This window comes from Mytilus galloprovincialis, chromosome 10, assembly GCF_965363235.1.
Source record: "Mytilus galloprovincialis chromosome 10, xbMytGall1.hap1.1, whole genome shotgun sequence".
Taxonomy (NCBI): Eukaryota; Metazoa; Mollusca; class Bivalvia; order Mytilida; family Mytilidae; genus Mytilus; species Mytilus galloprovincialis.
This window is the reverse complement of record NC_134847.1, coordinates 19,752,374-19,824,462: the sequence shown is the minus strand read 5'-3', so window position 1 is coordinate 19,824,462 and position 72,089 is coordinate 19,752,374. Positions and strand designations below refer to the sequence as shown.

Sequence of the window (72,089 nt, the reverse complement as noted above, 5' to 3'; positions counted from 1 at the left end):
AAGTTGAAAATTTTCGTCACATTTTTCTCAGGAACTACAATACAAGGATTTCTGAAATTTGGTTTCAGGATTTATATAAGTCAGCTATACCCTGTGATGCGTTTTCAGATTCATCACTCGACAACTTCCTGTTTACCGAACACTTGTATGATTTTACACATGATAACCAAGTAAAAAATTTTCGTCACATTTTTCTCAGGAACTACAATACAAGGATTTCTGAAATTTGGTTTCAGGATTTTTATAAGTCAGCTATACCGTGTGATGCATTTTCAGATTCAACACTCGACAACTTCCTGTTTACCGAACACTTGCATATTTTTACACTATTAATATTATCCACTTGCGGCGGGGGTATCATCAGTGAGCAGTAGCTCGCAGTTTCACTTGTTTGATACTGTCAGGTTTGAGGTAATGGCAGGTTATACTTTCTGTATGTTGTATAAAGGGGAGATAATCAATGCAAATGACTTCATAGGGGGTGAACAATAAAGGTTTATTTTATACTGTCAGGTTTGAGGTAATGGTAGGTAATACTTTGTGTATGTTGTATAAAGGGGAGATAATCAATGCAAATGACTTCAAAGGGGCTGAACAATAAAGATTTGTTTTATACTGTCAGGTTTGAGGTAATTGGAGGTTATACTTTGTGTATGTTGTATAAAGGGGAGATAATCAATCCAAATGACTTCATAGGGGGTGAACAGTAAAGATTTATTTTATACTGTCAGGTTTGAGGTAATGGTAGGTTATGCTTTGTGTATAATGTATTAAGGGGAGATAATCAATGCAAATGACTTCATAGGGGGTGAACAATAAAGATTTATTTGATACTCTCAGGTTTGAGGTAATGGTAGGTTATACTTTGTGTATGTTGTATAAAGGGGAGATAAGCAATCTAAATGACTTCTTAGGGGGTAACCAATAAAGATTTGTTTTATTCTGTCAGGTTTGAGGTAATGGTAGGTTATGCTTTGTGTATAATGTATTAAGGGGAGATAATCAATCCAAACGACTTCATAGGGGTTGAACAATAAAGATTTATTTTATACTGTCAGGTTTGAGGTAATGGTAGGTTATACTTTATGTATGTTGTATAAAGGGGAGATAATCAATGCAAATGACTTCAAAGGGGGTGAACAATAAAGATTTGTTTTATACTGTCAGGTTTGAGGTAATGGTAGGTTATACTTTGTGTATGTTGTATAAAGGGGAGATAATCAATCCAAATGACTTCATAGGGGGTAACCAATAACGATTTATTTTATTCTGTTAGGTTTGAGGTAATGGTAGGTTATACTTTGTGTATAATGTGTTAAGGGGAGATAATCAATCCAAATGACTTCATAGGGGGTGAACAATAAAGATTTATTTTATACTGTCAGGTTTGAGGTAATGGTAGGTTATACTTTGTGTGTAATGTATTAAGGGGAGATAATCAATGCAAATGACTTCATAGGGGGTGAACAATAAAGATTTATTTGATACTCTCAGGTTTGAGGTAATGGTAGGTTATACTTTGTGTATGTTGTATAAAGGGGAGATAAGCAATGTAAATGACTTCTTAGGGGGTAACCAATAAAGATTTGTTTTATTCTGTCAGGTTTGAGGTAATGGTAGGTTACGCTTTGTGTATAATGTATTAAGGGGAGATAATCAATCCAAACGACTTCATAGGGGGTGAACAATAAAGATTTGTTTGATACTGTCAGGTTTGAGGTAATGGTAGGTTATACTTTGTGTATGTTTTATAAAGGGGAGATAATCAATCCAAACGACTTCAAAGGGGGTGAACAATAAAGATTTGTTTTATACTGTCAGGTTTGAGGTAATGGTAGGTTATACTTTGTGTATGTTGTATAAAGGGGAGATAATCAATCCAAATGACTTCATAGGGGGTGAACAATAAAGATTTATTTGATACTCTCAGGTTTGAGGTAATGGTAGGTTATGCTTTGTGTATGTTGTATAAAGGGGAGATAAGCAATCTAAATGACTTCTTAGGGGGTAACCAATAAAGATTTGTTTTATTCTGTCAGGTTTGAGGTAATGGTAGGTTATGCTTTGTGTATAATGTATTAAGGGGAGATAATCAATCCAAACGACTTCATAGGGGTTGAACAATAAAGATTTATTTTATACTGTCAGGTTTGAGGTAATGGTAGGTTATACTTTATGTATGTTGTATAAAGGGGAGATAATCAATGCAAATGACTTCAAAGGGGGTGAACAATAAAGGTTTGTTTTATACTGTCAGGTTTGAGGTAATGGTAGGTTATACTTTGTGTATGTTGTATAAAGGGGAGATAATCAATCCAAATGACTTCATAGGGGGTAACCAATAACGATTTATTTTATACTGTTAGGTTTGAGGTAATGGTAGGTTATACTTTGTGTATAATGTGTTAAGGGGAGATAATCAATCCAAATGACTTCATAGGGGGTGAACAATAAAGATTTATTTTATACTGTCAGGTTTGAGGTAATGGTAGGTTATACTTTGTGTGTAATGTATTAAGGGGAGATAATCAATGCAAATGACTTCATAGGGGGTGAACAATAAAGATTTATTTGATACTCTCTGGTTTGAGGTAATGGTAGGTTATACTTTGTGTATGTTGTATAAAGGGGAGATAAGCAATGTAAATGACTTCTTAGGGGGTAACCAATAAAGATTTGTTTTATTCTGTCAGGTTTGAGGTAATGGTAGGTTACGCTTTGTGTATAATGTATTAAGGGGAGATAATCAATCCAAACGACTTCATAGGGGGTGAACAATAAAGATTTGTTTGATACTGTCAGGTTTGAGGTAATGGTAGGTTATACTTTGTGTATGTTTTATAAAGGGGAGATAATCAATCCAAACGACTTCATAGGGGTTGAACAATAAAGATTTATTTTATACTGTCAGGTTTGAGGTAATGGTAGGTTATACTTTGTGTATGTTGTATTAAGGGGAGATAATCAATGCAAATGACTTCAAAGGGTGTGAACATTAAAGATTTGTTTTATACTGTCAGGTTTGAGGTAATGGTAGGTTATACTTTGTGTATGTTGTATTAAGGGGAGATAATCAATGCAAATGACTTCAAAGGGTGTGAACATTAAAGATTTGTTTGATACTGTCAGGTTTGAGGTAATGGTAGGTTATACTTTGTGTATGTTGTATAAAGGGGAAATAATCAATGCAAATGACTTCATAGGGGGTGAACAATAAAGATTTATTTTATACTGTCAGGTTTGAGGTAATGGTAGGTTATATATACTTTGTGTATGATGTATTAAGGGGAGTTAATCAATCTAATTGACTTCATAGGGGGTGAACAAAAAGATTTGTTTTATACTGTCATGTTTAAGGTAATGGTAGGTTATACTATGTGTAGAAAGTATTAAGGGGAGATAATCAATCTAAATGACTTCTTAGGTGGAGAACAATAAAGATTTGTTTTATGCTGTCAGGTTTGAGGTAACGGTAGGTTATATATACTTTGTGTATGATGTATTAAGGGGAGATAATCAATCCAAATGACTTCATAAGGGGTGAACAATAAAGATTTGTTTTATACTGTCAGGTTTGAGGTACTGGTAGGTTATACTTTGTGTATAATGTATTAAGGGGAGATAATCAATCCAAATGAATTCATAGGGGGTGAACAAAAGATGGTTTTATACTGTCGGCTTTGAGGTAATGGTAGGTTATACTTTGTGTATAATGTATTAAGGGGAGATAATTATCGAAATGACTTCATAGGTGGTGAACAATAAAGATTTGTTTGATACTGCCAGGTTTGAGGTAACTGTAGATTATACTTAGTGGATAATGTATGAATGGGAGATAATTAATCCAAATGACTTAATAAGGGGTAAGCAAAAAGATTTGTTTAATACTGTAATGTTTGAGGTAATGGTAGGTTATACTTTGTGTATAATGTATTCAGGAGAAATAATCAATCCAAAGGACTTCATAGGGGTTGAACAATAAAGTAGGTTATATTTATTTAAATATCGTTTCATCTTGGCCTCTAGTAAGTGTTCTACAACTAATCTTTCAGTGCTCTGAACTAGTTCATTAACTACTATTAAAGAGCTTATCATAAACTATTGTAATAAAATATATGAACATAGTGGTATAAACCATTTTTGGAGTGTAAAAAAATCTTTGGATGTTTTAGATAAATTATGTGCTTTTGATGGTCCTTTTGATTCTGTAAATAGTTTTGATTTTTCTACTCTTTACACACACTTCCACACTATCTTATTAAACAAAAGTTTTCCTATTTATTTAAATGGTCGTTTGGTAAAGCTGAATGTAGATATATTTGCTGCAACTCATTTAAAGCTTTCTTCTCTAATGAGAAAGGTAAATATACTAGATATTCTTACTGGAGGTGTGATGAGATGATTGAAGCTGTTAATTTTCTCCTTGATAATATTTATGTACATTTCGGGAACAAAGTTTATCGACAGGTTGTAGGTATTCCCCATGGGCATTAATTGTACCCCTTTAATAGCAGACTTGTTTTTGTACTGTTATGAATCACAGTTCATGACTAAACTCAGTAAAGACTCGTCGAAATTGCATTTAATTGATAAATTCAACAACACTTACCGTTATCTTGATGATATTTTTTCGTTAAATAATCAAGAATTTTCTCAATATACTGCTGAAATTAACCCCAAGGAATTTACTTTAAATAAATCAAATTTATTCGGTAATAACTGTCCTTTCCTGGATTTAGATATTTTGGTTTTAAACGGGAAACTCAACACTAAAATTTTACAAAAGAGACGATTTTTCGTTCCCTATTGTTAATTTTCCATTTTTAGATGATGATGTTCCTTTGGCACCATCTTACGGTGTTTATATTTCACAACTTGTTCGCTATGCCCCTGTCTGTTGTGACATTTTTGAATTTAACAAACGCAACCTATGTATTACTGGTAAATTATTAAACCAGGGATATCGTTACCATAAATTACTTAAAACCTTTACTAAATTTTTCCATAGATATAAAAATTTGGTTTTAAAGTTTGGTTGTACCTGTAGAAAACTTATTTCAAACTGGATAGCACATCCTCATTTTTACGGAAATGTTGTTAACCGTGCCCGGAAATTTAGAAATGATCCATGTAAACTTGTCGCTCCTTTAAATAAACTTATTCTAAAAGGTTACCTATTTAACACTGTAATAAGATCATTGAATATTGTTTTTATTGGTATAAATATTGATTTTGTTATCAGTAAATTAAAAGCTAACTAAATATTACTAATATGTTATATAGATATACATATTCATGGATCTACAATATGTTGATACCTGTAACTTGGCATTGCATAAGGTCATGTTTTTCTCTTGCTGTTTATGACGTCTTTACTCTTAATCCATTGGATGTTGGATGTGTACGGATTGATAGTTTAGTCTTAGATGCATGATTTTTATACGACCGCAAAAATTTTAATTTTTTGGTCGTATATTGCTATCACGTTGACGTCGTCGTCCTGCGTTGTCGTCATCGTCGTCCGAATACTTTTAGTTTTCGCACTCTAACTTTAGTAAAAGTGAATAGAAATCAATGAAATTTTAACACAAGGTTCATGACCACAAAAGGAAGGTTGGGATTGATTTTGGGAGTTTTGGTCCCAACATTTTAGGAATTAGGGGCCAAAAAGGGCCCAAATAAGCATTTTCTTGGTTTTCGCACTATAACTTTAGTTTAAGTGAATAGAAGTCTATGAAATTTTGACAAGGTTTATGACCACAAAAGGACGGTTGGGATTGATTTTGGGAGTTTTGGTTCCAACAGTTTAGGAATTAAAGACAAATCCCTCTATTGTTTATGCGCATATACAAGCGCAACAGTACTATGCCGTCAGCGGTTTATGACGTCGCGGTTTCCGCGAACTGGAAACGTTTATTAGAGTTATTCTCTTTGAGCCGATGGAGAGAGTGACAATCGTTTTGATAGGTTAATTTTCCGAGAAAAAAAATGAAAATTGTTTTTATATTATAAACATGTTCCAGAATTGGATAAAATATGAGAATGAAAAGAGAGTCAACTATACAGCAATCTAACAACAACAAATACACAAAAATGACTGCAAAGAAACGATACAGAATCTGGATACTCGACAGAAAGATGAGCCAATCAAATTATAATATAATACTTTTTTCCTTAATTTTCTATATGTATAGACTTTCGTAGGTTCTTAATTATATCGATATTTTACAAATCATTAAGAATTTAATTAACGGTACCAATTTTCTTGCACCAGATGCGCATTTAGACAATACATGTCTCTTCAGTGATGCTCGTGGCCAAAATATTTGAAATCCAAAGCTTATATAAAAGATGAAGAGCTATAATCCAAAAGGTCCAAAAAGTATAGCCAAATCCGTACAGAGGAATGCATATGGAAAAAAATCAATTAAAAGGAGATTTGAGAAAAGAGGTCGGACTAGGTTTTATCCATACTCACGGTATGACATCTGTATGAGTATACTTAGACTGAGTTTCTAGCAACATTACGGAATATTTCGACATTCATTGATGCCTAAGGATGAATGATCAAAACAGATATGATGTTAATTAGACCCCGTTAACACTTGCACGGAATTGAAATAAAATCTATATCTGAAGAGCATCTCTCGTTTTCGATCTTTTAAGAACTTATGCGTTTACATTTAGTATACATTGCATATCTAAAATAATCGGTCTAACCATTTCGATAACAAAAAATCGTAGAAAATTGAATAAGGAAATATTTGGTTCATGAGATAATTATATGCTTCTGCATTTATTAATTTTATTTTTGATTAACATGTCATAAGTAATCATAAACAAAGAATTGTCAGAAAAGAATTACGTATAACGGAAGATGAGTAATTTACAGAAAATAAAAAATAATAATGAATAAATACAATTGAAAAGATATTTTTTAAAAGGTGCACCGAATACCACACGTATAATAAGCGAATATGGAACGAATAAGTAACAGGGCATCAGTTGAGCACTGAAACGAGTATTTACGCCTTAGTATAGGGTTATTTTACCTCTTAGAACCAATATATAGCATCAGAGGCAAGAAAAAAAGTGGAAAAGATTTGTTTAAAAAGGTGTTACCTTTAACAAACATATTGTAAGCGAATAAGTAGCAGGTCATCGGTCTAGCGCTAAAACTGGTACATACACGGTAATAGGTATATTTCACTTTTAAGAACCCATACCTAACACCAGAGACAAGAAAACAATTGAAAAGATTTGTTTCGTAATATGTGCAACGTATTTCAACGAATAAGTAATGGTATCAGTCGAGCGCTGAAACAGTTCCTGTCTCAACTCAGGAGTCGGTAATTAAGGGGTTGTTGTTTGTAAAAGAACTACAGCTATTAGGTTTTCATTAATTTTGTTTTGTTATTTTCTAGTTTGAATTGTGTTACATTTGTCCTTTCGGGACCTTTTGTAGTTGTTTATGCGGTATGGGATTTGCTCAATGTTGTAGGCCGTACTTTGACCCATAGTTAATAATTTCCTGTGTCAATTGGTCATTTGTGGAGAATTGTGTTATTTGCAATCATACCACATCTTCTTTTTTATTTATATATTTTCGGAAGAATGACGCACAAAACGTCGAATATATTTATTTGGTTTTTATTATCTCTATGGCACGTTCTGTCAACTCATTTGAGAATAAACACTGAAATCAGCTTTTTTTAAGAACATTTTTAAACTGACCATGCGCAGATTTATTTTCATATCTACATAAAACACTTGGAATTTTATATCGATTGATTGATTGAAAAGTCGATCGCGATGTATATAAAACGTTTTCACTTGAAGAAAAATCGGTCTTTTAAAACTACATCTGGAGATGGAATGTTTACGTCCGATTGAAGATCAATCTTTTTCATTTTTGCAATACTAAAGATCGGCGATCTCAGAAATGATCGATCTTTATTGTTAGTGGAAATGGAGTCTTATATTTCTAATGATTTTAAGTAATTATCATCTAAATAAAAAGGAACAACATTCTTAAACGAAATTAAAATTCATGATATATACCTGAAGCTAAATTCTGTCTTGTCTTTCAGATATACTTTGATTGAACAATGATATTATATAAAAATGTCTTCACTATTTTAAAAAGAATTTCTGTTAAACACATAAGCACTATGAATAACCTGAAATGAAATGTTCATAGAAGCATTCGTGTGTACATTTGTACAACGCATTGTTTTCCAACCACCGCATTTATATTACGTGTCTGTGATTATATACGGACTTAAAACTAAGTACTATCATGTGTAGATTAATTTGAATTTATCGTAGTTTAAAACAAACAAACAACAAATCAGCAAATAACGAGAACTGGGTTGTCCCTAATTTGTAAGAATATAGCCTAAACCGGCCGAACGTCTTTCGACGTTGTTTTTAGAATTGGCGCAATATGTTCCCGCCAATTCAAATTGTTATCCCCTTTTTAGAAATATCTCTTTTTCCATTACGGTGACCCCATCTCTTTATTTCCTTATTTTGTTAAGATATAAACAACGCATATTCTATTGAAGACTCATGGAGAAATTATTGGTCAATTTTTTTTAAACTTAATTTTTTGATAGGTATTTCACAATAAAAAAGGCGGGAAAACTATTATAGCAACTTATCATTATTATTTTCCACTCAGAAAAGGGTGATATTATTAAAATAGTTTGTATTAACAACTAGGTTAACAAAACAGACAAGTTTTTATTGGATACGGACTTTTAAAAAAAATATTACACTGCTATTGAGTAGAAGTCCCAATTTCCAAATTCCGTGAAAAATATGGCGTTTTAAATCGAAAACGAGGTCGGTGACCCCATTTTTTTATTTGCTTATTTTAAAGCTTTTACCTAGCCTAAAGTAAAAATAAAATATAAAGAAGATATTATTGGTAGATCTGAATAGAAGGATTTGTCTTTAAGGGCCAAAAAAGGGCCCAAATAAGCATTATTCTTGGTTTTCGCACAATAACTTTAGTATAAGTAAATAGAAATCAATGAAATTTAAACACAAGGTTTATGACCACAAAAAGAAGGTTGGGATTGATTTTTGGAGTGCAGGTCACAACAGTTTATGAATTAGGGGCCAAAAAGGGGCCCAAATAAGCATTATTTTTGGTTTTTGCACCATAACTTTAGTATAAGTAAATAGAATCTATGAAATTTAAACACAAGGTTTATGACCATAAAAGGAAGGTTGGGTTTGATTTTGGGAGTTTTGGTCCCAACAGTTTAGGAATAAGGGGCCCAAAGGGTCCAAAATTGAACTTTGTGTGATTTCATCAAAAATTGAATAATTTGATATGCTGAATCTAACTATGTATGTAGATTCTTAATTTTTGGTCCCATTTTCAAATTGGTCTACATTAAGGTCCAAAGGGTCCAAAATTAAACTTAGTTTGATTTTAACAAAAATTGAATCCTTGGGGTTCTTTGATAGGCTGAATTTAAAATGTACTTAGATTTTTAATTATTGGCCTAGTTTTCAAGTTGGTCCAAATGGGGGTCCAAAATTAAACTTTGTTTGATTTCATCAAAAATTGAATAAATGGGTTCTTTTATATGCCAAATCTAACTGTGTATGTAGATTCTTAATTTTTGGTCCAGTTTTCAAATTGGTCTACATTAAGGTCCAAAGGGTCCAAAATTAAACTAAGTTTGATTTTAACAAAAATTAAATTCTTGGGCTTATTTGATATGCTTTATCTAAACATGTACTTTGATTTTTGATTATGGGCCCAGTTTTCAAGTTGGTCCAAATCAGGATTCCATATCAAGTATTGTGCAATAGCAAGAAATTTTCAATTGCACAATAGCAAGAAATATCTAATTGCACAATATTGTGCAATAGCAATTAATTTTCAATTGGAGTTATCTTTCTTTGTATAGAATAGTAGTTGATAATATATGTTGGAAATTTGCCAGACATGACTATGATGTCATTTTCTATTTTTATTTGCCAATAACTTTATGTAAATAACTTCATTGGAAATTTGCCAATATAAAATGTTGCTGATGAAGCTTTTTTTCCTTATCTTATCTAAAATGTTTTTAGATAATGTATGTTGGACATTTGCCAGACATGATTATGATGTCATTTTTAAATTTTTCTCATTTCAGATTTCATAAATAAAAAGAAAATTTCTTCAAACATTTTTTTGAGAGGATTAATATTCAACAGCATAGTGAATTGCTCAAAGGCAAAAAAAGATTTTAAGTTCATTAGACCACATTCATTCTGTGTCAGAAACCTATGCTGTGTCAACTATTTAATTTTAGATTTAAATAAGTTTGAAGAAGAAATCTTTAATTGATTTGTAAAATCTTGACATTTGTTTTGTGTAAAAAAAACCATGTAATGTCAAAAATTTGATCACAATCCAAATTCAGAGCTGTATCACGCTTGAATGTTTTGTCCATACTTGCCCCAACTGTTCAGGGTTCGACCTCTGCGGTCGTATAAAGCTGCGCCCTGCGGAGCACCTGGTTTTATTAGTTGTTAGTGGCTTTGAACTAGCTGTCAGATAACTGCAAGTACTCTCAGATCTGTTCATTGTGTCTTTTTGTGTCGGGATGTATAAGTACGCGGCCACGTCCACTTGTATTTTTGTCCATCTGATGAGAAGCCTATTTCAACTGATTTTTATAGTTCGTTCTTATGTTGTACTGTTATACCACTGTCCCAGGTTAAGGGGAGGGTTGGGATCCCGCTAACATGTTAAACCCCGCCACATTATTTATGTATGTGCCTGTCCCAAGTCAGGAGCCTGTAATTCAGTGGTTATCGTTTGTTTATGTGTTACATATTTGTTTTTCGTTCATGTTTTTACATAAATAAGGCTGTTAGTTTTCTCGTTTGAATTGTTTTACATTGTCTTATCGGGGCCTATTATCGCCCACTATGCGGTATTGGCTTTGCTCATTGTTGAAGGCCGTACGGTGACCTATAGTTGATAATGTCTGTGTCATTTTGGTCTTTTGTGGATAGTTGTCTCATTGGCAATCATACCACATCTTCTTTTTTATATACTTTGTGTATAATATATTAAGGGGAGATAATCAATCCAAATGACTTCATACGTGGTGAACAAAAAGATTGTTTATACTGTCAGGTTTGAGGTAACAGTAGGTTATACTAATTGTATAATGTATGAAGGGGAGATAATCAATCCAAATGACTTCATTGGGGGTGAACAATAAAGATTTGTTTTAAAATGTCAGGTTTGAGGTAATGGTAGGTAATACTTTGTGTATAATGTATTAAGAGGAGAAAATCAATCCAAATGACTTCATAAGGGGTGAACAAAAAGATTGTTTTATACTGTCAGGTTTAAGGTAATGGTAAGTTGTACTTTGTGTATAATGTATTAAGGGGAAATAATCAATCCAAATGACTTGATTGGGGGTGAACAATAAAGATTTGTTTTATACTGTCAGGTTTGAGGTAACGGTAAGTTATTCTTTGTGTATAATGTATTAAGGGCAGGTAATCCAGTGATATTGTTTGTCTTAAATTAGTGGAGAATAAAGGCTTTTTCCCCTGGAGAAGAATCCCAATTTGAAAAAAATGGCTTAAAATTATTCACAAAAAGGGAACTTTTTTCCCAAACAGTGCAGTCTCAGCAGTAATTGTGCATGAATACAAACTAAAAAACACTCATTTAAAACATTTTTCATGCCTAAAATGACTATATGTGCAGATTTGAGGGTCTATTTATGTGTAATCACTCACAAAAAGGGGTCTTATTTCAAAGCAGGGGTTGACTCTTGAAAGGGGGTCTATAAATTGAAGTTTCAGTCAGATTTGTGGTTTATTTTAAATTTCCCAATTTGATGAAAATGACACATATTTTCCCAATAAAAAAGGGTAGAGGTAGTTTTGAAAAAGCCAACAATATCACTTAAATCAATGGAAATGACTTCTTAGGTGGTGAACAATAAAGATTTGTTTTATACTGACAAGTTTGAGGTAATGGTAGGTTATATATACTTTGTGTATAATGTATTATGGGGAGATAATTAATCGAAATGACTTCATAGGTGGTGAACAATAAAGATTTGTTTTATACTGTCAGGTTTGAGGTAATGGTAGGTTTTTCTTAGTGTATAATATATTAAGGGGAGATAATCAATCCAAATGACTTCATGGGGGTGTACAATAAAGATTTGTTTTATACTGTAAGGTTTGAGGTAACTGTAGGTTATACTTTGTGTATAGTGAATTAAGGGGAGATAATCAATCCAATTGACTTCATAGGGGATGAACAAACAGATTTGTTTTTACTGTAATGTTTTAGGTAATGGTAGGTTATACTTTGTGTATAATGTATTAAGAGGAGATTATCAATCGAAATGACTTCATAGGTGGTGAACGATATCGATTTGTTTTATACTGTCAGGTTTGAGGTAACGGTAGGATATAAATACTTTGTGTTTAATGTATAATAATCAATCCAAATGACTTCATAGGGGGTGAACCAAAAAAAATTGTTATATGCTGTCAGGTTTGAGGTAAAGGGGGGGGGGGGTCATTCAAATGCATAGATCGTCCAAAAAAAAACCTGTAACCCCCCACTGGATCCGCCACTGTGCTTACAGGAAAGCAAACAAAACTGTTACTATCGATGTTGCTACCGAATTGCTGATTGAGAAGGAATCAGAAGAAGACGTCGATCATTGTGTTGATGATAGTGGGCTACCCCTAGAAAGACAGACTGCCCTGAAACGAATGAAAACTTGGAAAAGAGCATTCACGAGTGGCGAGAGATTGTGCGGTCTTACCATACTTCATGTTCCACGCGATAAGGATATTGGCAGACCAAATATTCTGTACTGATTTGACGAAACCATCCGAAGAAAAATTTGGCCAACTCGACTGAATCGATGATTGATCTATGTTCTGCCGACAGACTCAAATTGAAATTTGGATGATTATCTAACATATAAATTTAAATGAAGTTGATTTTGGTGTTAGTAAAAGTTTTTAGATATGAAAAAATTATAAAAAGTGCCCAAATTTTAAACATTGTCAACTTTCTTGAAATGCCTAGAATGCAGAATTTTGCACCATTCATTTCATACCCTCCCAAAAAAAAATTCGCCTCGCTTCGCTTGGCTCAATTATTTTGCCTCACTAAAATAATATGCCTAGTTATGGCCTTGGTAGGTTATACTTTGTTTACCAGAAATTGCATCATCAGGACCAATTAAAGTACTTTCCTGTCCTTTTAAATTTTGTGGTAGTTAGTTGAAGTTGTTCGGACGTCTCTGAACTTTCATCGTATTGGACGAAAAGTTCCGAGAAACGACATCATGGAGGAAAGTGTGGAAAAAGAAATCGAAAAAAATGCTGTTCCCAATTTATTATATCCAGAATTGATGTCAGTTGGAGATTTGATTTCAGTTTTAGAACAAGTATGTCTCCAGTTCGAAAGAAAAAGATATGTCTGCATTTCTGTTCGAACAGACATGCGATGTATTCTCTTGCCCTTTTCTTTCCAAAACTCTTCACAAGGTGATGTTATGACTTATGGAAAACATGTGTCTTTAAAATTCAATTTGCTCATGATAAAATATATGAAAGGCGGACTGCTTGTTTTTAAATGAATCTGTTCAGCGTCAACACTTTCACTTTCAGCCTCATGGGTTTATAATGTCTGATGTGATATACCTTTATCATCGGGTCGCTACATAGAATCCATGATATCTCGGCCTATAACAAAATCGGACTATAACAAAATCGGACTATAACAAACTCGGCCTCCCAAAATCGGACTATAACAAACTCGGACTATACCAAACTCGGACTACTAGAAGAATATAAGTATAATGTTGGTTGTTGTTGTTATTGGAAATTTATTTTCTATTCTTAATTTAAAATGAATTTTTATATTCAATTTATTAAATAATTTATTTTTGAACATTTTTGAAGGGGATAAAAAAAATACTTTAACAAGATATATTTAAAAATAAAAACACAAAAAAAAATCATATATTGAAAATTTACCACTCATTTGTCTTTGTATTATTAATTGTAATAATGTCCCTCTCAGAATAAATTGTTATTATATGCATATCTTAATTGATTATGACATCATGCCACATGTATAGTTGACACCTTTTTAATCACCATAGGTTAAACAAACAACTGGCACATGTACTGTTGACACCTATCTAATCACCCAAGTACCTGTTATTACACGAAATTGGGAACTAAATATCCAATTAAATGTGTCTTGTCTTGTATTGGCTATAACCGGACTTCAGTTTTGTTTTGTTATTATTACAAATCTTATGTTAATTATTGTAAGACAATTCAGTGAATTGTAGCATTTCTGGTTTCTGATCATATTTTGTATGGTGGTCTCTTGGTGTGATTTATCTGTACAATGTAATACTATTTTTAAGAATAAAGAAAACATAGGGTTTACAAATTTTATTTCAGTAGATGTTCATGTCAACAAACAATTAAAACATAACAATGATTTCGTCATTCAATAATCTCTAATATTTCTTACGAAAAATATGAGGCATATATAAAACACAAGCCATTCACTGTCAATCAAATTTGTCTTTGTTTATTTACTAATCATAAACACCAAGGATTAAACACAATAAAAACACGAACACACGCCAATCATTAAAATTTCTTTTGTCAATAAACATCATAAATCACAATAATATTTCAAGTATAAGTTAATTACCCTCATTTAAACATATCTAATTCAACTGATGTAACAAATATTAATCATTTCTATATACGATCTTTTTTTTCATAAATATTCATTATAATCTCATAAATTTGTATATAATTTTAATATATTATAAGATTTTTTTTTATTACAGTAAAAAAAACCAACTTCTAATCGTAGTCCGAGTTGGTTCAATATATTTCTGCATATGAATAATGGTAGGCCGAGTTTGTTATAGTCCGAGTTAGTTATAGTCCGATTTTGTTATAGTCCGACTTTGTTTTAGTCCGAGTTATCCAGCAGCGGCTACATACATGTAAGCCAAATGCTTCTACTGACCCCTCATTTTGGATTGTCTTATATGATTTCTCATATATATCATAATAATATATTTATATATAATAGGCAGTTTCAATCAGTTTTCTCAGAACCAATAAAAATCACTGCTACTGAATTTGAAAACAATCAGTACATGCAACAAAAAACATCATGCCAGACATAAACATAACCATCAACGGTATTACCAAACTACTTTTAAAGTTAAACCCATCAAAAGCAAGTGGACCAGACGAACTTAAGCCACGCCTCCATAAGGAGTTAGCACATGAAATTTCACCTATACTGTGCATCATATATCAGAAATCACTAGACACTGGCGAAGTCCCCACTGACTGGCATACTGCACATGTTTCTCCCATCTTTAAAAAAGGGTCCAAATATAATCCAGAGAATTATAGGCCTATTTCTTTAACATGCATATGTTGTAAAATTATAGAACCTGTTGTAGTTATTGCAATCATGACACTGGCAGACAACCATAACATCCTGTATCCCCTTCAACATGGCTTTCGAAAAAATAGATATTGTGAAACTCAGCTTTTGGAATTTATAGATGATGTCACTAAAAATATTGAAACTTCAAAACAAACAGATGTACTCATAATGGACTTTTCTAAAGCTTTTGATAAAGTCAGTCATAACTTATTATCACACAAACTAAATTACTATGAGATACAGGGGAAAACAAATGCATGGATACAGGGCTTTTTATCATGTCGTACCCAAGCAGTTATCCTAGAGGGTGAGACTTCAGGCTATGTCCCTGTGAAGTCAGGAGTGCTTCAAGGATCTGTTCTTGGCCCAAGTCTGTTTCTATTTTATATTAATGATATACCAGTCGGGCTAAATTCCACCATATGCCTATTCGCAGACTAACTATTGTTTACCTGGTTATAAAATCTAACAGCGACTGCGAGACCCTACAAAAAGATCTTAACACATTAGGCATCTGGGAACATACTTGGAAAATGGCTTTTCATCCTGACAAGTGTAATGTTATGTCCATCAGTCGAAATAAAAATCCAATTACTTATAATTACACTCTACACGTCCATGTTCTTGAACATGTGGACAAAGCAAAATACCTAGGCCTGACAATACAATCAGACCCAAAATGGCACAGTCACATAAACACCATCTGTAATAAGGCTAACAGTACACTAGGTTTTCTAAGAAGGAATGCAGACTTAAAATTATTCAGAGTCTTTGCCGTCACTGTTAAATCTGACAGGTTATTCCACTGATCCACTACTCTAATTGAAAAAGTATTTAGTCTATGTGTACATGGTGTAGTCTTGCACTGTTTTTTAAAGTTTTAATGAGTGACCTGCTGACCTAGTATTATTAGATGGTTCTAAAGTAGATAGGTTCATCCAGTCGATGTCATCTATACCATGCAACGCTTTGTAGACTTGTATATCATTCCTATCCCTACGATATTCCAAGATTGGCAAACCCAATGAACGTAGCCTGTCTTCATAATTAAGATGACAAATATTTTTTACCAGTTTTGTGGCCCTTCTTTGTACAGATTCCAGTTTGTGGATGTCTTTTTTAAGATACGGTGACCAGACACATGTCCCATATTCTAACAGCGGACGCACCATTGATTTATAAATAGTAACAAATATATCTTGATCCATGTAATCAAAAGAATGATGAATAAGTGATAACACTCTCTGCGCTTTGTTATAAATATCACTTATATGTTTTTCAAATTTCAAATTAGACTCCCAGTTACTCCTAGATCCTTTTCTTCGTTCATTGTAGATAATGCAATAAAATTTCCGGATTCATCCAACATGGTATAACGATATTGCAGGTCATTGTCAGGATTAATATGTACTTTACATTTAGCAGCATTAAATTTTAATTTCCACATATCTGACCATTCACATAATCTGTCCAAATTTTCCTGTAACTTACATCGCTCATAATCTGACTAGACTTTAGAATAAACTTTACAATCATCAGCAAAAACTTTCACTATGCCCTCTACTACATCAGGAAGGTCATTTATAAATGTTAAAAAAAGAACTGGTCCTAAAACACTGCCCTGAGGTACAGCACTCACCACTTCTGACCATGTTGAAGTTGTGTTATCTATACGAACACATTGCTTACACCCAGATAGAAAACTTTTTATCCGATTCAAAATGCAGCCCCTTTATTCCAAGTTTTTCAAGTTTCAAAAATAAACGCTGATGTGGCACGGTATCAAACGCCTTGGAAAAAATCAAGGAAAATAGAGTCCAGTGGAAAACCACTATCAATTAATTCTGACCACTCATCCAAAACCTCTAGGAGTTGAGTAACACATGATCTACCGGGACGGAAACCATATTGACTACTAGTAAAAAGATTGTTCGTGAGAATAAACTTATAATATTGTCTCTAATAATGGAATCACAGATCTTACATGTACATACCACTGATGTTAAGCTTACAGGTCTATAATTACCAGTTTTCAGCTTTTTCCCTTTCTTAAATATCAGTGATACTATGGCATTTTTCCAATCGTCTGGAACTTTACCCTCATTTATAGACTTATTAAAAATTAGAAACAATGGATAAAAAATTGCATGTCTAACTTCATATAAAACTTTCGGATGAAGACCATCAGGTCCTGCAGATTTATCTGTCTTTAATTTATTAAGTTTCTTTAACACATCTTCCTAGCAATATCAATATCACTAGAACACTAGAACACACCCGTGATATCGCGGGTCCGTGACTGAATTAAAGTATATAACTATGCGCAAGCCTTATCTTAGTATTAGTACTGTCATCTGATAAAGTCATGCCGATTTCTCTGCTTTCAAATCTTTCTGTTTGAACCCGTCCAACTGGAACTTATCAATTATTGGTAATATTAAATATTTGGAAAACAAAAGGTCCTGGAATGGAGTATTTTTTAATCAACAGCATTGTCCTATATTAGTTATAAATAAAGTTGAATTCTTTGATTCGCTGTTTTACGTCATGCCCGCTAACAAATTGAAACTTATTTTTAGTCCAGATTTTTAGTATTCGTATTGTTATCTTAGAAAGTCTTACGGATTAAAATACTACAATAAGTAACAATTTGACAATTTAGTAGTGTCAACCCTGTGAGTATGACCCGTTTATATAGCATATTAATCCTGAATACATCGTTTGGTGGTGCGCCTGTCAGATGCGGAACGTACAGATAAGGTAATAGGTAACAGGTGATTATACTATTGGTATCGATATCGGTCTCGACCCGGAACTTCCTAATTATTGGCGATATTAATTACGTGGAAAACAAAAGGGCCTGGAGTGGTGTAATTTTTAATCTACACCTTTGTACTATATTAGTTGTATATAAAGTTGAATTCTTTGATTCGTCGTTTTTACGTGATGACGGCTGACAAATTGCACCTTGTAATTTTAGTATTATAGATTTAAAAAATTGTTTGACTCTGAATTAGTATCATAATCTTTCAAGTCCTCTGTTTGAGTAAAAACACTAGTAAAAAACTGATTTAAAACTTCAACTTTGTCAGCAGTACTGGATGCTAAAGTACCATCCGGTTTCTCAAGCGTGCCTATTCCTGATCTAGTCTTGAGTTTACTGTTAACATAATTCCAAAACGACTTAACATTAGTCTTTGATTCTAAGGCCACTTTTTTTTCAAAACTAAGTTTGGCATTTCTAACAGCATTTGGACATTCATTACGATCCTTCACATATTTAACATATGGCAAATTATTTCTTTAATATTTATATTTTTTCCATAATTTATGTTTCTTGACAATTACAGACTTAGTAGCTCTATCCATTCACAAAGGTGGGCCTATAAATTTACGGTCAGTTTTTTTCTTCGGAATAAATCTATCACTGTTTTCGGACATAATAGAAGAGAAACATTTCCACATTTCATTAATGCTTTTATTATTTAGCAGAACATCTAAGTCAATGTCGTTTAGACTCTCATTAAAAATTTCATAGTTACCTCTAAAATATGAAAAACGATCGCCAGAAGTATTCTCATTATTCAAATAGCAACGAAACTCAAAGTTATCATGCAATGGTCACTCTTCCCAACTGGCGAATCCATTTGTATAGAGTCTTTGGCTATCATGTTTTCTTCATTGGTAAAAACCAGATCAAGTAAATAAGCATTTTGACCAGTACGAAAACAAGTCGGTGTACATATATGTTGAAAAAGGAAATTGTTTTGCATACACTCATAAAATTTCAAAGGATCTTGATACTTCATTATCAACTCACTTGATTTCAGGGTAGTTAAAGTCTCCCATAATTAAATAATGGCTGTACTTTAAGTTACGAGCATGACATATTAAATCGTTCAATTTCTTATTATTACATGGTACAGATGACAGACTCCTATAAATACAGCCCAATAACAGTTTATCAGTTCCTTCTAATTTAACTTCACACCACACTGATTCATTAAATGTAGATTCTGATAAAATGTCAACTTTAAAAGCTGTCAAAGACTTGTGAATATAAATACCTACACACTTTGTCCGGTATATACTTTGCGTAATCGGCTAGATTTAGCATGGATGCTATAGATTTATCCATAGAGTTCTTAGGATATATTTTGCATAAACCTATTATATGTGGCTTCTCAATCGATAAATGTGCCTCAAACTCTGAACGCTTATTTGACAGGGCGTCAACATTAGAAAACAAAACTCTCAACGACTTCATATTATCCTTCAAAGAAAATTTCTCATCCTCCTTAATTGATTGGGTATCAGAAACAAGTTGATTTTAAAGAGTCATTCGCTGTAAAATTCATGTTCACTGTTTTGACTCAAATTCCCATATTTGATTTACAACAGTTACATACAAAAGCATATCTATTCAAGAAAAAATATCACTTAACCAAAAATTGACAATGCATGTGCTAGCTACTTTGTATCCACATTTCATATGAATTTTAGTCAAAGACAACATCTGATTAACCATATGGGTGACCTCAGAAGACTGCCAACTGTTATATAACCTGATGAAACATAAATAGAAATAGAAAGCAAACTCATGCAATTGCATTTTCTAGGTGTTTGTTTCCATATTACAATGTATAGTCTAGAAATATATGTTAATCATCGTTTTTACTTGTTGAAATATGAGGTTTTGTGGATCCAATCAATCAATCAAATGGTTGACACTTGTTTCACTTTCAATGTTGGCATTATTTTTCTTTTATTAACTGAACACGCCTAATTTATGTGTAAACCATCTCTAGCTAAAGTGTTAAACAGAAGGTCACATGAATATAGACTCAATGAGGTAAAAAAATTCACTTGATTGTGAATAATCCATCATCTATATTTATTAGCTTATTTTGACAAAATTGATCAAAACTTACAAATTGGCTGCTAAAAGCAAATGATTATTTCACTATTTCACTTATTAATGATTGAATAAAACAAATAATGTTTTTTTTTTAGATATCTTGGAGTGCCTTTAATGTAGAACATTTACAATATCTAACTTAATATCAGCTAGATTATGCCTATTTCAGAGATACATACAAAATGAAGACTTGTCATCGCTATGCAAGGAAGGCTTAGTAGAACTCTATTATAGATATGTATTACCACTTCCTCAGAGGAAATATCGTATGAACAGACGGGGACGGGAGATGACCAAGAAACAAGTCATAATGGCAAAGAAGAGAAAGATCGCAATTAATGATGATAATGAACCTCCAAAAAAGTAAGCACATTCACATTATATATATACATGTAAAAAGAGATACTTGTTTACAGTCATATTTTTAGGTAAAGAATGCAATCAAAACCTTATGGGACTGACTTGTCATCTAAATGTTCCAAGGCTTATCACTGATTTTTTTGATACACAAAATATAGTGCATTGATCATATTAAACATTCTATACATCCTATCCATAAACATTTCCAGAAATTTATCAATGTAATATATATGCTCAGATATTCAAGGCACAAAATGAAGTTAGACTTGTCAAGAAAATAACATTACTTTTGCAAGGTGCAGGAATCTTATATCTAATCTAAATATTAATTATGTCATTGTTAACCTCATCTTTTAAAAATTGGAGTTATCTTCCTTTGTCTAGAATAGCTGTTAAATCAAACACAATTTTTACCTCTGCCTGATGCATTTCGGGAGGCATTGAAATACTGTTTGTGCAGTCTTGTTAGCGCTCTCACAAGTACAATTCCTGAATTTATAGAATTTAATATCAGCAATGTCTTGGACCAGTTCACAAATTCGTGCAGATCAACTGTTCTTAAAAGAATTATGTCCCTTGGAAATATCAATTATATGGAAAATTGCATTGTAAAAAAGTGCTCTCAATTGTTTAATTCTTGCCAAAATTATTATGAAAGTTATATCAAGTTTATATCAACAATGTCTCAGACAATATTAAATTTATTATGGGTATGTATGCATGGCTAAGAGGGGTTAGTTTGTACTAAAATATCCGAGAAGGGAGCTTGAACCTTAGTCATGCATGAATAGCTAACCCACAAAAGTTGATTTAGTTTTCATTATATATATACCTTGTACGTTTTCAGATTTCATAATAATTCCATATTCCAATAGTACCTTGCTTGATCTGTAGGCTTTTTTAAATATTTGGATTTACCAATTATATTAGAAAGCCTACTTTTTTCTAAAACATTTTTAAAAAGTGTTTGTCAAGAATGATTTTTTTTTATTGTCATTGGACAGATTAAATATGTTAATGTTAAGTTGTTTATCAGTATATTAAAAGATTTTTGCAATTTCTTATATTTTTTCGGTAATTATTTTGTTTCCAGGAAATCATCTGTTGATTCGAATTCAAGACTTATTTCATCCTACAATATTTCATCTGCTGCTAGTGATCGACTGAAGCCACCTCCATCTTGTATAGACTTTACCAAGAAAAAAATTTCATTAAGTTCTAAAAATAGAACTGAGCAGAGTTTAACTGCAAAGCTTGAAAATACTAATTTAAATAACGACAATAAAGAAGGTCATGATACGCAAACATTACGAAAGAAAATTATAAAAATTACATTAGATTCATCATCAACTGGGAATGACAAAGGTGTATCACCTGACATGCCAAAGAAAATTAGACTCAACTCATCAACAGAGAACGACAAAAGTGTATCACCTGACGTGCCAAAGAAAATTAAACTCAACTCATCAACATGTAGTGACGTTAGTGATGAAAATCTGAAATCTAAGAAAATTAAATTGAATTCACCAACTTCTCCAAATAAAGCAGCAAGTTTTCAGTCATCTGTCAGTCTTATCAACAAACATTTGGGTGGAAAAATAGACCTAAACCATAAAGAAGAGCAGACTACAGTCAACAATAAATCAGAAAATACAAAGGTATTATGTACAGCTTATTAATACAAAGTTATTCAATTTTGCAGTTGTACACAAATAAACATTAGATTAGTATAAAAGAAGGAAAGTCATTCAACCCCAAAATCTTTAATGTTCAGCTGAAAATTGAAAGCATATTAAGGACGAGGACATGGTAATGTAATTTGAATATTAACCCTGCTTTGTTACTTACTTATTATGAGTGATAGGATAACTATATTTGATATTTGGGTTCATTGTAAGTTAGTTTAAACATATTTATTTATAGTGGATTTGGAAACAAGTTTTTGCAACTTATATTGATCCCTTTCCACTTTGTGGGTGCGAGTGCTGCCTTGTAGCGGCATTAGCCTGCTCTTTTTCAAAATCTACAAGGGTGTCTTTAACGTGCAAGAGATATGGCTCTCCTTTAACACGGGTCAGCCATTTATCGTCCCCTTCCGACGGACTATCCTCGTTTCCCCGAGACCATACTCGCAAATGGTGTTCAAGGGAGAGCCGAAAATTCAGTCCCTGAAATTTTCATCCCGGACAGGAATCGAAACCAAGAACCTTTGTGTTAGTAGTCCGATGCACTAACCACTAAACCACGGCTCTCCATTGTAAGTTGTAATGTCTACATGTCCATCAGGTAAAGTTCGCCTGATTTGACATCATTTCATGGATCAGCAATCAAGATTAAAGTTATGTGGGTCAAGTCTAGATCTGTATCTCAGATTCAATAAGTATGATAAGCATTAGGTCCACAATATGTGGTGTATGGAATGATTGTAAGGTGTACATGTCCAATTGGTATTTTTCATCTGACCTTGACCTTAATTACAGTTCATTGGACAATGTTTAGTTTGTGTGAATTAGGTAGTTTCTCAGATAGAATAATCATCGGACAATTTTATTTGGTGACTGGAACAATTGTAAGGTGTGCATTTCTCTCTGGAAGGCTTCATATGAATAGACCACTTTCGAGTTCATCCGTCACCGGAAAAAACTCGTCAATTATACGCGCCTTTGTGACGTCTATTACCAGATAGAGGGCTCGCCTGTATTCCTGCACTATAAACGTTCATTAAGCGTCTTAGTGATCGTCATTGTGCAGGATAAACTAGAAATAAAGTTTGTTCAGTAGGTACTTAATCACAATTCCCTAATGACAGCAGTGCAGATTGTCAATTATGAGAATTTAATTTGCTGAATAATTCGTGCAATATTGCTTTTATATTTTTTCAACCACTCTCAACATAGAAACGGAAGTGACGACGCACCTAAACGCACAAGTGACGTTCACTGAAACCAAAGTTTTTGACGGAAATGCATAGAACTCGAAAGTTGTCTATTAACCTCATATTCATGGTTTATAAGTTGATGTTTATATTTTGATGAATGATCAATCTTGAGGTACTATTAGCAATAGGACCCTTGTATTTGGTGTATGGAATGATTGTAAGGTGTACATGTACATGTCTGTCTTGTATTTTTCATCATGACCTCTTTTTCATAGATCATCATAATCATCGATAATGTTTAGTTGATGTGATGCATGTAGTAAAACTTTCATATTACAGACTTTCAACTTCAATTCCACGATAAGAAAAACGTGCGAACATTTCAGTGTGTGTATTCTTTTATATAACGGTTACCCTAACTTCTTTTGTCACTAGAAACAGCATTTTCTGTAATTTTTCATTAAGCATATATTCATGATATTGTTTCATTTCAGCCAACTACATCAACAGAAGGGTCTTCAAAGAAGAATTCTAAGATCAGCAGAGTTTCATGGCCATAACAACTTACAATTGAACATATATAGAAACATACATTGTAATATTATAGTTGGGTTCAAGGTTATATAGTTCTTATTTTGCTCCATTTGCTTGTTGTGCTTGGTAAATAGGTCATTATAAAACAAAAGACTTTTTTTTTAAAAGATATGTCAACATATAAATGAATTTAATTAACTAAAATAAACTTGGTTTATCTTTGTAGATGCAGCACCAATGTTTTAAATAAAACTATTAATAAGTGTCCTCATGAAATTAGTTAAATGAAAACTTACCTTAAGTTAAAATGTGTCAGATAAGGCAACAATCAAATTCTCAAAATCGAAAGTCCTTGTATGTATTTTTGTTTACTGAGGAATATACGACTATTTTAGCTTGGACAACACATATTCTTTTTTTCATTTGTTTTTTTTTTAAGCATTTTATTTGCATTTAATTAGGGCCCTGCCTTTAGGCGGGTCGCCCTATAGTGATCAGTCTGTCCGTCCGTAACACTTTAACTTTGTGTCCGCTCCATATCTAGAGAACCATTATGATTTCATACTTTATTTTTTACATGTTTATTAACCACCACCAGAGGGCGTGTCATGTTGTATGTACAACTTCCTAGGTCAAAGGTCAAGGTAAAAAAACTTTGGTTTCAGTTGACAACCCTGTGTCCTGTGGTGAAGATCGTGTCCGCTCCCTATCTAGATAACCGTTATGATTTCGAAGTTTATACTTGACATCCATTTTAACCACCACCAGAGGGCGTGTCATGATATATGTACAACTTCCTAGGTCAGAGGTCAAGGTCAAAAAACTTTGGTATCAGTTGACAACCCTGTGTCCTGTGGTGAAGATTGTGTCCGCTCTGTATCTTGAGAACCGTTATGATTTCAAAGTTAATACTTGACATCCATTTTAACCACCACCAGAGGGCGTGTCATGATGTATGTACAACTTCCTAGGTCAAAGGTTAAGTTAAAAAAACTTTGGTTTCAGTTCACAACCCCATGTCCAATGATAAAGATACAAATTTTTTACCACACATTATTATCAGCGGGGCCCACAGAGATGGCTCCCATCTCAATGATATCTAGTTCAAACTCCTTTGTATTTCATCATGTGTTTGACAGTCAGATTGTTAGATTGTATTTCTTATATCTTGTTTAGTCATTTCAAATTCAGAGGAGTGACTCAATTGTTGTCAAATAATGGAATTTTATGTGACTGTCTATACGCCAGCTATAAAACCAGGTTTAATATAAACCATTTTCTACCTAAGAAAATGTCTGTACTAAGTCACTAATAGGACAGTTGTTATCCATTCGTTTGAGCTTTGATTTTGCCATTTGATGAGAGACTTGCTGTTTTCAATTTTCATTTGAGATATCTGTATTTCTGTTATTTTACTTTTCACTGAATATTTTGTCTACATACTTAAACTTGAAGAACCATATCATATAATAATAGTATGTATGAAAATATCATTTAGCCATTTTATTTAAGATTTTTAGTAGAGACAAGTTATTTGAATATGTTGAATACAGTTTAAGTTTACTCCCTTTTTCACATTAAAAGTTTTTTGAAAAATTTGTAATTTGCATATATATATATAAAATAAGTTTTTACATTTATTATACATATAACATGGTCCTCTACTTTCCAGATCAACATAAATGGTTAAGCTCAGTCACATGTTAAAAATAGAAACATGTCTAATATCACTACACCAAGATTTTTGGTTTTCACATTTGGGTCATTGACCGATATGTGTCAGATATCAGAATACAGACAAGGTTAACTTAATGACCCTTACACTGCAGCAGGGGCATAACTAGCATTGTAAATTCTAATGGCATTATTGGTTAACTTAATGACCCTTACACTGCAGCAGGGGCATAACTAGCATTGTAAATTCAAATGGCATTATTGGTTTACATTTCCCCCTAAATTTGCATTGATTAACCTCACATTTTTGTCTGTTTTTGAACTTTAATAAATGCAGCATTATTTCTGTAATTTATTTTTGAGTATTTGTTTATACATTGTATCACTGTGTATCATCGCCACCGGAAATTGGGTACTAACGAAGCGGAGAGAAATAGAAAAAAAAAGTAAACAAGTTAAGAATTCATTCAATTTAAAGCATTTCCTCTCATTTGATGAGGGTGCCGCTTAAGAAATGATTTTCTGATATATAATTCTTCAAATTATTAGGCATATAAGTACAAAATTAATACAAGATTTTGTGTAATACTCCAAAACTTGCCACTTAGTACCGGAAAATTTCGAGGTCGATCGTCCTCTGTGGCCCCATTCTCAAGATATTGAACTGTTTTTCATTATTTTTCCAGACACGTTTTTAGATTATTATAGTCTGGCATCATATTTGCTGAAATTTGTTGTCAAAAACATGTTTTTTAAAGAATATGGACAAAAACATTGTTTGTTTGTTGTACGGCGAATTGCAGGACGTTGTACGGCGAATTGCAAAATAACAATTTTTGTCAGTACGGCGTCTTGCAATATATTATAATTTTAAGAGGAAATTAATCACTGTTTAGATAATATCAAGTGACGATATATTGTTGATATCAAAGCTTTACAGGCTTACACATATACAAAATGTCACATTTATATAAATATAAGCCGTTAATTTAGTTCAGAAGTCCTCGTTGCGTACCGCTTTTCGATTTTGTACAAGAAGTTTTTTTTCAACCATATTATCCTAAATACATTTATATATCGTTATACTACTAACGACTGTTGTCTTATTTGTTGTTAGGTTGAAATTGTGTAAGTTCAATAAAATAAATCGTCCATTCATCTTTTCTTGGTGCTAGCTTTTTTTTTTTTTTTAGATAAAAACAGTGGAGATGTGGTATGATAGCAAATAAGATAACTATCCATCAGGATAAAATAAAGTGTATGCAAGCAATTATATGCTATCGTACGGCCTTCAACAACGAAAACTCGTACCTTATAGTCGGCTATAAAAAGCACCGACAAAAAAATGTGGAAGGACTCAACAAGAAAACTATCGGCCTAAATCATATACAGTGTAACAAAACAATTTATGAAATCAACCAATAAGATAGAGATGAAGAAACAACAACCACCGAACCACAGGATCGAGAATTCGGACAGACAAAATTAAGAAAATACTTTGTTTTCATCTAAAATTAAGGAGAAACAAATCGTGAATTGCCTTTCGAATTAATTTTCTTGTCAGTTTCTTTTTGAAAATATATAATTTGCATACATCTTAAATGCTGTCAAGCAAATGGTATTTTTATCTAATGCATTTTATCTAATGCATAATTAGATGGGGGGGAGGGGAGGGGGTCCGTTCACATGTTAACAACACCTCGACTTTGGCAAAAACAGTTAACAACAAATTTAAAATGCTGATAAGAGTTAACAGCAACTTTAATTTACCCTTTTTTCCAAACGAACCCAAAAGCAATGAAAAGGGGAAGTGCATATCTTCAATGTATTCAAAAACTTGAAAACCACTGTACAAAGTCGCAGAAATGCCAAGCTCCATAAGGAATCTTTTATAAAGCTGACTTATTTTCAGAAGACACACCCAAGTACCATATTTTTTATTGACACATGGACAGACAATTGAACGGATGGAAAAGCAGACGGAGTAATTGACTCCAAGAAAAAGGACTATGTCATGAATAATCGAAAATGCTTCAAACAGCAAAAAGGAGGCTTCTTCTGGTTATGTATATTGTTGAGTAAACGTTTTATGTCAGTCAGTCGTAGCAAACTTGAGTTATCGTCATGACGTAGGAAAGTGTAACAAACAGATAGATTGAGTGAATACTATAGGGCGCGAACATTTTTTTTATGGCGGGGGCTCTTATAAATTATGGTTACATCTCAGTCAGGGTATTCATACGACTCATTGCTTTCATGATTTTATTAGGAATTACGAAGGTTTACTGACTTTTATTTTAAATCATCAAAACCAGTGTATAAATCAGAAAGTAGCATGTAAGGTGTCACAAATTGAAGCGCTCTTTTATCTCCAAGTCCCAATTAAGAACTCTGAGCTGATATAAAAAAAGCCTTGGTCCATCTTTACATTTCCGAAGTCTTAGACTAGCAAATTTGACATCAATTTGCGAACCAAGTCCTCATTTTCGGCCTCTTCTACCAGGCCACACTGTTCAGTTATTTTACGAATTGCAAATTGAAAAGGTACTTTATTTTTCACAATTCCGTCCAGGTACTCTGGGTCAATATAACTTATCAAACATTCCATATACATCTGAATTATTTTCATCATAGGACTGACTAGGGTTTTAGCTGGATAAGAAGTGGCCTTTCCTTTTAACGTTTTGGATACATTACAAATAGAAGGCATATATAACTACATTGGTTAAGAGGGGCATGAGATATCCCTAAACATGTTTAACACTGCCGCATTTGTTGCACCTGCATGACCCAACTTGAGTCCGTAACCTTTGCTATATTTGTATATAGTCTTGTATTTATTTCATTTTTTAAATTTTGGTTCATTTATATGTTTCAAGAAACAAACATTGAACTTTTACCCCCTTTTTGTAGTTAAATGAGTGCTCACGTAGGAGACAGCTTCAGGTATATCAATACACAGTTACAAGTTGAGTTTCTCATTATAGCCATGGTGAATTTTTTAAATATGAAAGTTTTTGTACAATTGAATTGATATTTAGGTAGTTGAATAATAATATAGCCTTCCTAGTGGATTTATATGAACATTTAGATTTAGAAATTTTGTATTGTTTTTCAACAAAGATTTGACGCTCGATCTTTTCAATGGAAAAAAACAGCAGAAATGCATATGATTTTTTTTAACCTTTTGATAGATATTTGTCTATGGTTTCAGGAAAGGTATCACTCTTATTGATTGAAAATTGAAATTTTCCTTTGGACCAAACTTTTTAGATCTTTGTGACATGTTCAACCCCCTATTTTGCAATATTTGGTATCAAATAAATGCTGATTGTTGCCATGGTAACACAAAAAAAAAGATTATATTTCACCATTATTACTATTGGAAATCAAATCTATGGACGATTCTCTTTCCATAAATATACACATGCATAACTCAAATAGTAAGACTTATTTATTAGGAAGGAAGGGAAAGAGGGTGTTTAAAAATTATGAGTGTCAGTTCTAAGTTTTTTTCCTATCTGTGAATTCACATCCACCCTAGTGCATAATTTTCTCGTTGCGTTGGGATGTTTCTTCTATTTGGTTGGGCTTCTGTTTCTTTGACATTTTCCTAATTTCCATTCTCAATTTTATCAAGGATTTACTATACTCAAATTTTTTTAAAAGACATGAACAGTTACATATATGCTGAATATGTCACTCCTTTGCGGAAGCAACGTAAAGAAGGAGATGGACAGCAAATTTTAAAATGATTCTTGTAAAAAACAGTTAAGAGCAGTTAACAGAGAAAATAATGTCAAAAACAGTGAACATTTTAAGTATTTTAAAAGTAACAGATAACAGGAATCTCAATTTCAAATAAACAGTTAACAACATCGCAAAGTTTAACAAAACAGAAAATCTGATTACAGACAGTGGGTTTAAAACAGTTAACAGTTTTTAAAATTTATCAGTCAAATAAAAATTTTAAACAAAGTTAAACCTTGAAAAGGACAAAAACAGTTTAACTTAAAAGGGTACCTTTTAAATACTTTATTTTCTTTGAAAGGACGGTAAATAATTATTCTAAAATTAGCAAGTTGCCTTACAGTTGAAAACAAGTTGCCATACAGTAAATTTGTCAACACGAGCAAGTTGCCGTACCCTAGACTTTGTTTTTTATGGTCTATATTCTTTAAAATACATCTTTTTGACAACAAATTTCAGTGAATATGATGCCACACTATAATAATCTAAAAACGTGTCTGGAAAAATAATGAAAAACAGTTCAATATCTTGAGAATGGGGCCACAGAGGACGATCGACCTCGAAATTTTCCGGTACTAAGTGGCAAGTTTTGGAGTATTACACAAAATCTTGTATTAATTTTGTACTTATCTGCCTAATAATTTAAAGAATTATATATCAGAAAATCATTTTTTAAGCGGCACCCTCATCAAATGAGTGGAAATGCTTTAAATTGAATGAATTCTTAACTTGTTTACTTTTTTTTCTATTTCTCTCCGCTTCGTTAGTACCCAATTTCCGGTGGCGATGATACACAGTGTGTATTGTCGCCTATTTTCATAAATTTGGAAACATTGATTGGTTGAGGTTTATAAGAGAACATTATTTTTATGTCATTACCGGTAAGATAAATATTTATTAATATGTATATTTATTGTAATTTTCGGCCAATGTAGTTACTTTGTGTGAAACACATAAATCAGTCATGATATGGTGCAGCATATTTTTATAAAATGAATAAATGATATTTCCAACAGGACTACTATTGTTTTTTTCTTCACTTTGTAAACTTCTGCCTTCTCTTATTGCAGAATTTTCTCATAAAAATGATAGACCCGTTTGATGGAATCGACAGAATGCAATAAAATTGGCTAAAACCTATATGAATTTGGTTGTTAATAGATATAGGAAGATGTGGTATGAGTGCCAATTTGACAACTCTCCATCCAAGTAACAATTTATAAACCATTATAGATCAAGGTACAGCCTTCAACACGGTCATTTGATTCACTAGTTTTCATAGGAAACTTTTTGATTGATTGATGGATTGGTGTTTTGAGCCATTTTCAGCAATATTGTGCTATATATATTTTGGCAGTAAGATTTTATTGTTGGAGGAAGGGGGACAGAACCACTGATCTTTGGTAACAAAGCTGATGAGCTCAATATCTATTGGTTGAGCATGCCTACCAAATGCAGGATTCAAACTTGCAACCTCAATGTTGAAAGACCAGTGATAATGTAGTTGGACTACTTTCACCATTTGGCCTCCAAGGACCTCTACCAATGTTCATGGATGGATGAAAAGGTGTTTTTTTTTTTGTTTATATATGATTTCATGGTGTTGCAAAATTTCATATATTTGCCTATAGCAAAATTTGAACTTCAGTTTTGCCTTGCCTGCGACAACAGATGCAATATACGAGACATAGGTCCGACTCCGGAAGAAGCGCTATTTGCATGAAGCTTAATATTTCTGAAGGTAAAAGACCTCAGTGTTTCATATTTTGTATGACAGTACCTATGTTACAAAGTTTCCATCTGTCATATTTACATTGCCCATGACCTCATTTTCATGGTTCAGCAACTGCTTGAACAAAAAATTATGATAAACATTTATTGGTCATGCGAATTTCTCACTTATCATGATTAATGGGATATTAACTATATTTGGTATATTGGTTCCTTGCAACATCTACAAATCCTTCCGACAGATTTCACCTGATGTTGATTGCATTTAATGGATCCATTAATAAAGGTTGAAACTACGGGATTTGGTGCGTTCCTAAAATATAAGTAGTAGGTCAGCTATAATTGGTGTATGGAATCATTGTATGGTGCTCATGTCTGTCTGGCAGGTATCATCTAACCTTGACCTCTTTTCACAGTTCATTTGTGAATCAAGTTTTTGTCTGTTTTTCGAATACTAATGACAATAGGTCACCTATATTTGGTGTCTGTTTTGCAGGTATAATCTAACCTTGACCTAAATTTCATAGTTTATTGGTCAATTTTAGGTTTTTGTGTTTCTGTCTGTTTTTCAAATTACCATACACAAAAGATTAACTATGTTTGGTGTATAAAAAATTGCAAAGGAGTAGGTCTGGTAAGGACCGATTTTGACCTCAAATTTCAGGTTCATCTTACGAAAGATTTTGACCACTTTTTAAACACTTAAGTGTCTATTTCATTTGAATCAATTAGTTTATGTGAAAGATTTTAACTGATTTAGTCATTAAAAACGACCCGATTCAAGCTCAAATATGAAAAATCTACCAAATATGCCGGAAAATGTCACTTTTCAGATGGTTTTTGTCAAAAATGAAAGTGGCCACATCTGTGTTCATCCTCAACCTTTATCTATGTTATGTATTATCATAAAATACAACTTACATTTCAATATTAAGGATGAACACAAATGCAGCCACTTTCGTTTCACACGAAAACCGTCTACAACTTAACTAAAATGCTAGAATTGTGAAGATTTAAGTAATTTAGCATGACTTAATGGTGCTAGTACCCGATATATGTGCATTGTATTGTCAAAAACAGCCCATATTGATGTAGAAGAAGCATTTTACTGTCCAATAAATAACTAAAAGTTTACATTTGAACAATTTTGTAAAACTGCTATATTTTGGGGCCAAAAAATGGGTCTTACTAGACCTACTCCTTTGTCTGAAACAATTTATCTGACTTTTACCTTCTTGCCATAGATCTTTGTCAAGTTTCTGTAAATCTTTATCTTTAAGACTTACTACATTTAAGCAGGCGAGACATTTCATCATGTGCACTTGTTTAAATTTGTGGTTTACTTATACAAACAAATCCATGAAAATTAGTATCCCTTGAATAATAATGAATCACAGTACGAGTTGTAATTAATCTTGATTGACATTAACCTTATCAAAATTAATTATTATACCTCATAAGTGTCATCTTGAATTTTTTGTTGGTACAAAAGTTTTAAGTCGTATTTAAAACAGCTGATGTTTTACCTGGAGAGTTGTTTCCAAGCATTTCTTGTAACATATCTGTGACAATAAAAACACATAAAGAAACATAAGAAAGTAAGAATTTTTATTCAAAGCATAAAAAGGAATGTATACTTATAAAACAAATAAAGACATTTGAGGATTACAGATATGTGTGATGAGCAACAGAAATATTATTTGACATTTATATCTGAAATGTTACAAATCAGTTATCATAAAAAGAAAAGATACATTTCAAACAGCCCTAAAAAATAGGGAAAAAATAAAAGAATACAAGAATATATTGCTGCTTGTATGCAAGAGCCATTAAAGGGACATTACGGTGGAAAAGACAACACCCAAATTGTTATATGATCTGTGTTTGGTGGTAGAAAGCATTGTTGATAGTACTTGAGGAAAACTAAAGTAAGAGAGCTGGAACTAAATTTGGGATGTACTTACAGATGGACAAGTGTATACCTAAATGCTGCTTCATATACAAACTAGAGGCTCTCAAGAGCCTGTGTCGCTCACCTTGGTCTATGTGCATATTAAACAATGGACACAGATAAATTCATGACAAAATTGTGTTTTTTGGTGATGGTGATGTTTGTAGATTTTACTTTACTGAACATTCTTGTTAATACAATTATTTCTATCTATAATGAACTTGGACCAGTGGAAAATATTTTCTAAAAATTTACAAAAATTTATGAAAATTTATGAAAATTGTTAAAAAATGACTATAAAGGGCAATAACTCCTTAAGGGGTAAACTGACAATTTTGGTCATGCTGACTTATTTGTAGATCTTACTGTGGTGAACATTATTTTTTTGTACAGTTTATCTCTATCTATAATAATATTCAAGATAATAACCAAAAACTGCAAAATTTCCTTAAATTACTAAATCTGGGGCAGCAACCCAACAACAGGTTGTCTGATTGAAAATTTCAGGGCAGATAGATGACCTAATAGACAATTTTACCCCATGTCAGATTTGCTCTAAATGCTTTGGTTTCAGAGTTATAAGCCAAAATCTACATTTTACCCCTATGTTCTATTTTTAGCCATGGCGGCCATCTTGGTTTTTTTGGCTGGGTTACACCACATATTTTTTAAACTAGATACCCCAATGATGATTGTGGCAAAGTTTGGTTTAATTTGGACCAGTAGTTTCAGAGGAGAAGATTTTTGTAAAAGTTTACGGACGATGGACGCCCAGTGATGAGAAGAGAGGAGGGCTTTTCACATTTTTTAACACCTAAATATATATATCCAATGTCAAAAACAGTCTCTCTCCAGTCTTACTAAACATGATGAGATCTATTTATTCTAAATAACCCAGTTATTTGCAGGATTTTCTTAATATTGTGTTGAACACATTTTAAAACTGATATAAATAAGATGTAAGATTTACTAACATTACGGAGGGATTCCATATAACAAGAATTGTTATGAATAAAAATAATAACCAAGTCTTCTGTTAATTTTAATGCAGGATATACAAAATACTGATGCTATAGTAGGAAAATGTTTATGAGCATAATGTTTTCTGGTCTGTGGGTTTGTTTGTTCAATCGTCTGTCCATTGGTCTGTTTGTTTATCTGTTCGTCTGTGTACTATGGACACATGCTAGTTACAATATACATTATTTTGAGGAGATGCAATTAAGTATATAGATATGGCTTAAATCTATTACATGACTGACTATTTACAAAGATGCATTTTTTTTGGTCATTTTTAACTCTTCTTCCTGTATATATGTCAGATCAACTTCAGTTAAATTACATAAAGTGAAGTCTAGATAATTCATGTAAGATAAAGTGGAGATACCTCCTATACAATGAAGTGGAGATAACTCATGTAAACTTTTTGTTTTGTTTTGTATGTGTTATTTGCTATATGCTGATATTTATCAAGCTTGTTTTTAAATCATTTCAATGCTATTTCCACTTCCTGAGAGTTTTTTTTTGTCAAAAAATAGACATCAAATGAAATTGGCTAGGGAACTTGCTAATTTTTTACACATAAATCAATGATATTAACAAGATGTCAAACAATATGGAAAATATTTTGAAACAATGACAACTATTTCAAATAATGCTTGTGTACAGACCGCAAAACAAACACATATATTCAAAAACATAAAACCTTCAACTGCAATGCATATCAGTCAAAAGACAAAAGACTATATGTTACATACTGTGTCTTAAGTGCACAAAACTGTATTTAATATTCTTACTTTTAGCTTAACTATATCCTTACAAGAACCTTATCCAAATAGTTATGTCACTAATGGGTTCCATAATGTAAAACAGGGCCTGAAACTTAGTATAAACAGGTGCATTCAATGTATACAGAGCTATATATGGTAACATAGCACCAATCACATAAATTTAAACATAAACAAAACATCAAACAATAACATATAAAAATATTGCATAAGTTACATGTAGAACACATTTGGTATGTACAATATAAAAATATATGTTATAATATATAATCAGATCTAAACAGCAATGATATTTTTTGAATGGCATATTCAAACAATTTTCCTCTTACAAGTCAAAATTATTCAAATTGTTACAAAAACTATTAAAACTTCTGATAGCTGCTTCAAAATGGTGTAGATAAATATTAAGTAGAGTTACTCCAATCAATATATATAACTGTAACACATTTTCATGTATAGTTTCAACCACACATTGGATTTCAGCAAAGGGAAATAACCCATCAATTTTGATTATCAAAGATCCCTCATTGTTCACTTTGCTGTATTGTCTCCCCTGTCTGTGTTTCCTGTGATGACTAGAGTGGATGAGGGAGTGAATCTTATTGGAATGTAACCATCAATGTTGGCACTTACAACACAGGGATCATCATCTGTAAACAAATAAGACAAATAATGAAAAATTTTATGATGATAAATTAAGTAGATGGCTATGCCTGTTTTTTTTAATGTTCCTTTTTATATAAGTCATTGCAGTTCAATTCAAGAGAGAAACTGTTACCTGTTTATAAATTAAGAGTAAAATTATTGAAATTATGTAATCTTCCTAAACTAAACAAACACTTAATTCTAAAGGAGTTTGGTTTGGACAATTTCACTGTAATAAGGTTAAATATTTTACTAAATATTGTATTAAGCTTTTCATTTGCATTCTAAAGATTTTTTTCATACTATTTGTAATCTCAATTTTTCAAAATTAATTTGAAATCTTAGCCTGATATAATTTGCAGAACAAAATGTTACAAGTTGTGATGAATCAGAACTTACCAATAAATATCTCTAATGTTGTAAGCTGGAATGCTGTTTTCACAATTTCATATTGTAATCTTCCATTATCTAACAGGAAAGATTTTTTCTTTGTTTCCATACCAGGACATTTACAATGTATTTGTATTACTTCTGAAAATAATTAAGAAACACATTTTGATTAAATAAAAGTACATTTGAATAACAGCAGTGGTTTAACATTACACAAAAACCTAGACATCATGAAGTCAACATGAAGTCAACAAGAAGTCTTTAACAAAAGATAGGTGTCTTTACAATCTTTTTACTAAATACCATCCAGCTTTTTTTTCCTTTCTTTGTAGATTTTAAAGCAAAAGTATTTTTACAGAAATGACTCTGTTGTGAAATGAATAACTGTTATACATTAAACATGCACATAGAAGAGTGTAATTAAACGGTTGTTGTTTGTTTATGTTTTACATATTTGTTTTCAGTTCATTTTTTGTACATAAATTAGGCCATTTGTTTTCTCGTTTGATTTGTTTTACATTGTCATTTTGGGGCCTTTAATAGCTGACTATGCGATATGGGCTTTTCTCATTGTAGAAGGCGGTTCAGTGACCTATAGTTGTTAATTTTTGTATCATTTGGTCTCTTGTGGAGAGTTGTCTCATTGGCAATCAAACCACATTTTCTTTTTTAAGCACACATAAGCAATTTTAAGTTCTTAGAATTATAGGATTCTACTGCAGCAGACAAGAAATAGTTAAACTAAAACAACTGATATCAAATTACCTGGTTGACTCTGTGACTGGTATTTTGTAATTATAGTAGATTCTTTGATAAGCCTGAAAATTAAAAAAAATATATCATTTCCAGAAATTCAAGATCATATTACAAAAACATACTTACAATAAATCTAAGTCATACAATATTATGTTACAGGATCTAAAGGATCCCACTTATCTAAATCGACTTAAACAACAATCATTATTATCTTTAAACTGTCTTGAACATTTTAAAGACCACAGTCATCTTAAGGTAGTACTCAACACCTTGACTAAAATTAATTTGGCACGTTTAATTTTCATGAAATTTTGACAAAATGTTTACTTTGACCCTTTGACAAACATATACATTGTATATAAAATTTCAAAAAATTTGAACCAACCTCTTTATCAGAAAAATTTCTTTGGTTTCATAGCAATTTGACAAATACTAATTTTGATCATTCAGAAGCTTAATGTTTCCTTAGCAATGCAATGTGATTAAAACATTTAGCTGATTTTTACAGACTTATCTCCCTGCAGTGTTAGGTACCACCTATTAAGGAAGTACACCACTAATTCATGGTCCCATTACTTTCTATGTTAAATTCCTCCATTTCAACCAGGCACACCTCTTTCATTTTAAGTTCAAATAAAGTGGCAATCATTGCATTTCAAAGCAACACTTTATGGTGTCTTCTACTGAAAAAATCAACATACCTTACATGGCATATAAGAAAGAACTGGTTCCCGGGACTTCGGATGTACCAAAACAGGTACTTCAGATCTGACAAACAGACTAAATGTACCCTCTTTTTAAAATTTGGTGCAGTTTTTTTAATATTTAAAATTAAAAGTCCAAAAGTGTTCTACAATGATCACCAGTCCTTTAGCTTTCATTTGATGCCAAAAATACCTAAATATCCTACATATTTTGAAAGTTACACTCATGCGTAGGAACTATTTTGCGTTAAATATGTACTACTTTCTGGTATGTGCTTTCTGGCCGGGCCCGAATGAGTGGTGTTACACCATAAGATATCTTGCGACCTTTCATTAAGTATCATTTATTCCAAAACTGTCCAAGTGTAAAACCAAAATTATTCTGAAAACACTTACTTGTCTACAGTTTAGGAGGGTTATTACAAAATAGCAAATAATGCCTGGAGATTATCAAAAAATTATCCTATCATGAAGATTAATCTTATTTATAATACTCACTCAGTAAGATGTGATACTTTCATCTTCAATTCTTCTATTCTGTGGTTCTGAAACAAAATTGAAGCAAATGCAATGTATTGTTTTTTGCTAAAATTGATTATCAATTTCATGAAGCTTTGCATATTAAAGATACACTGTACATATACAATTAAAATAAAAAAAAGAATAATTGAATTTAAAAAAATTCTTTAAGCTAAAATGGAGACATTTCATAAATTATGCCACTTGAAAATATCATACTTTTCAAGAAGAGAGATTTTTTATTCATTTACTGGACCAACGATGGTTAAAAAAAAAAGGGAACAGAATCAATGTCAACTTCCCTTTCTTGAAAGGAGACAGACCTCAGAAAAAATTGCAACTATAGTTTGGTAACTTTCTATCTAGGCGTATAAACCAATGATTGACAAGTGTGTACGTTTTTGTTAAATCAATATTAGTATGTTTCATAATGTCCATAATTATTGACAACAAGTATATACTTATATTTTCCCCAATTACCCTTGGAAATATGTAAATAGATTTTGATTTTTATATCAAATATTTTTTTGGAATTATTTAGATTTTCATAATATCATTATTAACAGTTATTTATAAACAAGCGTATAGGTTTAATAATGACTAGTATATCATTATTGGACACACAAAACAAAGATGTATATTACACCTGATAGTTTAAAATAGAATGTTACAAGCTATTGGTCATGTACACTGATCAATACCCTGAGAAAGTGAAGCGATGCATGAACTTGCATTATGAAATTGTGTAATAAGAGTTTTTAAGCCGACAGGAATCGCTTGAATACCAGGATGTGTCACCTCATAATAACTCTGGGAATAATTCCAAGAAAAGAGATTTTAATTCATTTACTGCACTTACAAGTTTATCAATCTCAAGTTGCATCCTTTCTTCTTTTGTTGAATCTACATTTGTTCCAAACGATGTACTAGAGGTTGCCATAGATATGGCAGAATCATCAAGACAGGTTATAACCTTTGGCCTATGGACTGGTTTCTCTTCAACATCATGTTGATCATTTACTGGTTTTATTAACTGATCCGTTATAGAGTCATGAAAGGATGTATCTATGTTATTCTGAAAATACGGAGTTTTAGCAGAAAATTCTGTTGTCTCAGTTTCAAGTTCACTCCCAGAATTCCCTGAACCAGTCAAGTCTTCAACTAATGATTTACCTCCCTTAGATTGACTTCCTAATATAATATCTCTTGGAGATGAATCAGTGGAATCCGTTTTAGAGAAATCTTTGAGTTCAGTGACTGTTTCTTGTTTCCTTATGAGAAGATCACGATCATAATTATCAGAGGAATCATTTTCAGAATGTTTTTCAGTTTGGTTTCCATGAGCAACTGCTTCTTTGATATTTTCTGGTATGTCAACTGTATCTGAAACCTTTTCAGCATGTTCTATTACAGATATTGAACTCTCTGACTCTTTAAATTCCAACGATCCCTGCTCTTCTTTGAGGTTCTTTAGTACATTTTTATCTGTAAAAGGAAACAAAATCATTTATTATACCTCAGTTATCATTTTCTATATAAAATAAGTACACAATATTTTCACTATTTTGCAAATAACAAGCTTTGAACTACTGGACTGGTCAAAAAGTTCCAACTATTGGACCTGGGTGAAACTATTTGACCGCAAGCGTCATTATATCTCATAAAACCATAATAACAATATATACTTGTCACAACTTACCTTTAAAGACAAAAAGCTGTCAACCGTCACGTTACAATTTCTTGTTTTTTATATAGATTTAACATTATTTTTTTTCTGTTTGAAATGTTTAACACTAGTCATTTTCATGCCCTTTATAGCCTGCTGTTAGGTGTGAGAAAAGGCTCTGTGTTGAAGGCTTTACATTAACCTATAACGTTTTATACATGGTGACTTTAATGGAGAGTTGTCTAATATTGGCACTCATCACATCGTATTATTTTGATATATATATATATGTAACATACCAATTGTAAAAGGAAAGAATTTCAATTTTATTTCCATAGCTGACCCTGAACTGGATGTTAGAAAGGCTGAATCTGAACTGGCTCTTCTTCCTACTGCTAACAGGATACCAGTCTGGTTTGTAAGGGGAGGTAACATCTGAGAGATTCCTTTTGGTCTTTCTTGTTTGTCAAGTTTCTACATGTATTGAAATAATATTGAGATACAACAACTTGTTTTAAAATGAACATAATCAGAAAATAATCCTGGTGTTAAAGACATTAATTTATTTAATGACATCTATTTGTATGTGAGAAAAGGATTGTGAGTATAAGTGTTAGGGTAAGAATACCTTTTAATGTCAGGCATCCAACTATCGTTTTTGGCTACCATTGGCATCACATTGGTTAAAATTCTACTGTCATTCTCAAAATATCATTATTCAATTCAATTCAATTCAATTCAAAGTTTTATTGCCATATAAACTATACAGTTTTTGACATATAACAACAACAAAAACAAATAAAGACAATAACTAAGTAACTCAATATATATACACAAATTCAGGTAAATATTAAAGGGTTTGTGATTTGTCAGAGGTCTCAAATAATTATTGTTACTGTTATTTTTGGATTGAACTAAACGTGATTAGTCAAAATCTGACAATTTTATTATTGTTTTAAAGAAAGTGTTCAGTTTATCATCATGCACCAAAAATTACCATTAAAGTCATTTGACACAATTTTTTACGGTTTTTGTCATGAAGATATCCCCATTACTACCCTCAGTTATGAGACACATATTTTGACAAGTTGGATATTTTCAAAATCGTATAAAACTTACGACTTCTGCTGTTTTTGTTAAGGCTGATGTTATGCTGCCATTTTGAAATGTAAAAACTTGCAATAGATTCTGTGTATTACTGCCAACAACAACTGATTTTATGTTTGGCTGAAAAAGAAAAATAATATTTTTCAAATACAAAAATATATATATGGATGACTGATGACAATGTGTATTAAATTGCCATATTTTGATTGGCTGATACGAGGATGTTAATTTATTCTATCACATGGCTGAGTAGGTGACAATTTTTTTTAATGTTACCCTCTTATCCAGACCAATCAAAAATCAATAATTTAAAGGACAATGAATTGAATTTACATAAAGTTATAAATACAATACTTAATTTCTACATTTTGGCTCATATTTTATTATTTGACCGTCAAAATAAAAAAATAAAACATTTTTGTTGTTTTTTCTCACACCCACGTTGATATGTATGTGATGTCATAGATAATACTTTAAAATAAAATTAATCTGTAAAGGACAATAATGATAGGACATTCAGTATAATAAATTAAATAACACATAGCTGAGAGGGTGATAGAGCAGATTGGTACCCCTTGAAAAGGCATTGTCAACATTGGCTTCGTTTTCTTATAAATTGTTGTACTAGTCAATTTTTAAATTAATATGGCATCAAGAACAAAAAGCCATTTCACAAAAACCAATGTCCTGACTTAAAGTTATTAACTAGTTTCTTATTTTGGTTACGAATAATTTCCATTGAACACACAGTCACACAAATAAACTAAAATAATTTGTAATAGGCACTGATTGATGTTTTTTACTTTTTTATGTTGTTCTTTTGTTGTAAAACTTAAGCTGTTGTTTTTTTGTTTTTTTTTTGTGTAGTTAGGGTTTGTCTCATTGACATATATCAATATCAAAGTATCTTTATATTCATATTTACACAAAACTTTACACTTACGATATAAACTAAGATTTTTATATAGATTAGACCGTTGGTTTTCCCGTTTGAATGGTTTTACACTAGTAATTTTGGGGCCCTTTATAGCTTGTTGTTCGGTGTGAGCCAAGGCTCCGTGTTGAAGGCCGTACTTTAACCTATAATGGTTTACTTTTTAAATTGTTATTTGTATGGAGAGTTGTCTCATTGGCACTCACACCACATCTTCCTATATCTAAGAGTTCTGGTGTAAGTATTCCTTTGATCCCTGTCATAGAAATGCTACAAGGATCTTTACACAAAACTTTACTCTTACGATATAAACTAAGAGTTCTGGTGTAAGTATTCCTTTGATCCCTGTCATAGAAATGCTACAAGGATCTTTACACAAAACTTTACACTTACGATATAAACTAAGAGTTCTGGTGTAAGTATTCCTTTGATCCCTGTCATAGAAATGCTACAAGGATCTTTACACAAAACTTTACACTTACGATATAAACTAAGAGTTCTGGTGTAAGTATTCCTTTGATCCCTGTCATAGAAATGCTACAAGGATCTTTTTCATCTTCTAGACTAACTGTCACCAGCTGAGTTGTAGATTCAATGTCAAAATGTGGATTTCTGGATAAACTGAACAATGCTTCTGTTGCAGATACAGATTTCTTCGGTGAGATTATATCCTCTTGTAAACTGTTTGTGTTTTCATTTAAATCTGAAAGTATTTCATTATGTCAATAATTAATACCTTAATTAAAATGAATAACTTTATATTTTGATTTAAATTTCTGAATATATAAAAGTATTCACACTTCAATACAAGAGGATGTTAACATCAGAAATAACAAATCCAAAGACAGTGTTAAAAATCAATGGCTCTTGTAGTTATTTCTTTTTTGAATATACGACATTTACATATTTACTTTTTGTTTCCAATGTAAACAAGATGGCTGCAATCAATAACACAAACCGGCTGGATGTTAAAAATATTTAATTTTACTTAAGTTTATTCTACAATATTATAATGAACACAAAGCATTCATTTGAATGATAATAAGATATTTCTCCAATTATTTTTTTTATGAGATAGCAAATTTCATGGCCTGAGTCTTTGAAACCGTTAAAGCATTGCTGTGAGCTTAGCATAGTCAAACAAGAATGTGTCCCCAGTACACGGATGCCCCATCCGCACTATCATTTTCTATGTTCAGTGGACCGTGAACATGGGGTTAAATCTCTAATTTGGAATTAAAATTAGAAAGATCATATCATACAGAACATATATACTAAGTTTCAAGTTGATTAGACTTCAACTTCATCAAAAACTACCTCGACCAAAAACTTTAACCTGAAGCGGGACAGACGGACGAACGGACGAACGAACGAACAGACGGACGGACGGACGAACGGACGGACAGACCAGAAAACATAATGCCCATAAATGGGGCATAAAAAGTAGTTCCATCTCAAATTTTAAAAAGTTAAAAAAAACAGGGAGACTTCAGAATGATTGTGTCAAATCATGATGTTAAGTTTTCTGTTAAAACATTTTATTATTTTAAGATAAATTATCTTCTACGTCATACGTCTGGAAAATATGGCCAAAATAATATGCTTGTTATTATCTCCCCTAAAACTATTAGTGCAGTCCTAAAGCCAAAGAACTCTATCAGGAAGCTCATAACACAAAAATTTACCTGGAACCACAAAAGTGTCCTTGACCTTACAAAGACTTTCCAGAGGCAATTCAGCAGCACATAATACTATACTATCTGATAAAGACACAATGGAGGTCACACATCCATCTAAACTAAAAAGAAACAGAATACAAACAAAAGGTTAGTTAAATAAGGGTGTGCATATTTTACTTAGATAGCCTCCTTCTATCCATAATGGTTTTAAATGTAATGTAGAAAAAAAGATTCATAAAAATCACCATAAAAGGGCAATAAATCCAATAAGGAATTATCTTAGCAGTTCCATGGACCAACAGTACAAGCTCTTTTTATCTTAGCCAGATTTTCTCTATAATAATGAGTGATGTCTTTTAAACATAGATGTGTATTGTCACACTAGGGGTGCAGTGTTCTTAAAATTTTGTTGTGTTTTTAATATTGTCATGATGCACAAACATTTCTTGCAAAATCTTGATTCTTGGTGTGGCATACTGCTTTTTAAACTTTCTAAAAGTTTATTTTTCTTTAAATATCAATATGTACTTTTAAAATCATACATCATGGTGCACTGTTATAAACATCTCTTTCTGCTTATTCCTCAAACTGTACCTATTGTACATGCCAATTCTGATGAATCTACATTAAATATATAGACAATAATAGTGCATTGACTTGACATATCAAGGATATAAGTGAGGCTTAGAAACGGGGAAATCCGAATCCTTATATCGTAGATATGTCAAGTCAATGTACTATTATTGTCTTTATACTGCAATTAAAAAAAACATTTTCAATTGTTGTTTAGTGTGTTAATGTTATTTATTTGATTTAAATTTTGGGAAAAATCCCCCTTTAAAAAAGGCCTCATATCATACAGGCAGAGAAATATACAACATGATGAAATGTACATCATTACCTGTTGAAAACCGCAATCAATGGTGAAAGAATTCGTTTGTTTACAGACTAATCTATCAACAATAAACATAAAACATAATGATTTATAGGTTGCAAACAAAAAATATTAATAAGTGAAATATGTTTTCCCAAAAATTGTAAAAGAAACAAGTTTGATTCGTTAAAAGCATCGTTGTTTACATTGGAAACAAGAACAGGTTGAAGAGGTCGTATGAATAATTAAATATAATTTCAACAATTTCTATTTAAATATTCATGAGGTAAAAGTGATATCAGGTCAGTGACTGTATATGACATAGAAATATACAGTCAAGGCATTTTGACTGCTCAAATAGAATGAGTGCAGTATAAATTCCAATATAATAATTTTGATTTAAACCCTAACCCAAAGCAGTAGATCATATGTGTTTTTTTTTTACATTTGCCTTCTTTCACTTGAATATTAACCATTTTGTTATGGTGTACCAACATGCAAGTTTATAATTAGATGAACATACAACTTGTAGATAAGAAAACAATTGTGAACAAAGAAACTTACTTAGGAATTCTCCATACTGCTGACTTATAATCACTTATAGTGTCATCTATATCTGGCCAGGAATACAACTGTAAAAGTAATATTAATTAAACATTTCAAAATCAAACTTTTAAAACCTCTTCTTTAAAAACAGGTAGTTGCTTGGCTTTAATCTACCTTTTACCAAGTATAAGGTACAAAGTTGAGCAAATGAAATATAGGAATGATTTTAAAAATGCAATGTACAAATAGTTCCTCTACATAGCTGTAACAATTCAAATTTAAATAGACAAGAATATTTCCCAGTTTTTCAGGGTAAAAGCACTTTTTATATACTTTTGAACTTCTGAGATCCAGTCCAGAATTTAACATAGAAAGCAAAGAAGTCATGAATAAGAGTTTAATATATTAATAGATTAACAAAAATGTATATCTATCTGACATCTATACTTCACAAGTATTAAAACATTATTCATATTCTGAAATAGCTGACATTTTTAACATATTCTGATATATATCAGACTGTACACAATTTTAAGCATACTGTAAATTTAAAATTCTATTCTTGTTCAAAACAAAACTGAATGCGAGATTAACACATGCCATTTCATTCCGAGTTTTGTCATCATTATTCCATAAAATGAAAACATATGGCTGACTCTGATAGAAATCAACCTTATGCAAATGAATACCAATACTTCTGATTGAAAATATTAAATTACATTGTAAATGTTTGAATATTGAGTTGATACGGAACTTTAAAACAGATAAAAAAACATCGTTTTTGTAATTGATAGTTCCAAAATGGATTAAAATCATATATGCATGTACATGTATACTTGCACTTACATATGGTCGATTTCTATCTGACACAACTCATATCATAAGTTTCTGAATAAATGGAATAGGATTTAGATGAGTTAAAGGAGCTGGTATCGTTAAAATCAAAGTGCTTGTAAGCACTGAACGGTAAAGATTGCTTCAATTTATTAGGAAGGGGGGGGAAGCAAAATTAAATATTGCATTTTATAAAGCATTGGTTGTACCAGTATTTGATTTAACAGTCTAAACAAAGAAAGATAACTACAATCAATTTTTAAAGATGGCCACAGACCACAATTAATTCCTCTATCAGTTCTTTATAACGTTTTGTATCATTAAAAAAATTGCACCATGCACTTTTGTCAAATTTTTTGTGTGTGTAATGTATAGCCTTAGTCCAAATATATATCCAAAATTCAGAAAGATTGAAACAATCACTTTTACAAATTTAGCCAATACACATCCATACCCCTATTGACAAGTCAAGAGATGTTCCGAAAACTGTAAATATGACCTTTTTGCACTTGGCCTAATCACTCATTCCATATCAAAATCAGTTTAAATACAACATCCAAAAATTTATTTCACCTCTCTTTTTTCATTTCCACCCAAAAAAATCTAAGAAATGAGTGAGGAAGGGAAAGAAAAAAAAATAAGGAAAAATACACTCTAATTAAAAGGAACTATATTCGTGGACAACGAAAAGCGGGGTCATTAATTGTGGTTTTGGGCCTATTAGGGGCCTAAAACTTGACCAATTCTAATAAAACTTGGCATGATTTAAGCTTAGTATATTATAAAACAGTTTACAAAGTTTCAAAGCCATATGATAACAAATAAAAAAAATGTGGCATTTTTTATATCTGAACTTTGGGTGTAGAATTGTGGCGTTGAATTAGAACAATTTCAACTATCAAATTTGAGCTTCTAAAAACCAAAAGATACCAAAACTAAAACTTTTTAATGTCTCTATGTATAAGTTAACATCTATTTAAAGCAACAGATAGCATACTTCATGTAATCAGACTTATGAAAAATGGCCAGAAGTTAATTTTATATGAGCCTGTGCCAAAAAATAGAGGTTTTCAAATAAAGTGAGGCCTTATATCAAATGTAATATTTTTCACTAACCACAATTTTCTGAAGTTGTTAAGTCATCAAAATAACTTTAGCATGTTATAAATGTACTTTTAATGGTAATATAAGTTTCAAATAGCATAACACATGTGGATAAAATGGTCTTTAGCAATGTCAAGCTTAAAAAAACAGGTTGTCAATTTAGGCCGTTCCCCACATTTGCATATTAAAAAGCATATAAATGATATGGGAGATGGAGATATGCTTCTTTTTGCTTAAATTAGTGCTGAGATATGACAAAACATGGAGCCTGAATGTAACAAGACTATCACTTTCAACTATATATGTAGACAGTATGGTCTGATGCAAAGTTTATCAACTTTACTGTTTAAAACCTGAATGAAATTTCAGCCTCAAAAGGCCAATATTTTAACCACTAGCTATCCAACAGAAGAAAATAAAGGTAGTCTGTGAAACAGAAATGGTTAAACAACCAGTAATAAGTGTTTTTGATATAGATTCAGTGCAATCTGTTTAGGAATACAACTTTTAAGTGCATAGAACTTCACATTTCACCTGCTACGTATACTGACCGTTAGACTTAGACTATTAAAACAGCACATTTTGCACTCTTTTTATGTTTTTATCTACTTTTTTTTGTGTTCAGAGTTCACAAATGAGTAAAACAACTAGAATAAATACCACAAACACAAATAGATATCAGAAAAAAACCTGTCAGAGAGAAATTAAGCATGCTGTTTTTGCAAAAATATTGAAAAAAGTTAAAAAGCTACATTTTAGTCATTTAACCTGAAAAGTGACTTTTTCACAAAATTTCTATCAAATGAAAGTGAAAATCATTTCTTCTCATGTAGTTTGACAAATTAATACCAATAGATCATTCAGAGAAGATGTTAAAGTAAAAATTCAAAATTTGCTGAAATGCACCTCTTAGGCCACAGACCACAATTAATTCCTCTATCAGTTCTTTATAACGTTTTGTATCATTAAAAAAATTGCACCATGCACTTTTGTCAAATTTTTTGTGTGTGTAATGTATAGCCCTAGTCCAAATCTATATTCAAAATTCAGAAAGATTGAAACAATCACTTTTACAAATTTAGCCAATACACATCCATACCCCTATTGACAAGTCAAGAGATGTTCCGGAAACTGTAAATATGACCTTTTTACACTTGGCCTAATCACTCATTCCATATCAAAATCAGTTTAAATACAACATCCAAAAATTTATTTCACCTCTCTTCTTTTATTTCCACCCAAAAAAATCCAAGAAATGAGTGAGGAAGGGAAAGAAAAAAAATAAGGAAAAATACACTCTAATTAAAAGGAACTATATTCGTGGACAACGAAAAGCGGGGTCATTAATTGTGGTCTTGGGCCAGATACTTTAACAATGACATCATTAAAAGTTTTAAAAACAGATATTAGATTCCTGCACCTTGCAAAAGTTATGTAATTTTCTTGACAAGTGTAACATCATTTTGTACCTTGAATATCTAAGCATATATTACATCCATAAATTTCTGGAAATAATCATGGGTAATATGTAATTGTACAGAATGTTATGATCAATGCACTATATTTTGTGTATCAATAAGGTAGTGATCTGACTTGGAAAATTTTGATATCAAGTCTGTTTTGATTGCATTTCATGCAATCTTTACCTAAAAAATGTGTACAAGCTTATTATGAAAGTTTTTAGGAATAATTGCATTTCATCACCTGCATAGCATGCTATATTTGCACCTAAATGTTACAGTAATCAATCAACCATCAACTTGACATCCCCAAAGAGTTCTTACTTTGTCATACCTGGAAATATTTTTCAAAATTTTATCACAGATCAATGAATAAAATCTTACCAGCAAACATGCACCAATACACAAAACTAATTTATTTCCATCATCTGTCCAGGTACCACATCTTATCTTCTCACTGAAACAGAAAGTACAAGTATATTATGCGGGTCTGCAGTTAATAAAATCCAAATGGTTTAAAAAAGAAATAACAATACTGTATTCTTAAAATAGCTATCATCATTAATTCTTGATTTGACTGTTGCTATTGTAGTTTTGATAGCAAAGCTGAGCTAAGCCAACACAATGGATATTTGCAACTGTCAAATTCCAATTAGGCCACTCAAAATACAGTATTGTATCATTGGCGGATCCAGGGGGGGTTCCGGGGGTTGGAACCCCCTTTTTTTTTTTGGCCGATCAATGCATTTGAATGGGGACGTATAGTTGGAACCTCCTTTGATTGCAGAAGATTGTTGCCAATGAATCAACTTGAACTTCAACCTAGGAATGGAAGTCAAACATCTCCAAATGAAAAGTGGTGTATAATACAACATCTTCTTTTTTTTATATTACATGTCAAATGTCATATTGTGTTATGAGAATGTTCTTTGATAAAGATTTGCCATCTTTGAAAAATCTAGAATGTCAGAAAATATTTAAAAGATTTCTATCATTTCAAAAAAAAAATTAAAAAAATATTGAAAAATTATCAGTCATTTATATTTTCAAATCTGAAAACAAAAGACAGTAGGGAATAGTTCAAAACCTTTATTGATAAACGATATTTGGAACTATTTTTAACTGTATTTTGTTTCCAGATTTGAAAATATAAATTGTTTTGTATATTGATGCATGTTTGCTGGTAAGATTTGTAATATAATTTTGAAAAAGGACAGTTATCGTCAAATTTATATACATAATACAGGAAAAATTGGTTTCTAAAATGCAACCGTTTAAGAGAATGTTTTAATATAAAGTGTTGTAATGTAGCTTTCAAAAATTTATTCCACATATTCCTTTCTCTTGCCTGCAATTGCTACTGTCGGTGAAAAGGTTTAATGTTGACTACCATTCCATGAAGTTAGTGATGTCTTAAATTTTTGAACCTCCAAAAATGTAAGGATGATTGCCAGTATAAAGGAGAACAAGATAAAACATATTTTCAAAATTTTGTTTCAGATATTACGTCTTTTAAAACCATTGTATTTTTGTGTTTTGTTGTTGTTTTTTTTTTCTTCAAATGAATATCCATCTCAAGGATTCCTCGTGTATACTACATTTTTATTGATCTGAGAATTTTTTATAGAAAGGTTAATTCATTTTAAACATATCATATACTAACGTATGGTAGACTTTTGTATGTAATATAAATCTTACTCTTCCAGAGGAGAGAAGGCAAAAGTTCCTTTATCATCTGTATGGTGAAAGAAGAAACTACATTGTTGTTTAGCTAAAACACATAAAATATCTCTATCTGGATTCCATAAACAACCTAAAAAATAAAATAAACTAGTTTTGTTTATTACTTATAACTTAAAATCTTCTTTATTTAAATTCCACATACATATACTGTTAATTCAGAAATTATTGTGTGCATTTATTATTGCCATTTTATTATTTTACACTAAAATTTCATTTTTTGCGATTTTCAGAAAATTCCTATTAATTGATATAAAAAAAATTCATCAGTTTAAATTATTGTGATTATAACCCTGTTGCATTTTTTCGCAATAATTTCAGAATTTACAGTAGACATTTCTTCTAAAATTTGTTGTGACTATTTAAGCGTTATCCTCACATTGGCTCCCAAATAAATATATCATGTGGGTTTGAGATCTTAGTGCACAATAAACTGTTAAAAAAAGTCAATTAAGTATTAAATTTCAAACTGTGTACCTCAAATAACTTTACCTACCAGTTCAATAAAATATTTGTATCACAATCTATAGCAATACTTCCATCAATACTTTTAAAAGAGATTTAAAAGTGTACTACCATTACCAGTATGCATTTAGATGTTACAACCAGTACACAACTTAAGTGCCAGTCTTTCAAGGTCATGTTTTTCTCTGAATGGCAATGACGTCTTTACACTAAATCCATTGAATGTATACTGATTGATATTTTAGTTTAAGATACATGATTTTTTTCTTTAGTTGTTATTGGCTTTGAATTAGCTGTCAGTAACTGGGTGTACTCTTAGATGTTTCTTGGGGGGTTGTATAAGTTCTCTTCTGCATCCACTCTGTTTTTTTGTTAGACATATTTTTATTTGTTTGTATCTGATGAGTTAAGCCTTTTTCAACTGATTTTTATAGTGTTTTTTTTGTTGTTGCACTGTTATACCAGTCCATGATTAGGGGACGGTTCAGCACTCACAAACATGTTTAACACTGCAATATTCTTTATGTTCCTTTCCCCAAGTCAGGAGCCTATAGTTCAGTCAGTGGTTGACATTGGTTCATGTGTCATATTTGTTTTGTAAATTGTTTTGTTATAAATTAGGCTGTTAACTTTTCTCAATTGAACGATTTAATGTATTTCTCATTGTAGAATGCCATATGGTTGCCTAAAATTGCTGACATCCACTTCATTTGAACTTTGTTGAATAGTTGTCTCCTTGGCAAGAATTATCTAGATAAATTTTGGTTAGAATGATAGCATATTATTGAGTTATCTCCCCTTAATTTAATCTGAACTTAAACTAATGTAAAGCTGAGTGGGTTTTTATTTGTCTTATTTTCACCCCTACCTGATGCTTAGGAAGATTGGCAATTATCTACCAAGTCTACACAATAAAATCATCATATATTTAGTTTACCTATTTCTTTCATTTTAAATAAAATTACAAGATTTGGTTTCCTTTAAATTGTCTTTTTTCATATTTCCTTCCTTCACTAACCTTGTTGAATGGGTTGTACATTGAGCTTTCTAACTAACCTTGTGGAATTGGTTGTACATTGATTAAGCCTTCTAACTAACCTTGTGGAACTGATTGTGCATTGAGCTTTCTAACTAACCTTGTGGATTTGGTTGTACATTGAGCTTTCTTACTAACCTTGTGGAATTGGTTGTACATTGAGCTTTCTAACTAACCTTGTGGATTTGGTTGTACATTGAGCTTTCTTACTAACCTTGTGGAATTGGTTGTACATTGAGCTTTTTAACTAACACTGTGGAAATGGTTGTACATTGAGCTTTCTAACTAACCTTGTGGAACTGATTGTACATTGAGCTTTCTAACTAACCTTGTGGAATTGGTTGTACATTGAGCTTTCTAACTTGTTTGAAGTTAAGTTTAGGTACCACTCCATCCACTTTCCATAATGATACATGCTGACTGTGAACTACAGATAAATAACAGGTACTAGGTCCAATATTACTGCTCCAGTGTACTGACAGGACATCATGTCTATACAAAATAAAATAATTATATATGTATAACTGGTTTTGAATTTATACTCTAACAGATATAGGAAGATGTGGTATGAGTGCCAATGAGACAACTCTCCATCTAAGTCACAATTTATAAAAGTAAACCATTATAGGTCAAGGTTCAGCCTTCAACACAGAGAGCTATAAATGGCCCAAAAAATTACTAGTGTAAAACCATTTAAACGAGAAAACTAATGGTCTAATCTATTTAATAACGAGAAATCTAAAGTATGTATTAATTTTCTATTGATTTGTTTGACTTGTCAACTCTCGAGTGAAAAAAAAGATGTAAAGGGTTCCATGAAATTGCTGCTGTCAATTTAAACATGTTATATAGACTGCCTAAATAAGTGTTTATAAGTAAAATAGATTTTTTTGTTTAAAAAATTATTTTTTTCTTCTTTAGTTGATATATCTAGATCTTGAAATGCAACATTTTTTTTTAATTTGCTTCATCTTTTATTGATCTTTTATTAACTTGGTTAAAATTTTGTAGGCATCAATAATTTTGTCAAACCTTCATGGAATTTTATGATGAAGCTTTGGCTTTTTTTTTTTTAAACTTTCAACTTTTACCATAGACTGAACCTAAATTTTGACACTGGTTACGAAGCATACCACTGCTGACAACCTGACAAATATTGAACAATCTTCCATGACAGGCTAGACAAAAAGGTTTAAACCTTATCATATGTACAGCTGTGCGATAGACATCTAGCTAAGAATTGTGCTCAAACAAGTCTAGTTTCTGTGGGTTGGGAGATTTTCTAATTGTTGAAGATATGAATTTTGAGATGAAGAAAAGCTTTTGGTATTTGACAAATTTATGCATATAGGGATTTTGTCTGCTCAATTAATAAACATTGACCGTATGTATACATTGATATTCCTCTGATGATCAATCACATTTGCATTCTATTAATATAGGCAGAGTTAAATTAAAATCTTTTTAATAATAAATGAATTCAATATTTGCAACACTGCCAGGTAAAGTTTTTTTAACTTGTGATTGAGTTTATGAATTATATTTTGACATGTGAAGAATGACCGAGCTAATCGTGCTATTTGTCAGGATGTAACACTTTGTCAGATGATCAGGAAATAGTTTCACCTCAGAAAACAAAAGTCCAATATGATTCAGTAATAAACTATTTACACATATATGTTTTACTACTTCATCATCTTTAATAAAGTACTCTTTTTTCGTTTAAATTCATAGACTGATTGAAAAGATATAAACTTTGTATTTTGATATGTAAATTAATAGCCTGGATAATTTTTCGGAATAAAACTGAATTTGTTGTAGACAATAGCTAGGTTTATGTTATTCATTCCAAGATAGACCAGTTTTGAAAGACATTGAATTGAAAGTCTACATTTAATTTTTCATATTCATAATTCTTCACAAATTTTCAATAACCATGATAAATCAAAAAAACTGGAATTAAATTTCAAAATTGATTTTATCTCATTTACATCCTATATATTTTACTGTTCAATTCAAAGTTAAATCAAGTTTTCAAAAATCCTTTTTAAAATTGTTAAAATTGTTCAAATGACTACAGAATTTTAAGCAGATTATTTGACATTCCCTAGTACTTACTGGAACTCTCCAAGCTTCAGTGGTGAATTGTTTTCTACTTGACCATCAAGTAAACTGATGTTTTCCAGTTGAATGGTTTTCCCAATAGACCACACTAAACCATGCTGTCGATGAATAGCTAAAAAGACCCAACAGGTAGAAGACAGATAAAATTAACTAGAGGCTCTAAAGAGCCTGTGTCGCTCACCTTGGTCTATGTATAAAAGATGTGGTATTATTGCCAATGAGACAACTGTCCACAAGAGATGTTGTCTCATTGGCAGGGTGAGCTAAAAAGCATTGAGAGATATAATGGATATATGTTCAACTAAGCAAAATCTCAAAGACAATAAACCATAACTGAGGGGGCAGGGTCAAATAATCTCCATGGTAATGAGATGTACCAATGTTAATACATGTACAGCTGCATACCACACATCATAGACCTACCACTAGTGGTTCCCCATAAACCAACCTAATCACAAACTAATACATGAAAACTGTAGCAAAAGCTTCAAAGGCTTTAAAGCCAATAGACCATGACTGAGGAGGCGGGGCCAAATACTCTTCATGGAAATGAGATATATGCCAATGCTTATACAACTGCATACCAATTATCATTAATTTACCACTAGTGCACCATGAACTGACATAAGCAAAAGTTTCAAAGCCAATAGACCATGACTGAGGAGGCGGGCCAAATACTGTCCATGGAAACGAGATATATGCCAACACTTATACAACTGCATACTGATTATCATTAATTTACCACTAGTTCCCCATTAACTGACCTAATCACAAAGTAATACATTTGTCCATGAAAACTAAGCAAAAATTTCAAAGTCAATAGACCATAACTGAGGGGTCAAGGTTAAATAATCTCCATGGTAATGAGATGTGCCAATACTAATACAACTGCATACCAAATATCTTTAACTTAGACTTGTGGTTCACCGCAAACTAGACCTAATCACAAACTTATACATTGAAAATGAAAATAACAAATTTGTGATTTGAAATAACATACAATTAAGATTTATGCAAAAAACAATAGGGCTAGAACAGCCAAGTGACTTGGTTCCTGAAGCTTTCAACTGATCATCATGATCATAGGGTTGCTATGAAGGTTATCTGACATGATAATTGTAAGTATATTTTTGTTGTAACTATAGCAGATATCTTCAAATCATAGATTGTGCTAATGCGGCGTAAAGCAACCAACAATCAATCAATCAAATCATAGATACATAAAGGCAACAGTAGTATACCGCTGTTCAAAACTCATAAATCCATGGACAAAAAACAAAATTGGGGTAACAAACTAAAACTGAGGGAAATTAAATTAAATATAAGAGGAGAACAACGACACAACATTAAAATGTAACACACACAAACAAAGAAACGGACTAAGCATTAGACAAAATCCTATGAGAATAACAACTATAACATCAAAACCAAATACATGAATTTGGGATAGATAAGTACCATGACACATCTTATAGTAATGTGAATTCACACTCAAATATAAGAGAAAACAAAGGACACAACGGAAACACAACTTTAAAATGTAACACACACAGAAACAAACTAAAATATAACAATGGCCATATTCCTGACTTGGTACAGGACATTTTTAAAGGCAAAAATGGTGGGTTGAACCTGGTTTTGTGGCATGCCAAACCTCCCTCTTTTATGGCCATGTGAAATATAACATTAAAATGACAACACAACATTACAGGACTACAATATAAATAAATAGGAGAACACAATTGACAAAGAAACACACGAATAATAGCTAACAAAAGGCAACAAGTTTAAAATTTTTAATACACCAGAAGTGCATTTTGTCCACACAAGACTTACTTACATGTGCCATTAAAACTAATACACCTTGTTGCTATTTGTTCGCCATTACTGGACATCAAACAGGTTTCCGTAAAATTTTGACTTCATAAGTACGGATTCTCAGGTTGTCTGCATGTCGATATTGTAAAATATCAGCTGCAAGTCACAATATGAAGCTTTTCGTTTTATAGTAAACACACTTTTTGTCGAGTGAGCGCAGCGAAGAAGATCAAAAAGTCTTCATATTGTGTCTTTTTAATTAAGCAGCTGATATTTTACAATATCGATATGCAGATAACCTAGCTGATAATCAATTTATTGAGCTGTCTTTGTTATTTTTGAAGTGTTTTCTTAGTTTTACCAGCTACTGGAGGATGACTGAGTTTGAGTCAAACTTATCAATGCCAGTTCAAACATTATGATGTCGCTGATATGTCTGGGTCAAAGTTATTAAGGCTGTGTCAATGTATTTGACTTCACAAAGCTGTGATATACGCAATTTTATTTAGAGCTGATAAGGGTGATATAGACAGCGCTTACTTGGGACGACTGATAATACAAAATGTCTGACACCACAATGGAAAAGTGATTGTTGTATCGAAGTCAATAAATTTTTTTTAGATCAATGTGGACCGATTCTCAGGTCAACCAGGAATAGCGATAAGGTGTATCAGCCTCAGCAAGGAAGTATTATATTGACAGGAACTGCTACGACCTGACTTCAAAGTTTCATCTGCAATGCTGCGGGCAATTTGATGACATGTTAGTTAGCATGAATCATGGCACGTTATTTACACATCAGCTTGTATAATTTTTTCTTCTTTCTGCTGTATTTTGTTGATTGCAGGTACTTGCTCCATTCATTTCTGTATTTTAAACTGGAAATTTCTACTTTCCAGGTTTAGCCAGTAGCTAAACCATATATATTATGTAGATTAAAACTGACGAGGAAAGGTAACACACGGCCAGCGAAAGCTCTTTTTTTGAGAGCTCAGGTGGTCGTGTGGTCTAGCGGGACGGCTGCAGTGCAGGCGATTTGGTGTCACGATATCTCAGTAGCATGGGTTCGAATCCCGGCAAGGGAAGAACAAAAAATTTGCAAAAGCAAATTTACAGATCTAACATTGTTGGGTTGATGTTTAGACGAGTTGTATATACATTATGTACACAGCCATGTATCACTATCATTGATGGCAATCCGATGGACACATCTGTTGTAGAGTTGTCACTGACTCAGACGTACTTATAAATATAATTATTTTCTGTGACTGTATATTACATTAATTTGTAGGATCCTTTACTATAGATAATTTAGCTGATCTGTAACAATAACATCTCCATGCCTTATATATCATGTACTGTAGTACGCAGCTAGATTAAAACTGACGAGGAAAGGTAACACACGGCCAGCAAAGCTCTTTTTTTGAGAGACCAGGTGGTCGTGTGGTCTAGCGGGACGGCTGCAGTGCAGGCGATTTGGTGTCATGATATCTCAGAGTATGGGTTCGAATCCCGGCGAGGGAAGAACCAAAAATTTGAGAAAGCAAATTTACAGATCTAACATTGTTGGGTTGATGTTTAGACGAGTTATATATATATATATATAGCTACATAACGTATTTAGATCTCTGTTTTTTTCTACTTTCTGCTGTATTTTGTTGATTGCAGTTACTTGCTCTATTCATTTCTGTATTTTAAACTAGAAATTTCTACTTTCCAGGTTTAGCCAGTAACTAAACCATATATATTGTCGCTGGGCTTTTAAAATGTTGTAAATTACAAATTTTTCAAGAAAAAAATTTCTCACAAACAGGCTTTGAAAATTTTGGCAAAATGCATGCTTCCAAAATGTCGTATGTGAACTTGAACATTTTTGTAAATAGCAGTGAAATAAAATCGTTGACATTTCTGGATTATCCAAGAACTTAAATTATTTTCACAGAAATAAAGAAATGTACAATTATTTTTTTCCCAAAGCCATTCTACAACGATTTTCAAGTTTTCATACCACATTTTGGAAGCAAACTTTACAAACAACTGACATTGGCAATTTTGTAATATGTCTTATTTCACACATTTTGATTGGTCTAACTGCATGCTATTTTGTTATACCAAAGATTTCTTCGAATTCCCGCCCAGACCATTGATGTCAAAAAGTATTTTGAGCCAAAAAAGTCATATACATGTACGACATTTTAGAAGCCCAGCGACGACATATTACTCGAAACTTCACAGCTTTAATATTTTTCAAATTTACTTATTGTTAACTGGCAGTAAATGGAACACACCTTAATCACAATTTAAACTTAACCGACAAACTAATAAAATAATGTCAATCACAGTAATTCACTATTTCAAATCGTTGTATAATAATTAATTCTGGGCCGATTTTCACTTTTTGTGCAGCAGTCGATCTGTTTAAATACATTGTTTACAAATAAAGGTCTACCGACTCGATTGAAATTAGTAAAGGTGTTTTTAAAGTTTTTCGATAGTTAATAATGTCAAGCTGTCTCGATAAAAACCATATGATTAATAAGAAGTATCTCTGGTCAATTTATGACCACAGCATCGCAGATAGTCACAAACGAAATTAACGACACCGTACTGTTATATAGATCGAAGGGTCCGAGGGGACATGATTGAGACATACAAGATACTAAATGGTAATTACGATCCAGAAACGAGTTCACTCCATAAATTAATTTCAAGCACTGAAAATAGGCATAGCACAAGAGTAAATAGTAATAAAATCATTTACCAACGATTCAAAACAAGTCTGAGGAAAAACAGTTTTTCTGTAAGAATAGCCAAATTATGGAACAAATTACCGGATAAAGTAACTAAAGCGCCATCTATAAACTCATTCAAAAATAGACTAGATAAATACTGGGAATACAAAGAAATCTATCATTCTGATTATCAAGCTGAATTAACCGTAAGCAGCATCAGAAATAATGGAGACAATAATCAGTCTGGTAAGAGGAACCGTGAGGATCCTGAACCGGAAAACATCATTAAGTATCGTATAAGTAAGTATTAATTAGACAGTTTCCATATCTTTTCTACAGAGCTACACGGGATATAAATAAGTGCTAATTAATAGTTCATGTTCATATAATACTTCCATGGCCTCAGGTATTTTTCAAATCTATATATCTCATCAAGAATGATACTGATAGCTAGTCCGAGATTACTCTGACGTCCAACGGCTGTTTTGCCAGACAAGCTGGGGCCGTGGGATCCCATATCAAAAAGTGGATATTTGCCCACCCAAAATAGATGCCACGGCCCCAGCTTGTCTGGCAAAACAGCCGTTGGACGTCAGAGTAATCTCGGACTAACTGATAGCTATCTTTTAAGACAAGTGTCAGTGAGGGGTACTCAATGCCTCAGCTGCTCTACCACAGAAAATGTCTTACAGTGTGTCAATGTTTTTTGTCAAAAAACAAGAAATTCTCATTACTTAGCATGCAGTATACTGATTACTTCATAGTCTATAGAAACGTGTTTCACTTCCCTGTCCAACAGTGCTGTTTTAGAGCCAAATTAAGAAAATCATATTACATGACAACATCTCACCTTCATATAATAAGTTGACATTTTGTCCTCTCACACTGACCCTTCCTAATTCCATTGTTATTAACCAAAAAATCTACTATATTTCTCTTGTGACTCTACTACAACACTCGCTACAGCAAGTTACAAAAATGTGTTTTGGATAAATAGACTGTTAGCACCTCCAACAATGAAGAGTTTTGAGTTGATTTTGGTGGAAAATTTAAATGCTTTCGCGTCGATCCGGCCCCACGTCGATCCGGCCCAGGTCGATCCGTCCCACGTCGATCCGGCCCCAGAGGCGGATTTAGGGGTGGGGCCCAGGGGGCCCGGGCCCCCCTTTTTTGGGAAAAAATTTGGTTGCTTATAATAGGGAATCACTGAAGCGTGACTGGAGCGGGCCCCCTCTAAGGTCAGTCAGTGGGCCCCCACTTATGAAAATTTCTGGATCCGCCACTGGGCCCCACGTCGATCCGGCCCAAATGTAAAGTCGATCCGGCCCCAATAAAAAAATATATTTATAAGGAATAGAAATAAAGATATATATTAAAGTAATTCATAAATGTTTATGATTTTTATTATAATGTTAAAGGTGTAGAGTGGGGTGCTCATTTTCGCCATATCTTTCCATGTTTTCCACAGTTTATGTTCAGGTCTATATGTTTTTGAAGTATACTGATATTTCTATATGAAGATAACTTCAAATGCAAAATATTCGTAAGCTTGAAAACATGTTTGTTTGAAAATAATCATCTGAAAAGTTAGATTAAAGAGTGTTTGAAATCACCTGATGTTTTGTCAATGGGGGACACATATTCGCCGTTTTTATACATCTATTTAAACCCGAATAACTGCAGCTTTGAACAATATTTTTTCGGTAAACGGACAGAAAGTCACAGGACAAAAAGTCACAGGACATAAAGTCACAAATTTGGTAGGACAAAAAGTCACAGGACAAAAAGTCACAAATAATTTTTTGACAAGTGTTTGAATATATAAGAGAAATATCTTGAAATATTTACTTTTTAATACATATATTCATATCAAAGTTAATGGAATTTATCAATTTACTTGAAAAATGAAGATTTATTTTATTTTAATCATGCAAAGGACATATTTCTTGGCACCATGAAGCCATTTGAGTGCCAATCTACTTTGACATTTTGTTTTTTTAACAATTATTTGATCATCTTTGATATTTTTTTGATAAATTTTGCTTACAAAGTTAGTTAATATACAATACATCAAGAAAAATACAAAAATGTTTTTGTAAAAATAATCATTTTTTATTCGAAGAAAATAATCAGAAAAAATGAATTGTGACTTTTTGTCCTGTGACTTTTTGTCCGTGACTTTTTGTCTGTGACTTTTTGTCCTGTGATTTTCTGTCCTACATTATAATTACTAAAGGGAGTTAATCATATCATAGAAATTGAATATATTATCTATTTTGTTTCTGAAATTTCTAAGTTTACAAAAATAACTACTTATTTCTTCCTATATTTTTAGGCTGATCTCCCATTTGCTAATTTAAAGTTTGAAACAAGACTTTTAAAGGGTGTTGCTAAACCCATCTGTGCTATACTAATTAGTGGCCAGCTGCGGATTTTTGTTGCTGTGTTGAAGACCCATTTGTGGCCTTGTATGGACTGTTTTCTATTTGGTGTGGAATGTGGATATACGAATATTAATAAAACATAGTAACGGTTTCATAGGCGGATCCAGGGGGGGGGGGGGGCCTGCTCCCCCCCCTTTCGTGGGAAAAATTTGGTTGATTATATAGGGAATCATTGAAGCATGACTGGAGCGGGCCCCCTCTTAGGTCAGTCAGCGGGCCCCCCTTAGGAAAAGTTCTGGATCCGCCACTGGGTTTCAATTCATTCCTTTTACTAGCGCTTTCCCATATATTTAAGGTAATGTGACTTGTAGATGTTATACAAAACAATTGATTATACATTCTTTGTATTACAGAGATTAATTGTGGAAGTATATGATTCCAAATACCGAATTTCTACCAAATGTTGTATTTTATAGCCAGTGTTTTACAGCAATATTATTACTGAAACTAACTGGTTGAAGAATTGACTTTCATATCTCTTTTTTATCTTGCATATTTTAGGCTGTACATGCATTTTTCTAATTTAAAGTTTGAAACAAAACTTTTAAATGTTTCTTTCTTTTTTCTTTGTTATTCTGTAAAGTTTCTTTGGTTGTACTTGCACTTCCTTTTGATAGCTATTATTTGACATTTTAAGAGTAATACCACCAAATTATATATAGCACGTCACATCCAGTTGCACATGAAAAAGGGTTGAAAAAATATTCCCTTGAATTTGACAGTTGTAGGAAATTAATCCTGCAATTCATTGCAGTAAAAACATTCTAAGTCATAACATATTATATCTTGGGTGTAACAAAGCAATATTCTTTTTTTATTTGGTGTTTCTAAAAATATTTTGGAAACTTGAGGTTACATGGTTACTTTATGTTTGGATTACTTTTGGATTACCTCCCTTACACTACTTTAAAATTGTCTTAATTGTCAATTAACCAAGAAATCCTTGTTTTTCCTCCTTTTTTTGTCCCTAATTCCTAAACAGTTTGAGCCATAACCCCCAATGCCATTCCTAACCACCCCTTTGTGGTATGGAAACTTGTGGTATAATTTCAGAGAGATTCATACACTTAAACACAAGTTATTGTCTAGAAACTATAAAAATGCCTTTTCGGGCTTCTTTTTTGCCTTCACTCCAAAATGACGCCTTTTGACGCTTATGTAGCTATATATATATATAGTGCCTCAGTTGAAATGTCATGCCTACGAAAAATCTGAATCAGACTTAATAAAATTTTTATCCAATTTAAAGAGGATATTCATGAGAATATCTGACAGGAATTTCATTGATGAAATATTAGTTTTTACAATAATTACATATTAGACGTATGTTTCATTATAATACGTTATTCTGATTGGCTAACTAGCAATCTCGTGATATTCCTTAATCAATTGCATTACACAATGCAACTTTTCATTCATGATGACACAAGGTCCCACAATAAAGTGCACAGGTACATGAAATAACTAGAGGCTCTAAAGAGCCTGTGTCGCTCACCTTGGTCTATGTGAATATTAAACAATGGACACAGATGGATTCATGACAAAATTGTGTTTTGGTGATGGTGATGTGTTTGTAGATCTTACTTTACTAAACATTCTTGCTGCTTACAATTATCTCTATCTATAACAGTACTTTCTGTGGAAAATGTTATTGAAAATCTTCAAATTTTAAGAAAATTGTTAAAAATTGACTATGAAGGGCAATAACTCCTTAGTGGGTCAATTGACTATTTTGGTCATACCGACTTATTTTAGTTCTTACTTTGCTGTACATTATTGTTGTTTACAGTTTATCTCTATCTATAATAATATTCAAGATAATAACAAAAAAACAGCAAAATTTCCTCAAAATTACCAATTCAGGGGCAGCAACCTAACAACCGATTATCCGATTCATCTGAAAATTCCAGGGCAGATAGATCGTGACCTGATCAACAATTTTACTTCCTGTCAGATTTGCTCTTAATGCTTTGGTTTTTGAGTTATAAGCCAAAAACTGCATTTTACCCCCATGTTCTATTTTTAGCCATGGCGGCCATCTTGGTTTGTTGGCCGAGTTACCGGACACATTTTTTTAACTAGATACCCCAATAATGATTATGGCTAAGTTTGGTTAAATTTTGCCCAGTAGTTTCAGAGGAAAAGATTTTTCTAAAAGATTACTAAGATTTATGAAAAATGGTTAAAAATTGACTATAAAGGGCAATAACTCCTAAAGTGGTCAACTGACAATTTCGGTCATGCTGACTTATTTGTAGATCTTACTTTGCTGAACATTATTCCTGTTTACAGTTTATCTCTATCTATAATAATATTAAAGATAATAATCAAAAACAGCAAAATTTCCTTAAAATTACCATTTCAGGGACAGCAACCAAACAACGAAATGTCCGATTCATCTGAAAATTCCAGGGCAGATACATTGTGACCTGATCAACAATTTAACTTCCTGTCAGATTTGCTCTAAATGCTTTGGTTTTTGAGTTATAAGCCAAAAACTGCATTTTACCCCTATGTTCTATTTTTAGCCATGGCGGCCATCTTGGTTGGTTGGCCGGGTCACGCCATACATTTTTTAAACTAGATACCCCAATGATGATTGTGGCCAAGTTTGGATTAATTTGTCCCAGTAGTTTCAGAGGAGAAGATTTTTGTAAAAGATAACTAAGATTTACGAAAAATGGTTAAAAATGGACTAAAAAGGGCAATAACTCCTAAAGGGGTCAACTGAACATTTCGGTCACGTTGACTTATTTGTAAATCTTACTTTGCTGAACATTATTGCTGTTTACAGTTTATCTCTATCTATAATAATATTCAAGATAATAACCAAAAACAGCAAAATTTCCTTAAAATTATCAATTCAGGGGCAGTAACCCAACAACAGGTTGTCCGATTTATCTGAAAATTTCAGGGCAGATAGATCTTGACCTGATAAACAATTTTACCCCCATGTCAGATTTGCTCTAAATGCTTTGGTTTTTGAGTTATAAGCCAAAAACTGCATTTTAACCCTATGTTCTATTTTCAGCCATGGCGGCCATCTTGGTTGGTTGGCCGGGTCACGCCACACATTTTTTAAACTAGATACCCCAATGATGATTGTGGCCAAGTTTGGTTTAATTTGGCCCAGTAGTTTCAGAGGTGAAGATTTTTGTAAAAGTTAACGACGACGGACGACGACGACGGACGACGGACGACGACGGACGACGGACGCCGGACGCAAAGTGATGGGAAAAGCTCACTTGGCCCTTCGGGCCAGGTGAGCTAAAAACTTGATAAAAGGCGTGTTTTCATGATCCTACAGGTAAAAATGTAATTAAAAGTATTGAATGCTTTTTTTTGTAACTTTATAGGGTTGTAAAAGCGTTGACCGTGCGCACATTTTTAGTATGAAGCGCTTCCAATAAATTTACAAAAAAGAGCATTCAATTCTTAAATGCATTGATACTTTAAACCTGGTGATTTTTTTTTATTGAAAAAATCATGTACGAATCAAGTCTGTAAAAAAAAATTCCATGGAGGAAAGGGTTAAAATTTTATTGATTTTTATTGGCTTATTATACTAAAGTTATTATCCGGAAACCATCTGTCTTCGGACAACAACGACGAACTGATATTAATATACGACCAAATTATTTTTAAATTTTGCGGTCGTATAAAAATAGGGGTATATATGTATTACACCTTTAGAGTTGAGTTCTTTTCTGTGATGATGATTATTTTAAGTTTTTTTATTAACATACTGTTTGTACTGATCTATATCTAAACATAGATGTAATACCCATCTATGATCTAAACAAGTAATATGTAAAGAAGAAAAAAGAGGGACGAAAGATACCAGAGGGACAGTCAACTCATAAATAAAAAACTGACAACGCAATGGCTAAAAATGAAAAAGACAGAGACAAATAATAGTACACATGACACAACATAGAAAATTAAAGAATAAGCAACACGAACCCCACCAAAAACTAGGGGTGATCTCAGGAAGAGTAAGCAGATCCTGCTCCACATGTGGCACCCGTCGTATTGCTTATATGATAACAATCCAGTAAATAGTCTAACTAGTCAGGTCACATTCATCAAAGGGAAGGGGATTGTAGTCACGACGTCAGGAACATATCCGATATCATTTGTGAAACGGTTATTCAATAACAGTCAACCAACTGGTGATGGCGTCCGTAAAAATTTACGAAGGGATGATTTCAACTTCACCATTTGGAACTCTTGGTTTTAAAATAGCTTCCTTGTGAGCAGCAACTCTCTATCAAAAAAAATCATGATAGGAAATGCAAGCACGGGAATATCGTATCAATTGGGAGATATATATCCCGTATGCAAGTGCTGCTGGAATGTTGCTACTTAGAAATGGAAAGTTCATAATTGGAAAGCTGAAATCATCCTTTTTGTCGTAAAGTTTTGTTTTCAACCGACCCTCATTGTCAGTTTCTAGATGTAAGTCAAGATATGAGGCCGACTTAACTGTATCTGTAGTATCCTTTATCTCAGTCTAGTTTGATGGGATAGATGCGTTCAACAAAGTCACCAAATTTTGAATTATTTAGTGAAAGAACATCATCTATATAGCGGAAAGTAGAGTTAATGGATATTGCTAACTTCTTATCTTTCTTCATAAGAATTTTCTGTATGAAGTCAGCCTCATAATAATAAAGAAACAAGTCGGCAAGAAGAAGGGCAGAATTTGTTCCCATTGGAATGCCGACAGTCTGTTGAAAAACTATGGAAGCGCATATGGTACGCCCCTTGTAAAGTTATTTTGTTGCTAATAAGTCGGAATTATTGGTTATGTTGTGTGTTATAAGCTGGAATCTAATCATCATGTGGAGTCAACTTGTCGGAATGACGAAGAAATAATTGCATTACAATGTCGACTTGTTAAAATAAACGTAATGACATAGTAATAAGAAGTCGACACGATGAATTCAACTTGTTAATTGATTAAGTCGACAACTTGTCTATTTGAAGATGAGGTAAAACCACGTGACTATTTTGGAATTTTTAAATTGATTTCCATATTTCGTTTGTTTAATGTGCTTCGGTTTTATGAGTTATTTTGTATGAAAAGGGGAACGGCAGTCAAATATCAGAAAAAAAGAACTAAAAAATAACAATATTTCGGACATAAGGGGGATACACCCCCAACCATTTAGTCAGGCCGTTTATTTTCCTTAGTTCTCCAATGGAATCAGTACTATACTAAATTCGTGAAAGATTCCACGGAACCCTCTCTCTTTGCCTGAGATTGCTCTAAAAAGTAAATTTTTTCTGTAACATACAAGATTTAAAAAATAGATTTTTTCTGTAGATGCTTTATCTTGATCTAAAAGATAACTCCTATACAACGATACACGGTTTATAACATAAATAGAGATTTACAAATTTATCAGGACAACAAAGTTTTATTGACTGCAAAACAAAACTCTCAGAATTGTACTTCGTGTTTTTTTGTTATTGGGATATACAAGTTCCCGGCCATGTCCAGTCTGTGTATTATTTCTATTTGTATCCATCTGATGAGTTAAGCCTTTTTCAATTGATTTTTATAGTTCATTCTTATGTTGTAATGTTACACCACTGTCCAAAGTTAGGAGAGGGTTAGGATCCCGCTAACATGTTTAACCTCGCCACATTCTATATCTATGTGCCTGCCCACTGTCAGGAGCCTGTTGTTCAGTGGTTGTCGTTTGTTGATGTGTGACATATTTGTTTTTCGTTTTTACTTGAATAAAAATAAGAAGATGTGGTATGATAGCCAATAAGACATCTCTCAAAAACATACCAAATCACTGAGAAGTATACAGCTATATGTCACTATATGGTCTTTAACAATGAGCAAAACCCCTACCGCATAGTAAGCTATGAAAGTTCCCGAAATGATTAATGTGAACAAAAAAAAATGAGAAACATAACAATCCAAAAGACGAACACGCGGACGCCATTAATACCGACTACTGAATAAAGATTTGCTTTGCCTCACTTCCGCGCGCGAAATTAATGTCGCAGGCTCGACACTAATCAAACGACTAGTACTTTATTGTCAACAAATGGAACACTTTTAATCATCTCACACTTAATTACAGGGAAACAACGGATAATTTATGTTCAAATTGTCGTAACCATATTTCCTTCCGCTTTTCCTCAAGGATGACCTACCGCATTCGACCAAATCACTGGGTTTGTAATTTCACGATTAATCCGACAGGTGACGCACGTTGAGCAGGATCATCTCAATTTTCGAGATCTTCGCCGGATTTTGACCAGTAATACCGATCTATTGAGTTATCCAGCTTCAGCTGATTTTTTATGGTTTTTGTTGTGCTGTGACACGGCGGTCCCAGGTTTAGGTTAGGGTTGAGCGCTCACAGACATGTTTAAGTCCGCCACATTCTTCATATGCCTGTCACAAGTCAAGAGCCTGTAATTCAATGGTTGTCGTAGGTTCATGTGTTTCATATCTGTTTTTTGTAAATTGTTTTGTTATAAATAAGGCCGATACATTTTTCGTTTGAATTGTTTCACATTTCCACGTGGTGGTCTTTTATAGCCGACTAAATTAAAGGCCGTACGACTGCCTATGATTGCTGAAATTCTCTGCATTTAAACTCTGGTAGCTAGTTGTCTCATTGGCAATCACACCACATCTCACAACTTTATTGAGTAGTGAAGTCGGCGTCTTCGTTATTTAGATTATTAGGTTTCCCGCCGATGTAGTTTTACATATCATTTCGGATTCTTTCATAGCTTACTATGCGGTAAAGGTTTTGCTGATCTCCTTATTTTTATTTAGCTAGCGGATCCCTCCCCGTGCTCTTTCTTCGATATAATTCACTGCGATTCTGCATAGATACTAGGGAACAGGACACATTTTTTTGCAGTAAGTGAAACTGTTTTGTAAATCTCCATGAATTGTTATAGGAGTTAATATTTTAGATCATACAAGATTTTAAAAAATGTTTTTTTTTTTGTAGATGCTTTGATTTAATAGATCAAAATAAAGCATCTACAGAAAAAAAAACACAATTTTTTAAATCTTGTATGTTACAGAAAAATTGACTTCTATAGTCAACATCACAATTTTACACTGACAGCAGCAATCTCATACAACAGACTGAAGGTTCCAGTGCAAGGCCGTTACTAGGCATATTATTTTAGTGAGGCAAAATAATTGAGAATTTTTTTTTTGGGAGGGTATGAAATGAATGGTGCAAAATCCTGCATTCTAGGCATTTCAAGATAGTTGACAATGTTTAAAATTTGGGCACTTTTTATAATTTTTTCTAAAAACTTTTACTAACACCAAAAACAACTTGATTTAAATTTATATGTTAGATAATCATCCAAATATCAATTTGAGTCTGTCGGCATAGAACATAGATCAATCATCGATTCAGTCGAGTTGGCCAAATTTTTCTTCGGATGGTTTCGTCAAATCAGTGCAGAATATTTGGTCTGCCGACATCCTTATCGCGTGGAACATGAAGCATGGCAAGACTGCACAATCTCTCGCCACTCGTGCATGCTCTTTTCCAAGTTTTCAGTCGTTTCAGGGCAGTCTGTCTTTCTAGGGGTAGCCCACTATCATCAACACAATGATCGACGTCTTCTTCTGATTCCTTCTCAATCAGCAATTCGGTAGCAACATCGATAATAACAGTTTTGTTTGCTTTCCTGTAAGCACAGTGGCGGATCCAACGGGGAAGGGGGGGGGGGGGGGGTTACAGTGCTTTTTTTGGACGAGCTATGCACAACCTAATTTTTGTTTGTGTTCTTTTTTATAATTGTTCATGAACATTAACAATGTGTAAACTGTTGATATTTATAGCCTTTTTCTTCTTCGCTGTGAATACCACTGTCACTCTAATATAGTTATAATCAATTTAACTATTGTCAGTTTATTGTTTTAATTTTGTATGCCATAACCATTTAATGTAAATGTGTTTGTGCGAATAAAATATTGTCTATATATATATTGTCTATTTGAATGACTCCCCCCTTTTTTGTCCTGGGTTGGAATACACAGACAGGACTGCCCCCTTGCGATGCACAGTTCTTGATTTGTCAGTCTACTTTTCGTTTTTGGATTCGTTCTAATGATATTATATTCAATAGTCAGACTCTGTTAAAAAAATAGTCCACTAGATTTATTTACCTTCAGTATCGCTTTTCCTTTTTACGCAAGAGTCAGAAATCCATGATGATTACCATTATTAGGGGAGTGTAATCTGAGACTACTATAAAAAGTTATAGTAGTCTCAGGTGTAATCGAGAAACATCACCCTTTGAGATGCTGAGTTATATCTAGGAAGAATAATTTAAAAGGAACGAATGATGATAAGTTATAGAAAAAAAGGTTTAGACAGAACAAGAAATGACTATTATATTTATATATATATGAAAAAATATCAGTGTCGTAATTTTACTGAGGCAATTGCCTCACTTGCCTCAATGGTAGTTACGGACTTGCCTACCGTTACTTCAAACCTGACTGTATAAAACAATCTTTATTGTTCACCCCCTGTGAAGTCATTTGGATTGATTATCTCCTCTTTATACATTATACACAAAGTGTAACCTACCGTTACTTCAAACCTGACTGCATAAAACAATTTTTTTTGGTTCACCCCCCTTTTTACCTAGGAATATTAATGACATGGACTAGAATTCCTAGGAAATTTAGTCTGAGGACATAAATTACTAACATCGGACAAAAAATACTAGTAAATTTTGTAACCATGGACTTTTTCTATTAGTTATATGTGTCCGCCCAGACATATTTTACCAGGACAAATTTATCTCTTACATATGAAGTCATTTGGATTGATTATCATACATTAAACACAAAGTATTTATATCCTACCGTTAACTCAAACCTGACAGTATAAAACAAATCTTTATTGTTCACCCCCTATGAAGTCATTTGCATTGATTATCTCCCCTTTATACAACATACACAAAGAATAACCTACCATTACCTCAAACCTGACAGTATAAAACAAATCTTTATTGTTCACCCCCTATGAAGTCATTTGGATTGATTATCTCCCCTTAATACATTATACACAAAGTAAATATAACCTACCTTTACCTCAAACCTGACAGTATAAAACAAATCTTTATTGTTCACCCCCATATGAAGTCATTTGCATTGATTATCTCCCCTTTATACAACATACACAAAGTATAACCTACCATTACCTCAAACCTGACAGTATAAAACAAATCTTTATTGTTCAACCCCTATGAAGTCATTTGCATTGATTATCTCCCCTTTATACAACATACACAAAGTATAACATACCATTACCTCAAACCTGACAGTATAAAATAAATATTTGATGTTCACCCCTTATGAAGTCATTTGGATTGATTATCTCCCCTTAATACATTATACACAAAGTAAATATAACCTACCGTAATCTCAAACCTGACAGTATAAAACAAATCTTTATTGTTCACCCCCTATGAAGTCATTTGCATTGATTATCTCCCCTTTATACAACATACACAAAGTATAACCTACCATTACCTCAAACCTGACAGTATAAAACAAATCTTTATTGTTCAACTTCTATGAAGTCATTTGCATTGATTATCTATCCTTTATACAACATACACAAAGTATAACCTACCATTACCTCAAACCTGACAGTATAAAACAAATCTTTATTGTTCACCCCCTATGAAGTCATTTGCATTGATTATCTCCCCTTTATACAACATACACAAAGTATAACCTACCATTACCTCAAACCTAACAGTATAAAACAAATCTTCATTGGTTACCCCCTATGAAGTCATTTGCATTGATTATCTCCCCTTTATACAACATACACAAAGTATAACCTACCATTACCTCAAACCTGACAGTATAAAACAAATCTTTATTGTTCACCCCCTATGAAGTCATTTGCATTGATTATCTCCCCTTTATACAACATACACAAAGTATAACCTACCATTACCTCAAACCTGACAGTATAAAACAATTCTTTATTGTTCACCCCCTATGAAGTCATCTGGATTGGTTATTTCCCCCCAATACATTATACAAAGTAAATATAACCTACCGTTACCTCAAACCTGACAGTATAAAACAAATCTGTATTGTTCACCCCCCTATGAAGTCATTTGCATTGATTATATCCCCTTTATACAACATACACAAAGTATAACCTACCATTACCTCAAACCTGACAGTATAAAACAAATCTTTATTGTTCACTCCCTATGAAGTCATTTGCATTGATTATCTCCCCTTTATACAACATACACAAAGTATAACCTACCATTACCTCTAACCCGACAGTATACAATAAATCTTTATTGTTCACCCCCTATGAAGTCATTTGGATTGATTATCTCCCCTTAATACATTATACACAAAGTAAATATAACCTACCGTAACCTCAAACCTGACAGTATAAAACAAATCTTTATTGTTCACCCCCTATGAAGTCATTTGCATTGATTATCTCCCCTTTATACAACATACACAAAGTATAACCTACCATTACCTCTAACCCGACAGTATACAATAAATCTTTATTGTTCACCCCCTATGAAGTCATTTGGGTTGATTATCTCCCCTTAATACATTATACACAAAGTAAATATAACCTACCGTTACCTCAAACCTGACAGTATAAAGCAAATCTTTATTGTTCACCCCCTATGAAGTCATTTGGATTGATTATCTCCCCTTAATACATTATACACAAAGTAAATATAACCTATCATTACCTCAAACCTGACAGTACAAAACAAATCTTTATTGTTCACCCCCTATTAAGTCATTTGCATTGATTATCTCCCCTTTATACAACATACAAAAAGTATAACCTACCATTACCTCAAATCTGACAGCATAAAATAAATCTTTATTGTTCACACCCTATGAAGTCATTTGGATTGATTATCTTCCCAAAATACATTATACACAAAGTAAATATAACCTACCGTTACCTCAAACCTGACAGTATAAAACAAATCTTTATTGTTCACCCCCTATGAAGTCATTTGCATTGATTATCTCCCCTTTATACAACATACACAAAGTATAACCTACCATTACCTCAAACCTGACAGTATAAAACAAATCTTTATTGTTCACCCCCTATGAAGTCATTTGCAATGATTATCTCCCCTTTATACAACATACACAAAGTATAACCTACCATTACCTCAAACCTGACAGTATAAAACAAATCTTTATTGTTCACCCCCTATGAAGTCATTTGCATTGATTATCTCCCCTTTATACAACATACACAAAGTATAACCTACCATTACCTCAAACCTGACAGTATAAAACAAATCTTTATTGTTCACCCTATTAAGTCATTTGCATTGATTAACTCCCCTTTATACAACATATAAAAAGTATAACCTACCATTACCTCA

The 72,089-nt window shown here is 32.4% G+C and overlaps 2 protein-coding genes across 4 annotated transcripts; one reads left to right on the top strand and one right to left on the bottom strand.

The window, feature by feature from the left end:
• Positions 1-13,311: 13,311 nt before the first annotated feature.
• Positions 13,312-24,334, top strand: LOC143050000 (ashwin-like). Of its 2 annotated transcripts, none has more exons than XM_076223790.1 (4): positions 13,312-13,454; positions 20,593-20,786; positions 21,877-22,441; positions 24,156-24,334. In XM_076223790.1, exons 1-4 carry the CDS (start codon positions 13,353-13,355, stop codon positions 24,219-24,221), a joined length of 927 nt encoding a protein of 308 aa, XP_076079905.1. In that variant the 5' UTR covers positions 13,312-13,352; the 3' UTR covers positions 24,222-24,334. The 2 variants fall into 2 exon arrangements, with proteins under 2 accessions (XP_076079905.1, XP_076079906.1); XM_076223791.1 differs by lacking the exon at positions 13,312-13,454 and adding an exon at positions 13,477-13,554.
• Positions 24,335-34,857: 10,523 nt separating this feature from the next.
• On the bottom strand, positions 34,858-59,219 carry LOC143049999 (WD repeat and coiled-coil-containing protein-like). Of its 2 annotated transcripts, XM_076223787.1 has the most exons (15): positions 59,072-59,219; positions 53,666-53,783; positions 51,876-52,039; positions 50,005-50,119; positions 48,691-48,763; positions 44,927-44,994; positions 43,495-43,607; positions 42,292-42,512; positions 40,888-40,995; positions 40,068-40,242; positions 38,962-39,587; positions 38,082-38,128; positions 36,889-36,941; positions 36,133-36,264; positions 34,858-35,738 (listed from the first exon to the last, which is right to left on the bottom strand). In XM_076223787.1, the coding sequence occupies exons 1-15, from the start codon at positions 59,124-59,126 to the stop codon at positions 35,620-35,622; spliced, it is 2,187 nt and encodes a 728-aa protein (XP_076079902.1). In that variant the 5' UTR covers positions 59,127-59,219; the 3' UTR covers positions 34,858-35,619. The 2 variants fall into 2 exon arrangements, with proteins under 2 accessions (XP_076079902.1, XP_076079903.1); XM_076223788.1 differs by lacking the exons at positions 51,876-52,039; positions 53,666-53,783; positions 59,072-59,219 and adding an exon at positions 51,686-51,797.
• Positions 59,220-72,089: the final 12,870 nt, after the last annotated feature.

What these genes read in the sequence shown, in the direction of transcription:
- LOC143050000 (XM_076223790.1), top strand. Translation starts at nt 13,353, where the DNA reads ATGGAGGAAAGTGTGGAAAAAGAAATCGAAAAAAATGCTGTTCCCAAT. An exon ending in TGATTTCAGTTTTAGAACAA is followed by an intron (nt 13,455 to 20,592) that starts GTATGTCTCCAG and finishes TGCCTATTTCAG; the next exon opens with AGATACATACAAAATGAAGA. An exon ending in ATAAATCAGAAAATACAAAG is followed by an intron (nt 22,442 to 24,155) that starts GTATTATGTACA and finishes GTTTCATTTCAG; the next exon opens with CCAACTACATCAACAGAAGG.
- LOC143049999 (XM_076223787.1), bottom strand. Translation starts at nt 59,126, where the DNA reads ATGGAATTAGGAAGGGTCAGTGTGAGAGGACAAAATGTCAACTTATTA. An exon ending in GCCTTCTCTCCTCTGGAAGA is followed by an intron (nt 48,764 to 50,004) that starts GTAAGATTTATA and finishes TTTCTGTTTCAG; the next exon opens with TGAGAAGATAAGATGTGGTA. An exon ending in AACTTGAGATTGATAAACTT is followed by an intron (nt 38,129 to 38,961) that starts GTAAGTGCAGTA and finishes ATTTTGTTTCAG; the next exon opens with AACCACAGAATAGAAGAATT.